Source organism: Medicago sativa, chromosome 6 (genome assembly GCF_051527215.1).
Source record: "Medicago sativa cultivar Bolivia chromosome 6, Bolivia_mono, whole genome shotgun sequence".
Taxonomy (NCBI): Eukaryota; Viridiplantae; Streptophyta; class Magnoliopsida; order Fabales; family Fabaceae; genus Medicago; species Medicago sativa.
In genome coordinates, this window is record NC_140754.1 from 70,093,939 (window position 1) to 70,166,027 (window position 72,089).

A 72,089-nucleotide genomic window follows, 5' to 3' on the forward strand; every position below is an offset into this window, starting at 1 on the left:
CATTTTCTTAACAAACCTTGGGGTCCAAAACCCCATTGATTTTCTCTTTTATTTTCTTAAATCAAAACTTCAATGAATTTTAATCATACTTAGACCCTTTTTTGCAAAATCACTAATCAAACCTCACCTTTTCTTAAAGTCTCATGCCTTTAAGGCCTCTCAATCTCATTCTTCAAACTCCAATTTTCAAACTTAAAATCAACCAACAAAAACAAAAACATTTTTGGAAGAGAACTACGGTGGATTTGATCCCTTAAACAGGTACGTAGGCAAGGAACAAAATTCCTTCAATTCAAATAAAATAAAAATTCAAACACATTCTTCTCCCTCCAATTCTTCACTTAGAATACTCTTAGGCTTAATATCATCTTTCAAAATAGCATTTAAAAATAAAGCGCGCGCGTAGAAAGTAAAGACGGTTCCTATAGGTTACTATAGTCGTTATGGGTGCCTAACACCTTCCCGTAGCGAAAACAACTCCCGGACCTCGATTCTCAAGGGTTTTGCTTACTTTTTCCCTTCCCAAGAAAAAATAAGATATCACCGGTTAAAAAGGTTCAAACGTAATCAATGTTTGACACCCGAAAACCAAGATAAAACACTTATGATCAGAGCTTTGACTTTCTATTGACATTTCTTCATATCATCTTCCAAGTCTTCAGAAGTTTTCAATGCTTTTCTTTAAGTTCCATAATGCTTTCCTCTGACAGTCACTCATCTGAACACACACCATCACATATCATTCCACAATTACCAATCAATCCTTACCAACCTTTAAATGTAGTTAACCGAGATTTTCCTCTTCCAATGACTGATGGTTCATCTCATAGTTAACCAGATGAAGTCGTTGCTGAAAAGGTTCAAGAATCATCTGCTAATTTGGAAAATCTTCACAAGCTCCATCAAGATAAGCAATCTGCTTTAGACGAGCTTGAGAAACATTTATCAGGTGAACTACCTCCTCAAACCTCCACACAACATATATTGCATTAGAAGTTAAACCTCTAAACTCTTTTGCACTTGAAACATTATTTGGCTTACCTGCTCCCATACCACAAATAATCCTTGTAAGTGTTGTCTTTGACACACTTCATAACCAAGTGTCAAATGAAGAGAAATCAACTAAAAATGATTCAACTGTGTTGGAACAAAATGTGTTTAACAATAAACCTTAAAGAGTTTTGATGATAACAAGGTATTAAAAATTGTAAATTGGACTAGCTAATATTTGTTCAAGTGTACAGGACCATAATTATAAAGTTACATCATCATTGGTTCTAAATGAGCAAATAAAGAGCTATGGAAACAACAAAAATTTGAAGCTTAAGCGCTCCTGAAGTCAAGCTGCTCCTGAAGAAAAAGCGCTCCTGAAGTCAAGCCGCTCCTGAAGTAAGCTGCTCCTGAAGAATAGTGTTTCTGAAGACAAGAGGTCCAGAAGCCACAGTATCAGAAGCCGCATCATCAGAAGCTGCAGAAGTCATCTCATCAGAAGCTGAACCATCAGAAGCTGCATCATCAGAAGCTGCCTCATCAGAAGCCATTTCACCAGAAGCTGAGTATCAACTGGATTTGCAAAGAATCAAGAATTGAAGAATTATCAATGCAAAAGCTGTCTATTGGATTCGAAAACACAAACAAAGGATTAGTGGAATTTGCAACGGTCATTTCAAAGATGTTTGAAGGCGTGTGTTTGCAATTTGGACGAAAGCGTTGACATTGTACTTTGTACGAATTGTACAACCACGTTCTCCACTACTCTGTTTTGTGTCTGCGCTTCAAGACAAGAAAACAGCTCCAGAATACGGTCTCGCCTGCATAGATGTTCCTTTGGATAAGGAATGGATTTCAAATTTGTTCTTCATAGGACAACAACCAAATCAGGCAAAAGATCATTGGTGAAAGATCAAGCTTCAACAACGACTCTTTGGTGTGCTGGCAATTTCACAACGTCTCTTTCACACCTCTATATAAAGGAGTGAAGACCTAGAGAATTGGTAATGCAAGAACGCTGAACGAAAGACTCACAAAGATTTTCACAAGTACCAAACCTCTGCTGAAATTGTTCTGCATTCACTTAGAATTTCTGTGTCTCAAAGTCATATCTTAGAAATTCTTAAGTCCATTGAGTCTGTATCTGATTTGTATTGTGAGCACCTCTGATTGTATATCAAGTGTTCAACCTTAAACAATTTTCTGTGTAATTTTGTTTAGTTAGGAAGTCTCTTGCAGTTGTGCTTGAGCAGGAAGTCTCTTGATTGTGTTCTTGAGCAAAGGAAGTCTCTTGCTTGTGTGCTTGAGCATTGGAAGTCTCTTGCTTGTGTGCTTGAGCATTTGTAATCAGATATTACTCATAGTGAAATCTCCTTGGAAGTGCAAGGGGGACTGGACTACTTCCGGATTGTGGAAGGAACCAGTATAATTGCTTTGTGTCGTTCTTCTTCTCTCTCTCTGATTTTTTCCGCTGCATTTAGATTCTGATCATCACTTCAGAAGCTGTCTCACTTAGCTTCTGATCAGTGTATTCAGTTATTTAGAGAAACGAAGAATTTTTTCAAAACACAATTCAACCCCCCCTTCTTGTGTTTTTCTCACCTTCAATTGGTATCTAGAGCCTTGGTCTGTTGTGTATCACTTAACCGTGCAACAGTCAAAGATCTGAGAAAAACATGACTACTCCTCCTCCTGATGGTGATACTAGCTATAAAAATGTCTCACATGATTATAGTGATAGTAAGAAAACCAGTGTTGGAAAAATTCCAAAGTTCAATGGAGATGCTGAAGAGTTCTCTTGGTGGAAGACCAATTTTTACAGTTACATCATGAGCCTAGATGAAGAATTGTGGGATATTCTGGAAGACGGCGTTGGTAGTTTAGTCCTTGATGAAGAAGGAGCTGCTGTGGATAGAAAGAAACATACTCCAGAACTGAGGAAACTTTACAAGAAGCATCATATTATCAGAGGAGCTCTTGTCACTGCCATACCCAAAGCAGAATACATGAAGATGAGTGACAAATCCACTGCTAAAGCTATGTTTGCTTCTCTCTGTTCAAATTATGAAGGGAGCAAGAAGGTCAAAGAAGCAAAGGCTCTCCTGCTTGTACATCAGTATGAGTTATTCAAAATGAAGGATGATGAAACTATTGAGGAGATGTACTCAAGGTTTCAAACCTTAGTTTCTGGTCTACAGATTCTAAAGAAGAGCTATGTTGCTTCTGATCATGTAAGCAAGATACTCAGAAGCTTACCTGCCAGATGGAGACCAAAAGTGACTGCCATTGAGGAAGCTAAAGATTTAAACACTTTAAGTGTCGAAGATCTTGTTAGTTCTCTCAAAGTTCATGAGTTAAGTCTTAATGAACATGAGTCTACTAAGAAGAGTAAATCAATAGCTCTTCCATCCAAAGGCAAGTCATCAAAAGCTCTCAAAGTGGTTGAATCTGAAGAGGAAGAACAGTCAAGTTCAGATTCTGAACCAGATGCTACAGAAATGGCCATGCTCTCAAACAGACTTCAATATCTGGCCAAGAAGAACAGAAAGTTTCTCTCCAGAAGGGGTAACTCCAGAAGCTCAAGGAAAGAAGATCAGAAGGGATGCTTCAACTGTAAGAAGCCAGGTCACTTCATTGCTGAATGCCCTGATCTTCAAAGAGAAAAGTCAAAGGACAAGTCAAAGAGGTCTACCTTCAAACCAAGCAAACTCAAGAAGCAGATTAAGCAGAGTTTAATGGCAACCTGGGATGATTTGGGTAGTGAATCTGGATCTGATAAAGAGGAAGCTGATGAAGATGCAAAGGTAGCTGTTGGGTTGGTAGCAACAGCAACTTCAGAAGCTGGATCAGATTCAGACTCAGAAGATGAAAATGAGGTATATTCCAAAATTCCCAGAGATGAACTTGTTGAGTCACTTAAAGAACTTCTTACACATTTTGAAGTAAGAACCAATGAGTTGAAGGATTTAAAAGAAAAATATGCTGATTTGGTACAACAGCAAAAATCAACTCTATTGGATCTGAAAGCTTCTGAACAGGGACTTAGGGGCTTTGACTTCATGTGTAAAACATATGAAGACCAGCTCAGGTTCTTATGTCAGAAGCTACAAGAAAAGTGTAATGAAAAACCTTTAAGTAATCATGAAATTGCTCTTGAAGACTTCATTATATCTGGCATTGACAGAAGCAGAGTGGCTTCTATGATTTATAGCATTTACAAGAACAATGGCAGAGGAATTGGTTTTCCAGAAGTGAAACTGGAGAAAACCAATCTAAAGTCTTGTTGTGAATGCATCAAGGAAGGTCTGAAAACATTCTTTGTACCAGAAGGGGCTGAGTTGGAAACTGTTGTTCAATCAGAACCTGAAGCTTCCAGTTTTAAGGCTAAGATTACTTCAAAGCCAAAGAACTCTAAGTCAAAGGCTATGATCAAATCTGATTCCAAAACTTCAAAGGTTAGGATCCTGAAAAGATCAGAACCTATTCCTCAGAGTCTGGTGAAACCAAAATCTGGGGTTCTGAAGTCTAAGTTTCAGAAGAAGACAGTTGCTGCTTCTGAAGTACCAAAACCTAAGGTGATGGTTAATCAGAAGCAACCCAACTCACAGCACAAGGTACAAGAAGTGAAGAGTAAAGCCTTAAGTACTAACCTTCCAGGACCCATAGAACAATGGGTACCTAAATCTAAAAATGTCAATGATGCAGGTATGTCTAAGAGCAGTGCCAAAGCAAAGATCATGGTACCTAGACAGCGGTTGCTCAAGACACATGACAGGAGACAAGTCCATGTTCCTCAGCCTAACAATGAAAGAGGGAGGAAATGTGAAATTTGGAGGCAACCAGTCAGGCAGGATCATAGGTACAGGAACTATTGGTAATTCCTCTACCTCAATTAATAATGTATGGTTGGTAGATGGTCTTGAACATAACCTTTTGAGCATTAGTCAATTTTGTGATAATGGTTATGATGTGCTTTTTGAAAAACCCAACTGTACAGTAATCAACAAGGAAGACAAATCCATTGTGTTCAAAGGAAAGAGAGTTGACAATGTCTATAAAATCAATTTTTCTGAACTGGCTGATCAGAAGGTGGTTTGCCTACTATCAGTGAATGATAAGAAATGGATGTGGCACAGAAGGTTGGGACATGCTAACTGGAGGTTAATCTCTAAGCTTAGTAAGTTACAACTTGTTAAAGGGCTACCAGACATTGACTATCATTCAGATGCACTTTGTGGTGCATGTCAGAGAGGGAAAATTGTGAAATCATCTTTTAAAACCAAAGACATTGTCTCAACCTCAAGACCTTTAGAATTACTCCATATTGATTTATTTGGACCAGTGAGTACTGCATCCTTATATGGAAGTAGATATGGATTAGTCATTGTTGATGATTACAGCAGATGGACTTGGGTGAAATTCATAAAGAGTAAAGATGTTGCGTGTGATGTATTCAGTAGCTTCTGCACTCAAATTCAATCTGAAAAAGAGTCAAAAATTTTGAAAGTCAGAAGTGATCATGGTGGAGAATTTGAAAATGAGCCATTTGAAGCTTTTTGTGAAAAACATGGAATTTTCCATGAATTCTCTTCTCCTAGAACACCACAACAAAATGGGGTTGTAGAGAGAAAGAATAGAACTTTACAAGAAATGGCCAGAACCATGATTCATGAAAACAATTTACCAAAACATTTTTGGGCAGAAGCAGTGAATACAGCATGCTATGTTCAAAACAGGATCTATATTAGACCTATTTTGGAGAAAACAGCATATGAACTCTTTAAAGGAAGAAAACCCAATATCTCTTACTTTCATCAATTTGGATGTACTTGTTACATTCTGAACAACAAGCTCTACCTAAAGAAATTTGATGCCAAGGCCCAAAGAGGAATCTTTTTAGGTTACTCTGAAAGGTCAAAGGCATACAGAGTGTATAATTCAGAAACACTATGTGTTGAAGAATCTATGCACGTTAAATTTGATGACAAGGAGCTTGAAGATAAAACTTCAAAGCAGGGTGAAAGTTTTGCAGAGATACAGGTTCCTGAAGCTACTCCAGAACCTGATCAGATAGCTGAGTCTGAAGATAGTCCAGAAGCTGAACCCACATCAGAAGCGCAAGATGAAACTGCTTCTGATAAAGCACAAGATGGCTCACATCAAGAAGATCCTCCCAGAAACACATTCAAACACAAGTCTTCACATCCTGAAGAGCTAATCATTGGAAACAAAGATAGTCCAAGAAGAACAAGATCACATTTCAGACAAGAAGAGTCAATGATTGGACTAATCTCAATGATTGAACCTACAACAGTTGATGAAGCACTTTCAGATGATGGATGGATCCTAGCTATGCAAGAAGAGTTGAATCAATTTCAAAGAAATGATGTGTGGGATCTGGTACCCAAACCTCAGCACAAGAACATTATTGGAACAAAATGGGTATTCAGAAACAAGCTGAATGAGCAAGGTGAAGTAACAAGAAACAAAGCCAGACTTGTTGCACAAGGGTATAGTCAACAAGAAGGCATTGATTACACTGAAACGTTTGCTCCAGTTGCAAGATTGGAAGCAATCAGGTTACTTCTTTCCTATGCAGTTAATCATGGCATAATATTATATCAGATGGATGTCAAGAGTGCATTTCTCAATGGTGTCATAGAAGAAGAAGTGTATGTTAAGCAACCTCCTGGATTTGAGGATATTAAATATCCTGACCATGTTTTTAAATTGAAGAAATCACTATATGGCTTGAAACAAGCTCCCAGAGCTTGGTATGATAGACTAAGTAATTTCTTAATCAAAAATGATTTTAAGAGAGGACAGGTTGACACTACACTCTTCAGAAGGACCCTTGGGAAAGATATTCTTGTTGTGCAAATATATGTTGATGATATAATATTTGGTTCTACTAATGCATCTCTTTGCAAGGAATTTTCTGAGTTAATGCAGGATGAATTTGAAATGAGCATGATGGGAGAGCTGAAGTTCTTCCTTGGCATTCAAATCAATCAATGCAAAGATGGAGTCTATGTTCATCAATCAAAGTACACAAAGGAGCTTCTGAAGAAGTTCAAACTTGAAGATTGTAAAGTGATGAACACTCCAATGCATCCTACGTGCAACCTGAGCAAAGAAGATGAAGGAGCTAAAGTAGATCAGAAGCTGTATAGAGGTATGATTGGTTCTTTGTTATACCTCACTGCATCTAGGCCAGATATTTTATTCAGTGTATGCTTGTGTGCAAGATTCCAATCAGATCCTAGAGAATCTCATATGACTGCTGTCAAGAGAATCTTCAGGTATTTGAAGGGAACAACTAATCTTGGACTCCTTTATAGGAAATCCTTAGATTATAAGCTAATTGGATTCTGTGATGCTGATTATGCTGGTGATAGGATTGAAAGAAAATCAACCAGTGGCAATTGTCAATTTCTGGGTGATAATCTTATATCCTGGGCTAGCAAAAGACAAACAACTATTGCTATGTCTACAGCAGAAGCAGAATACATTTCAGCTGCAAGTTGTTGTACACAACTACTTTGGATGAAACATCAGTTGGAAGATTATCAGATAACTGCTAACAGTATTCCCATTTATTGTGATAATACTGCTGCTATTTGTTTGTCTAAAAATCCAATTTTGCATTCAAGAGCTAAGCACATTGAAATCAAACACCATTTTATCAGAGATTATGTTCAAAAAGGAATTTTAGATATACAATTCATTGATACTGAAAATCAATGGGCTGATATATTTACTAAGCCTTTAACTGTTGAAAGATTTGATTTTATAAAGAAAAATTTGAACATGCACTTCGTGTCTGATTAAATGTTTGCTTGCTCCTGAATAGGATTTTAGGTTCTGAAGTTAGTTCAGAAGCGGTAGTACATCAGAAGCTCTTTATTGAGGTTCTGAGGAAAACTCGCTTCTGATGATGACATCAGCATCTGAAGTCCAGAAGCTGGATTTGTTGCTTCTGAATAGTTGAATTAGTGGAAACGTTGGGAGTTACTTTTTAAAGTAACTTCTGGCCCACTAACTTGGTAGTTACTCTGTGAACTTCTTACGTGGCCTGTATGTGTTGGTGTATAACTAAAAGGGCAATGATGATTTTAAAGCTTTGAAAGTACTTTTCACGCGCCCCCAATTTTGTCATTAATGTTATGTTTGTTTGTCCCTTTTGAATTGCAATCGTTTTACTTTTAACACTTTGTCAATTCACACACTACTCACTCACAACAAACACATTTGCTCTCAAACCTTTTGCGAAGTAAGCGCATTCTCTCAACCTTAGAACCCTAAAATCTTCATCTTCTTCAAATCTTCGTCAATCATCAAAATGGCATCATCAAGCTCAAAAGTTTCAGAATCTACATCAAACAAGCAAAGCGTATCAGAATCTGGGTCCATCTACAAAGAAAAGACTATGGATATTCCATGGGAATCCTTGATAGTCCAAATAGAGTCACCAGTGGATTTTACTTCACTCAAGAAGTACGAAGTAAACATGGAAGGTTTAATAGAAACACAGGAGCTGTCTGAGTATTTCAGTATGCTAAATGGGCCAACTTTTGTGAATTTGGTCAAGGACTTTTGGTTAAAAGCTGAAGTGTACAATGAAAAGCCTGCAAAAGTCGTAAGCAAACAGGCTGGGTCAAAGAAAGGGAAAATGGTTATGGATATGAATCCTACATCTTTTGACAGCTTAGAAATAAGGTCTGAAGTGATGGGCATTCCAATAACCATCACTGAAGAAGTTATAGCTAAAGCTTGTAAAAGGCATGCAGAGGGAAGATTCCAAGAAATAGTCAAGAAGGACGATGTCCTGCTACAAGGTTACTTCAACACTCTTTTGGGTGGGAAGAAAGATGCAAAGCCTTCTGAAATGGAGATTCACAACAGGATGTTGGTGAAATTCAGTAATGATTGCTTCTTTCAAAGAGCAGGAGGATCTGACCAACCCAACAATCAACAGAAGCTGGCAATCTACTTCATGGCTATTTTGGAAAAGATAAACTTCCCAAGATATGTAATGGATCATCTCTGCTGGGCCATAAACGAAAGTATTACAAGAGGAAGAAAACAAGTACCCTATGGAAGATTGCTGTCTGAAATCTTTCATCAAGGAAGGGTGCTGGAGTTCTTAAAAAGGACAAGGAGTGCTTCTGATAGTTGTTTCGAAGTCTCTACTGCTGAAAGGACTATCAGTAGCAGGAGCTTACACTCTATGAAGTTCTTCAAAGAAGCCCCTAAAGATGAAAAATGGTTAGAGATGACCACTGCTGAAACTGAGATAATCAGGGACTTTCCTCACATCTTTAAGGAAAGTGACTCTGACTTTCTAGTTCAATCAGTAGCTGAGTACGTCTTGGAGGAAGCTGCTCACGCTAAAGGGAAAGGCAAGAAGGCCAAGGCAGTTGCTGTGTCAGAAGCTGCTGCTTCTGATGCACCTAAAGGGAAGAGGACCAGAACTAGTTCTGAATCAGAAGCTGCTCCTACTAAAGGAAAGAAGGCCAGAACTAGTACTGAGTCAGAAGCTGCTAAACCTGTTTCTATTAATGAAAAAGGAAAGATGCAGAAGGTTGGTGCTGCTTCTATTCCACAGAAGAGGAGAAAAGGTAAGGCAGACTTAGTAATCACTCAAGAGCAGCTGGATGAAGCTCTTGAAGAAATAGAGAAAGAGGAGGCTGATCCCAAGCTGAAGAAGAAGAAGGCTCCCCTTCAACTTGTGAGTCCTATGGTTGAGATGAGTCAAATAAGGAAAAAGATGGCTGATGAACGTGCTGCTGATCTTATATCAGAAAGAAAGGATCAAAAAGCTCAATACATTCATCAAAGAGATGAAAAGCTCAAGGCTTTGGGATTGGAGGACTGTGATAGGTTCTACAAAGATAAACTGCCTGAAGTAAGAGCCATTGCTGGTAAACCTACTGAAGACAATGAAGAAGACGATATGATGCTTGTCTTTGAAAATGCTCCAGAAGAAGGAACTTCAGAAGCAGTTTCTCAATCTGCTGATCCACAAAAGATCACTTCTGAAGCTGGCCTTGCAGATCAGGTAATCCAGATTCCAGTCACCCCTATCCCCATCTCACCCTCTTCATCATCAGTACCTGAACCAATAGAAGACACTTCTGTCTTAGACAATCTTGCTCTCCACTACTCAGGTGAGTTACCCATAGACAAAGCCTCAGAAATAGCCTCTGAAACAACTCCAGAAGCAACTGCTTCTGAAAATGTTGTTTCAGAAAACCCCCATCAACAAACACCTGAACCACATAAACCCACAACACCCCCTCAATCACCAATAGCTATCATTGACCCCCAACTCAACAATCAAACAACAACTTCACCACATCAACCATCAACTGAAACTGAACTTCAATCTTTACCTGAACACTCTCCTGAACCAACTCCCATGGATGTTGACATCTCTCTAGTCAATGTTCAAGCCTCAACCTCCACCTCACACATTGATTCTGACCAGCCCTCATCTTCTAACACACAAACACACCTTACCACTCCAGCTCCTAACCCTATTCAAGATTTAGAAATCAGTGATTCTGATCTTGAAATCCTTGAACATCCACCCACAAACATCCTGGAATCTGGATATATCAATTCTGAGCGTCTGACAATCTTGAGTCAGATGCACAATCTGGTGGATCAAAGAAGGACAATTGATCTCACAGGTGCATATGAAGACTCCTGGGCATCTCTTCAGAACCGGGCAACTGAGCTAATTGAAAGCATAAGGGCCAAATGCATCAGAGTCAAGCAAGCTTCAGTCAGAAGGGTAATGGAGCATGTGAATCAGAGTCTGAGAGTAAGAAGCTCTACACTGCTCCTGGCAAACCAGCCTTTCTTCTTTGAAACAGATTACTTGACCAGAGAAGCAAGGTTGTGTAAGCTTCTGAAGAAACAGATGGCACAACAGCAGCAAGAAGCCAAAGAAAGGGAACAAGCTCTTCTTCAGAGGCAACAACAACTTGAAGAATTGTTGAAGAAGAAGATTGAAGAAATGGAAGAGATGAAGAAACAACAACAAACCAACCCTTAGTTGCACACCCTTGTGTTTTTCTTTGTTTGTTGTTTGTTTTTAAAATTTCTTAGTCCTTGCTTCTGAAATCATCTTGTCTTATTTCTTTTGCTTACTGATTCTGACTGTTTAGCTGCTTCTGACAATTGAATATACATGATTTTTGCTCTGATTTATTTAGTTCATTGCTTAGTATACTCTCTCACGTTTGAGTTTTTCTCATATCTTTTTGTCTTTTGTGCTTAGATTTATTTTAATTTTTTTTGATAATGACAAAAGGGGGAGTATATGTGACTAGTATTTAAAGGCTCTGAGCCCCATTAATGGCATTTGAAATTTTTGAAAAACTTCTATCTTTTTACCTTATTGGTATAAGCTATGAATGAACGAAGGAGTATCAAAATTCAAGTAAAGTTAATTGAACCATTCTTCTTATCTATAAGTAAATTCTTTCATTGATTCAGTTTTGCTTTTAAGCTCTGATAATAATTATTGCGCGCAAAATGAATTTAATTAACCTGGATAGAACTTAGGGGGAGCTTACAAACCTCACCTTAAAGACTATCAGACTCAGGGGGAGTTTGAGCTTACAAACCTCAGATTCTGAGCTTACAAACCTCAGAACCCCAAAGTCAACTTGTTAATTAGATTAACAACAATTGATCAATTTTAAATACTTTTGTTTGTCATCATCAAAAAGGGGGAGATTGTTGGAACAAAATGTGTTTAACAATAAACCTTAAAGAGTTTTGATGATAACAAGGTATTAAAAATTGTAAATTGGACTAGCTAATATTTGTTCAAGTGTACAGGACCATAATTATAAAGTTACATCATCATTGGTTCTAAATGAGCAAATAAAGAGCTATGGAAACAACAAAAATTTGAAGCTTAAGCGCTCCTGAAGTCAAGCTGCTCCTGAAGAAAAAGCGCTCCTGAAGTCAAGCCGCTCCTGAAGTAAGCTGCTCCTGAAGAATAGTGTTTCTGAAGACAAGAGGTCCAGAAGCCACAGTATCAGAAGCCGCATCATCAGAAGCTGCAGAAGTCATCTCATCAGAAGCTGAACCATCAGAAGCTGCATCATCAGAAGCTGCCTCATCAGAAGCCATTTCACCAGAAGCTGAGTATCAACTGGATTTGCAAAGAATCAAGAATTGAAGAATTATCAATGCAAAAGCTGTCTATTGGATTCGAAAACACAAACAAAGGATTAGTGGAATTTGCAACGGTCATTTCAAAGATGTTTGAAGGCGTGTGTTTGCAATTTGGACGAAAGCGTTGACATTGTACTTTGTACGAATTGTACAACCACGTTCTCCACTACTCTGTTTTGTGTCTGCGCTTCAAGACAAGAAAACAGCTCCAGAATACGGTCTCGCCTGCATAGATGTTCCTTTGGATAAGGAATGGATTTCAAATTTGTTCTTCATAGGACAACAACCAAATCAGGCAAAAGATCATTGGTGAAAGATCAAGCTTCAACAACGACTCTTTGGTGTGCTGGCAATTTCACAACGTCTCTTTCACACCTCTATATAAAGGAGTGAAGACCTAGAGAATTGGTAATGCAAGAACGCTGAACGAAAGACTCACAAAGATTTTCACAAGTACCAAACCTCTGCTGAAATTGTTCTGCATTCACTTAGAATTTCTGTGTCTCAAAGTCATATCTTAGAAATTCTTAAGTCCATTGAGTCTGTATCTGATTTGTATTGTGAGCACCTCTGATTGTATATCAAGTGTTCAACCTTAAACAATTTTCTGTGTAATTTTGTTTAGTTAGGAAGTCTCTTGCAGTTGTGCTTGAGCAGGAAGTCTCTTGATTGTGTTCTTGAGCAAAGGAAGTCTCTTGCTTGTGTGCTTGAGCATTGGAAGTCTCTTGCTTGTGTGCTTGAGCATTTGTAATCAGATATTACTCATAGTGAAATCTCCTTGGAAGTGCAAGGGGGACTGGACTACTTCCGGATTGTGGAAGGAACCAGTATAATTGCTTTGTGTCGTTCTTCTTCTCTCTCTCTGATTTTTTCCGCTGCATTTAGATTCTGATCATCACTTCAGAAGCTGTCTCACTTAGCTTCTGATCAGTGTATTCAGTTATTTAGAGAAACGAAGAATTTTTTCAAAACACAATTCAACCCCCCCTTCTTGTGTTTTTCTCACCTTCAAACTGCTGCATCAGATTCCCCTCAACCTGAACAAAAAACCACCCAAGAAACTGTCAAGAAAATATATACCTGAACCTGAAACCCTCCAAAAGATTAGTTCAGAAGCTACCCCCAACCACGCTCTGAACAGATTGTCAACATATCAGAGGTCATTCTAAGCTCTAGCTCTGATTCCATACTTAAATCTTTATCAGAGGCCATCACATAAACAACTTCTGAAACAATTACCATTCCATCAGAAGCAGAGAAAGGACTTAGTTGAGCTGACAAGGAATCCCAGCATACAGCTAGAAGATCCTAAGGCATCTCTGGTAGATGATCTGCAAGGGTTTTATGTCTTGCCTGCTTTTACTGATTTTCAAAATATGAGTCTTGGATAACTATATGTCAGAAGATATTTGTATAAGAACCCAACCTCGGAAGTTTTTAAGAGTGAAATCAAAGAGGAATTAGCTGCTCATAGCCAGAAACAAGAAGCTCTAGATGCTCAAGTGGGTAGCATTATGGTATATCAAGAAGCATGAAAAATTAGACCACCCGTGTCAATGTAAGACAAGAATTTATGGAAGCCAGGCAGAATGAGATGAGCTCAGATGTCAAAACCATTCTTCAGCTTCTTATGAACAAACCATATGATTCCCCTGTCTTATTTCTTGTTTTGTTTTGCATTCTGAATTGTTTTTGTGATTTCACCTTGTATTCTAAATCTTGTTCTAATTAATGCATGTGTTATTCAATATCTTTTCTTACTTCTATTTATTCATCTTTTTTTGTTGATGACAAAAGGGGGAGTAAGATATATAGTATTCAAGTCTGAGTCTGAACGTATAAGAACCTAGAAAATATATTTTTTTTCTTTCAAATTTGACATAGACTGGATAATTCAACCTGGATCTAAAATTCGTTCGACTAACCTGGCTCTCAAAGTTTTTAGAACTTAATATACACTTAAATGGGTTTTGAACAATGCATCTTAAGTTTTGATGATAACAAAGTAGTAAAAGAACAATTGGATACGCTAATAAACGTTCACGTATTCAAGACCATAGACTAAAAATTCAATGTATTAAATCATTTTTTGGTACTGAAAGTACATATACAAAGAGCATTTGGAATTTGGAGAGATGTTGAAGCTCTGGACCAAAATCTAAAGGTCAAAAGCATTTAAAGACTGAAGATTCTGAAAGACATCAGACTCTGAAGACTTATGAAGACTCTGAAGGACACGTACGTCAGACTTAGTCGTTTTCTTATGAAGATGTCATTATCAGAGTCATATAGTACATTTTGTCTTCTTCTGACCACACACATAAACAAACAAAGAACTTTAAGGACAATTAAAATGAATCAGATAATTCCTTTTGAAGCAAAGAAATTTCATGTCTTTTCAACAACATTAACCAAATCAAGAAACATTCCAATGTCTATGATCAAATTTCTCAAAGACTCTAAATGATGCGTTGGCATCTCTCCGACATCTCTCAGATTCTTCACTATATAAGAAGGTGAAGGCTTGAAAGAAAAAAAAAGACTCTACGGTTTTAAAAGTGTCATTACTCTGTCAACTTTAAAAATTGCATAAACACTTAAGAATTTCTTAACAATTTACTATCTTAGAAATTCTAAAGTCTTAAGAGTCTTACTCTATTTCGTAATTGATTACACCTCTAATTATATATCGAGTGTAAAACCAAAAAAAAAAAATCTTTTATTTGATTAAGTTAGATTGGCATAAGTCTCTTTCAGTTGTGATTGAGCATTAGATGTCTCTTGCTTGTGTGTTTGAATATTAGAAGTCTCTTGCTTGTGTGCTTGAGCAATTGTAATCTTTGTGATTACAGTAAAATCCCTTGAAAGTGAAAGAGGACTAGACTACTTTCGTAAAATGAACTAGTATAAATTCTCTCTCTCTTTCAATTGCTCATAAACAACCAAATTATGAGCAATTGTCATAATTTTTTTTTGAAAGGAGGTGCGCGTATAATTGAAACATAATATAATTGATCAAGGAAAAAATATTAAAGGACTAACCAATAAAGCTTAATTTCAACACACTTTACCATTAATAGTCTCACCCAGTTTCGTATCATGTACAAACAACCATCTATCCCTACTTGAAACTATAGTCATTGTTGAAAGACATCAATATCGCAAGAGTCCATATACAACAAAACTCAAATACTTTTCTTTGATACTAGAATTTGCACTTATATTTCAAATTAATTGCAAACAAGTCACCACCATATCCACTATGAATTATGACTTCACAAAAACGAGTTAGAATAAATCAATAATATATCACAAACTTGATACCAGAGTTTTTTTTTTAAAAAACCCTATTCCCAAAAAAAAATTCAAAACTGACCCCCTATGAGACTTATTTTCCAAAATGACCCACTTTCAATTTTTGTTGATTTTTTTTTTGTCGTTTTCCTCATTCCCGCCATTTGAAACGGCGGGAATGAGCCGCCATCTGACACATGTCACATCGTTACTGGTCATGCAGGTTTGACTTATTTTTTTTGAATTTTTTTTTTCGGTTTTTTTTGTCGTTTTCCTCATTCCCGCCATTTGAAACGGCGGGAATGAGCCGCCATCTGACACATGTCACATCGTTACTGGTCATGCAGGTTTGACTTATTTTTTTTGAATTTTTTTTTCGGTCCCGCCATTTCAAACGGCGGGAATGAATATTTAATTTTTTTTCGTTTTTTGTCAGCCGTTTTTTGTTTTGTCCTGTAGTGTATTAGAAAATTGAGAAAAAATTTATATTTGCTCCCAGCAATTTTTTTTCGTTTTTTGTCAGCCGTTTTTTGTTTTGTCCTGTAGTGTATCAGAAAATTGAGAAATTGACTTATTTTTTTTGAATTTTTTTTTGGTCCCGCCATTTCAAACGGCGGGAATGAATATTTAATTTTTTTTTGTTTTTTGTCAGCCGTTTTTTGTTTTGTCCTGTAGTGTATTAGAAAAGCAAACCTGTGTTGCCACTGAGCCAGTGTAGAATTGTTGTCAATTTACGCATCCAATAATATATATACCATTTCTTAAAACAGTTTTACACACCATGAACCATCCAATTTTTCATTTTTGTTTTTTTTTAATATAAGTCTTATAAAATATATATATATATATATATATATATATATATAGGAGTTTTTATAATTTTAAGGGTTAATTATGTTTCTAGTCCCTATAAAATAGCGACCTTGTAAGTTTAGTCCCTACTTAATTTTAATAGCATTTTTAGTCCCTATAAAAAAAAATTTACTTATAATTTTAGTCCCTGCTAAAACAAAGTTTGATTAATTATCCTTAAACTCTTAAATTTTTGAACGATTTTTTTTTAGACAAGATTAGAACACTATGAAAGGTTCGTTTACTAAAATTTAGAATTTTCTGACATGAATTAAATTAAATATGAATTTTTAAAAACGACAAAAGTTAAAGATAAAGAGTAATAAAATCTGGATGTAGAAATCAAATTTTGCGATAATTTTTTGCGGACGAACTTTTAGTAATGTTCTAAACATGTCTGCAAAAAATTGTTCAAAAATTTAAGAGTTTAAGCATAAATTAAACAAATTTGAATTGAGTAGGGACTAATACTCAGTGCAGAAAAACAAAATTAGGGACTAAAAATGCTATTAAAATTAAGTAGGGACTAAACTTACAAGGTCGCTATTTTATAGGGACTAGAAACATAATTAACCCTAATTTTATTTGGGATAATATATATTTCGACGAAATTATCATAGGGGGATAATATATATTTCGTCGAAATTATCATAGGGGGATAATATATATTTCGACGAAATTATCATAGGGGATAATATATATTTCGACGAAATTATCCCCTATGATAATTCGACGAAATATATATTTTTCACCGGTAAATTATCCGACGAAATGATATATATATTATTTCAAAATATATATATTCAAAATAAAATCTAGATTTTGTTCATATTCGTCTGGTAATTTTTTAAAATAAAATCTAGAGTTTGTTCATATTCGTCGGACAAATTTTTCAAAATAAAATCTAGAATCCAATTAAAATTATAAAAACTCCTATATATATATATATATATTTTAGGGTTAAATATGTTTTTGGTCCCTACATTTTGCGTGACTTTGAAGAATAGTCCTTACATTTTAATAAATGTTTTTAAAATCCCTACATTTTTACTCCGTTAGTACAATTGGTCCTTGCCGTCTATTTTTGATGACTAGGCTAACGGAAGATGCCACCTAGACGCCACTAGGATGCCACATGGTCTCATTAATGATATGTCATGGCACATATGTTAAAATCCTAATTTAAATTAAAAATTAAAATCTTAATATTTTTTATTTATCAACCACACTTAAAAAATAAAAAATAAAAACAATCCCTTTTCTTCTTGTTCCAGGATCTCTCTACCAACATCACGCCACCCAGCATCATCGTCATCTTCATCTCTCTTCCATCATTTTTTTTCTTCAGTTTTTCAGAAATTAGAGATTTGCAATTGCTTCTTCATCATGGAACAACCTCTTCTCATAGATTGACTTCATCCTCTTTTTCACTCTCGTCACTGTAAGCGTGATCGAAACTCCCATCCTCTGCGTCTTCAGCCCTTACGATGTCGTCGTTGCAGCTATCACGACTTCACCATACCGTCGCCGTCGTTGATGCTCAGATCCGACCACTCACCATACTCAGAACTGTTATCAGATCCGACATCATTTCAGATCTAGCTTTGTCTGATTTTGTTTGTTGAGGTTACGGCGGCTACGAAGGAGATTCTTACATGTTGCAGTTTATTTAGATTATATTCAATGAATCTGTTGGTACTGCCTTCAGACATAGTTCAATCAACAAATTTTATCCAGCAAAAAATTGTGAGGCTTTAGCTACGAGTCTTAGGAATCATTTGCGTTACATTGGGATTCAGTGCTTAAAACTTGTGGTTGATTTCTTTTACAGTTAAATTGGATTCTGTTTTTAGATATGGTTTGTGTTGTAGGTGTACTGCTAGTTCTCTTGTTGCTGCTATGTTTTGTTGATATTTGAGGGGAAGGTTTCAAGCTATAATGATGAAGATGGTGATGGGAATTGAGTTATTTTTGGTAGAATGAATTTCTGATATTAGGCTTGGGAGGATGCAACATGATAAAAAAGGTGTTTTTTTTTTATTTATAAAATGTTCTTTTTTGGAAGGAAAAATGGTTTTTTACTAATAATAACTTAAATTTTAATGAAGTTAATTATAATATTTATACTGATGACACCTGTGTCCACATAAGATGCCACTAAAAAATTATGGGGCCCACAATATGCCACATCAACATTCTGTTAGCCTAGTCATCGAAAATAGACGGCAAGGACCAATTGTACTAACGGAGCAAAAATGTAGGGATTTTAAAAACATTTATTGAAATATAGGGACTATTCTTTAAGGTCACGCAAAATATAGGGACCAAAAACATATTTAACCCTATATTTTATAAGACTTATATTAAAAAAAAACAAAAATGAAAAATTGGATGGTTCATGGTGTGTAAAACTGTTTTAAGAAATGGTATATATATTATTGGATGCGTAAATTGACAACAATTCTACACTGGCTCAGTGGCAACACAGGTTTGCTTTGTCCCATGCGCGCTTGGTTCGACTCCAGCAAATATAAATTTTTTCTCAATTTTCTGATACACTACGGGGGCAAGAGCTGGGAGCAAATATAAATTTTTTCTCAATTTTCTGATACACTACAGGACAAAACAAAAAAGCTGGGAGCAAAAAAAATTAAATATTCATTACCGCCGTTTGAAATGGCGGGACCGAAAGCAAATATAAATTTTTTCTCAATTTTCTGATACACTACAGGACAAAACAAAAAACGGCTGACAAAAAACGAAAAAAAAATTAAATATTCATTCCCGCCGTTTGAAATGGCGGGACCGAAAAAAAAATTCAAAAAAAATAAGTCAAACCTGCATGACCAGTAACGATGTGACATGTGTCAGATGGCGGCTCATTCCCGCCGTTTCAAATGGCGGGAATGAGGAAAACGACAAAAAAAAAATCAACAAAAATTGAAAGTGGGTCATTTTGGAAAATAAGTCTCATAGGGGGTCAGTTTTGAATTTTTTTTGGGAACAGGGTTTTTTAAAAAAAAACTCCCCAGTTTTATTTTATTACTTGATACCCAGTTTTATTTTATTTTTTTGGCCAAATACATCCCTGGATCCTTTAAGTTTCACGTTTGTTTCAGATATGTTCTTTAAGTTTATAAGGTTTCAGATAAGTCCTTTATGTTTCGAGTTTGTTTCGGATATGTCCTTTAAGTTTCTAAGGTTTCAGATAGGTCCTTTAAGTTTCGAGTTTGGCTTAACGGACAGATCAACTTTGGCTTAACGGAGGTTGATAGAAAGGACCTATCTGAAACAAACTCGAAACTTAAAGGACATATTTGTAACCTTAGAAACTTAAAGGACCTATCTGAAACAAACTCGAAACTTAAAGGACCTATCCGAAACCTTAAAAACTTAAAGGATCTATCTGAAACAAACATAAAACTTAAAGGACCTGAGGAGGTATTTGGCCTTTATTTTTTGAACGGCCTTGATACTCAAATCTTAACCATAAATTATTAATTATTGCAATATATATAGAATAAAAACATGCATATATACCTATGTTTATCTAAATTCATAGGAGCAGTTGCTTGAAAAGTTAAAGACGAAAATAATATAAAAAATACAGCAAGGCAGCAGCAGTACACAAGTACGTTGCTTGAAAATAAAGGAAAATCTAAAAATAGAAAAGAGACCGACGGAAAGTTTTAGCCAATACCAACAAAAAAACAAATATATTTTATGGAGTCATGTAGTTGAATTAAACTCAATTTAAATGTAAATTAAATTAATTTTTTAATCAACTTATGTAATCATATTTTTTTAACGAAACAATCAAAGATTTTTAGTTCGACCTAAATTTTAAAAAAAGCAATCATGTTAAATCTTTTGAAAAAGTGTTTATCGTTTATTGTAGTTTTTTTTGTATCAATACATTATACTCTACAATTACACGTAAAAGATATTTGATTCCATCCAATTTTATTTTAACAAAATTAATACAAGAGTAGAAAATTATTTTTTTTTGTTTTTTAAAAACTACATAGGGAGGAAATTTTATTTTAAGTAAATAAATCATTTTAAGAATTGTGAACAGAGCCAAAAATGTTTTGTCATAAGCAAAGCAATGTCTCATTGAAGCAGAGCCATCTATTCGTGCAGTCTCCATCTCAAATCTCAAAACCCAAAAACATATCAACACCAAACAAACACACACATCTTTCTAAAAACCTCACTCACACACTCATAGTTTCTAACATACACTGCATAACTAACATTGAATGAACTAACTTCAACCCAAAAAACAAAAAATAATAGTAGTAATAAATATTACAAGGACTAAGAAAATGAAATAAATAATGTAATTATAAAAACAATATTTATAATTTTTAGAGCCGCGTTTTTCAGAAAATAGTACAATCATGACAAGTGACAACCCCTCTCTAATCATGCACTTAGACCTCTCACTATCTACCTATTTTTAGTTTCTCTTTCCTACTAACTTGTCAATATTACAAGGATGCTCTTAATTTAACCAAATTGAAGTTGTGTTTGGATGTAACTAAATTTCACAAAATAAATTGGGGAATTAGTCACTTTAGTTCTTGAATGGAAAATGAGTATGCAAAGAAATTGCAAAACAATCCCTGAATGTAGACTTTGTTGGTCAATTTCATGGACTAAATTGACTAACAGAGTCTGCATTCAGGGACTAAATTGACTAACAGAGTCTGCATTCACGGACTAAATTGACTAACAGAGTCTACATTCAAGGACTATTTTGCAATTTATCTGCATTCAGGGACTAAAGTGACGATTCATTTCCTATTTAAGGACTAAAGTGATTAATCTCCCAAATAAATTTGTAAGGTGAATGGTATCTTCTATTGATATTTTTTTTTTTGGGACAAATTGATACACTTTTTTTAATCTAATGTAATATGAATTTTGGTCCTAAAAGACATTTCAAAAGATCACCACAATTTAGTTTGTGTTTGATTTCATGTAGTAGGAGTTAAAATTGGTTTTAAGGGTTGTTGAATTGATTTTGTTTGAAGCATTGATTTTTGTTTTTACAATTGGTTTTTGTTTTACATTTATTGATACATTCACTTTTACATTAATACATCTACTAAACTATATAGGAAAATAAATGTCCATTTTTTTTACCATTTTGCCCTTGTGGGGGTATTTTCGTCATTTGGTAAATGGGGGAGTGTTCCCCTATATATATGCTAAATTCCCATATTTCTCTCATTTCTCCACCCACTTTCTCTCACTACAAAACAGATTTTTTCCCCTTCTCTCTCTAAAAAAACAGAAACGCGATCTCTCATCCCTCTCTCTTCTCAAACACACGGCTTCACCCTCTCTTCTCTCCATTCCATCAAATTTCACCAATTTCTTCACCAAACTCCACATGCAAATATGATTTTGTAATCTTCAGCCTAATCTAATGATCTAACAAGTTCTAATTCTTCATTTCACCCACTCAATTCTGATTTATGGTGAGTTTTGTTTGATTGGGTATTTGTGTTTTTGTTATTGTTAATGAAATTGTTAATTATGTTGTTAATGTTGTTGATTTAATTGATAGATTGTGTAGGTATGAAGAGGGTTAGAGAAGATAGTTGATTTTAATTGTTGTTAATCTTTGATCAAAAATAGTTTTAGCTACAATTTTTTTAATTCTCAGTTAATTAGTTTTAGTTTTTAAGTTGTTTACTGATTTTTTTTTTTCTCCAGGACACTTCTAGATTTTAATCTATGATAATTTCATCCCATAAGGTATGTTCTATGTAAATTTATATTTAAATTGAATGTAAAAATTGTAGGCTAAAAATATTGATGTTGTAATTGTTTATATTAATAGATTGTCTTGATAAAGAAATGCTGAAATGCACAGTGAAAAAGAAAAGAGGTGTTATCCAGTGACAGATTTCTGAGTTGGAAGTAGGTATATGTTAATGTTATGACCACTTGCATTTTGGACTAACTTTTGTATGACTTTTGTATCTACCGGTTTATCTATACAGTAACATGGTTTTAGCATAAATTTTCAGGAGGAGAGAGGACACTAGAGTGGGAATTGGCAAGGGTAAAAGTTTCTTCTAGCAGAATGATAATTGAAGGTAAATTACTTTTTTCTATGTAAGCATATAAAAAAATCAAATTTTCAGCTATAAATAATTTTGTATGGTAATTTACTTTATGTTACCAATTTATGATATGAAAAGTTTTTTCTTTGTGGGCTGAACAGGTGATAAGTTTTATGTGTTTGCTGGTGAGGTTTAAAATTAGTGATTTGTTGGGTTTGTTGATGATAAGTTTTCTTTGTGTAGAAATGTTTGTTGGATACTTAAATGAGTTTTCTTTGTGTAGACTTGAAAGTTTGATTGATTTTTAATGAATTTGGTTGATGAATCTAATTTTTTTGGATGAGACGTAGATTTGTGATTCTTTATCCAAAACTTTGATTGATTTTTAATGACATTGGTTGATGGATCCTAAAACTTTAGATGACAGTGAAAATTGAAACTTATATCATTCATACAGTTATACGGAAGATATATTGATTAGAACTTGATACCTTTTGCAGAACAATTATACAATGGCCCTGGAAGTCCATTAATTTGTATGCATCCATTAATTATGATCTAAGTACTATTAATTGTTATTGTTTGTGCTATGAATTAGGTGGTAAGCTAATCAACATGAGGAATAGTTACATATTTTGCCAAAAAGATTTCTTGGTGAAAGTATGTTTTTTGATAGTATGCCAATCTACTCATACTATAGTATGCCAGTGTCTCAGAACATTCATTTCCTGTCACAACACTGTTTCAAATTTGAGTATTTTCATATTATAATAGACAAGTATATATACACAAGAGTTGTCAAACTGCTGCTATAGTGTAGTGTTGTTTGAAAAAATTGCTATAATTTTGTAATGAACTAAAAACCAGTGTTATAGCATAGCGGGATTTGAAAAAACGACTATTTTTGGTGATTGACAACACTGATATACAAACGTATAGATACATTATGCAAGGTTTACACAATATTGTTTCTATAAAGATTAATTTTATATCAAGAGTTCAAGTCTACTTATAGGTTATCCATCTTTTTGCAACGTGTATATGAATTTCTCTGTTGTTTCAATTAAATGATCTCAAAGTCAGTTAGAAGAGTTTATTTGATAACACATTTTTGGGTTATAACCAGATTGTACAATTAAATGATCTCAAAGTCAGTAGGTTAGAAGGAAGGCTTCCAAAACAAACTTATTTTCAGATCATTTATAACCCAAAGGGTTGATTTCACAATAGTTCCATTTTCTGTGTAAAAGTTTTCTTCTGCCATAATATCAATGCAGATTCTCTATACAATGATTTTCTATTTATAATTTGGAAAAATTATTTGGTCTATTCGTGGCAAGAATAGTTAACAAATATTCAACCTACAATGTTCTCAAGAATCTTAGTGAGGTATTACAGAGTGGTTTTATGATGCATTGGTGTATTTTTACAAAAATAAGTTCTGCAGAAAGTTACTTCCATATGTCAAGATTTTTTGAAGTGTAGAGTCTACTTTGAAGAGTAAGGTTAAGAACATGGTCAAGAGGAGATTACTTATAGACTAGCTCAGAACTCATGATTTTCTCATTAATATTCACAACTTTCACTTAACTATCTAAAGTTCTATCAAGGACCCAAACCCATGTGATCTACATGCCTTAGCACTTATTAGATGCATTTTAATCATCATTAAGTATGTACTGATTGTTTGCAAATTTTATTTTATGGTGAGGTCATTTGATACATAGCATATTCTTGCTCTCTTATTGTTTTGATGAGCTGTGTGAATTTGAATTTTTTTTGGGTTACCCTGCATCTAGAGCTACTTGTGAGTTGATCTCCATCTGTATCATCAGTATCTTAGTTTTGTGCACAAATTTACCAAGCTTAATTTTTCCAGGTAATTGAATGATAATCAACTGGTGGGTGAAATTCCGAATGAGTTTGGGAAGCTTGAAAATTTGTTTGAATTGTGAGTTATAAAAAAATCAGTTATACCTTCAATAAGAATTATAAGGTGTGAGTGTCTGATTCTAATTTGCTTTTTATAATCTATTCAGGAATCTTGCCACGAATTTATGATATTGAAAATTTTTCTTTGTGGGCTGAACAGATGACTATTTGTATGAGGCAAAACAGATGAGCTAAACTTTGAAGCCTTTTTGTGACATTTGCCAATGTGATCTGTATATGGTTTCCAATTGCGGATGCTGCCACGGCATTATCTGTAATCACGAATCAAGTTGCAATTGCAGTGTGATCGTAAATCACATTTGAAACCGCAGCGCCGTAACGAGGGCATTGGGTGCAGAAAACTACAGAGGTCACACAATTTATTTTTATATTTTACTTTAGCTTTATATCATAGATTTAGAGAGTATTTTAAAGAATTAGTGATATTTTAAACTGATAGATGGCTGATATGAGATAAAGATTTTAGAGAGGAAACAGGAGATACATGCATGAGCCATAAAATAAATAATAGTAAATTATAACATTTATGCTAATAAAAATTAAGTTGACGCCGCAAGGACGACAATACACACCGCAATAGCTGCAATATCGCAAAGGCAGCGACCGCAACCGCGGCTGCATTTTAAAACCATGGTTCTTTGTGCTTGGTGTCATATTCCAATTAAGTTAAATTTTGATGCTGCCATACAGTTTTTAGATTATAATTTAGGTGGTTAAATAATCTTTTTCACACTTCTCAATAAACTCTTGAAATAGTATATAGAACTAGCAAGATTAGGAAGATTGATGAGCCATACAATGTCTACATTATAGGAGAATTTAAGAGGTCAACTATATATTTTTCTACATCTGTGAATTTTAAGATATTTATGATAGCCATGTATGGAAATTTGCAGTGCTGTTGGTAGTGGTTTGTATTTTCAACTTTTAGTGGTCAAAATCAATACCTTGGTTTTACTAAGTTTTAAAGGGGCCAAATGGTTGGACTGGTTTTACAAGTAAAACAAGTGATGCAGGGGATGCAAAATATGTCACTCAATCTGTTTTCATGGTTTTATCCACTGTTGTTGGTGTAGCTTTCAATAGACGTATAGTGCTGTTTATAGTTTGTCTCCATTTATTTGTTTGATTTTGTTACTCATTGCTGACTAGGGTAATGTCTTGAGTCTTCATTGGTTATACTTAGAGATAAAGATGAATGGATGCAAATAACTGTGTTCAATTTTTAATCACAATTTTTAAGATTAATAGTGTATTAATCTAAGAACAAAATTATTAGAACAATATAATAAGTAGGTGGCTTAAGTAATAATGATCTCTAAAGAGTTCATTATCAAACTATATAGTTGTTGGCCACAAAGCTATTTTCTACAAACATGTCTATTGTATAGGCTTTGGAGGAGCCATCTGAAACTCAGATGTTAGCGATGCAAGAAGGTCTTCTGACTCCTGGTGTAAGTATCTCTCCTTCCTGCATTTCATTTAAATGAACTCTGATATGTTTTTGAGTGTAAAAGGTTGTCACAAATGGCCTTCAACTGAAGAGTTAACAACTGAATATGCGTTTTGCAGGTGAGTAGTCAGAGGTTTTCTGTTGGGATGACACCCAAAACACTTCGGGTTCCCAAGCCTGGAGAGATGCTTCTTTCTGTCCATGGATCACCCCTAGGTGTTTACAAGGACAATAACATGGAAGCCATAAATGGTATGATTAATTAAAATGCTAAGGATGAAAGTTGAACTGTTTCATTCTTTACCATGTTAAAGGAACAAGAAATAGTTCTTGTCACCATAATGCTGTGATTTTGATATACTCTCTAATCCTTCTATTTCAGTCTTTGAATCTATACCTATGTAATATAATTGATTTTGGTTTTCTATAGAAAGATTTTGTGATGTTATAAGATGTTACTCATAGAGTAGTATAGAGTTGCCTTCCGTTGCAATATCATGTGATGTGGAGAGTTGACTGAATATATTTTTTACAGATTGAGGATTCTGTGATTGTTCTGTTTCGGGCTGAATAATGTAAAAGTAAAATGCCTTAAAACAAGTTCTCAAAATTATATTAAGGTCCCTAACTCAGTTTTCATTTCCTTAAATTGCATGGACTCTCAACAGGTGGAATGATTTAGGTGTAAGTGATATAAAATATTTCTAAAATGTAAGGGAAATTTTTAACAAATACTTATAAGACCTATAATGTTGTAAGGTTAGTGTTGAAGACATGATAGCGGAACATTGGATGGTTGGTTAAATTTTATTTGGTCCTTACAGGAATATGATTATGAAGCTACAATGGCTACTAAGCTCTCAAAAGATAACTACGGTTGGTGACGAGCTCGATTAACACATGTTTTGAATTCTTGGTCGTCCTGTTCTTCACTGGAAAATAATCTCTGCAAACTTTAGTATAGAGGCTGACTATAAGCTAACCTTGGAACTCCAATTTTTGCCTCATCACATTTTCACTCCCCCAATTTATTTTTGCCTCAAATGTTTCACTCCCCCTTCATCTGCTGTATTCTTTTCTTCTAGGAACTCCAATTTTTTATTCTCTAGCATGTAAATTAATTTTGGAACAAGATATCTCCAATGGCTATTGTGCTTTCCAATATTTTAAAATCTTCTTTATATTTTTCTTTTCTTCTCACCCTTTCTATTTCTATTTGTCCCTTCACTCACTTTTGTTCTTACTCTGACCAACTCTTTTTTTTGTTTTCTTACTTATCCGCTGCAGATTTGCATGCATGAAAGTTTGACTCACTAAGAAAATTGTAAGCAGGGACCGACTAGGGAGATATATAGATTTACAAAGCCTAGACTAGAATTATTTATGTTTCTAATTTTTTATTAGTTATTGCTATTTTTGGTGTTGAATATTGACTTTGGTTTTCTTTATTGTATAGATTCTGATTTTTCAATTTTTTGGGACGCATCTTAACTGAAATCTGGTGTATCTTCCTATGTAGATATTTGGAATAAGGTATGGGTTCTATGCAAATATACTTCAGATACTATTGTTTTGTTTCTTTTGCAATACTATTTTGTAATACTTGGAGTAGTATATGATTTTTTTTTCTTTTCAATATAAATAAATAAATGCTGATAAGAACTCATCTTGAACACCATTGCTATAACCATTGTTTACATATATTTCTTTTTCAATTTTTATTCTAATACTAAAGTTGATTTTTGGTAGAGTTTGTATACATAATGTTGTTGTTATTGGTTGTTCTAAGATGAGACAACATTAGAGCTCTGCTTTGAATTGGTAGTTAGCTTTTCTTTTTATTGATTTTACATGCACTCTTTTTATAGACAATCTGTTTTTGACTGATTTATTTTTAAGCTTCATAAAGGTCTGCAGACAAAAAGGTCTACCTTTGGAAAATAAAGCAATGTGGTTGAGAGAAGTAGATTGGCTTCTTTGTGTTTATGATCACATCGTTGAGTTAATGCTTTCACATCATTTCCTTATGGAAGTAAGCTTGAGGTATGGTTCTCATCTATGACTTTAGATTCTTTTTAATAACTATGCCTGAGGTCTACCGTGTTTGACAATCATTGAAATTTGAACTGTAATGTTTCTTTTATGGTGCGATCTGTTGGTAATATGGTATGCAAGCCAAGGGCATAGAAGTGGTTACAAGGTTATAGCATATTCTTACCTCTATGTTCGTCCCTGGAACTACTTGAGTTGGTCACTAGGAGGTTTATGGTCTTTTTTATTTTTTGACTTAAGGATGCTGAAGCATTCAATTTGTTAAGAGGTTGGGCAATGGATACAGTTATTTTTTAATTTCAGTGAATTTTTTTTAGTGGTCCTAGGTCTATAAGAATGTGGATATCAGTGAAGGTTATTTTAATTTTTTATTAGCATTCTTATTGTATTAACATATACCCTTTTCTCTAATATTGTATATAAATTAGAATTGTTCAATGTGAACATGTTTATTTAATTATTTTGTATAGGATAGTTTGGAAGATGTTAATACTCCATCAATTCACGTCAAGTGGGAAATAGGCTGAGTAGAGATCCTAGATTAACGATGTTTGATTTTGATAGACACATATGTACAGTGTTTAATTTTTCTTTTAAAAATAAAAAAAAATTGGTGTACAATGTTGAATTTTGATTCTATATGATATTTTTACATGAACCATCTCTCATAAAATTTTATAAATATAACATTAATATATGTTTAGCTAATAAGTTTTGTCATAAAACTTTCATCCTTTTACGGAAAAGTTCAGATAAATTTCTCGAATTTCAACTAAAAATTAATTTTTTAGATTATGTGGTTTTGATTTCCACATATAGAAAGGATAACAGTTTTTCGTAATTTGCACATTTTTCATGAACAAAATATATGCTCTTTTCATGAATCAAGGCTTTGTAATGCTTTGATAAATATTTTAGAAAGATGCGCGTTTCTAATGTTTGTGCAATATGCTTTGCTTGAATTTCACATTTATAAACGACAAAAATCTCTTAAAAAAATGCGGCTATCTCCCTTAATTTACTCATTTTTCCTTTAGAACAATTTTTTTACAAAATACGTTACCGAACCCCATGCCTTAGACCATGCATCACAAATATTTGGATTATGCGACCTTCATTCTCAAATTTACGGAGAATGATAATATTCCGTAATTTGAACATCTTTCCTTTAAAACAAGTGTTCTAAAAGTACGCATAATTCACCTGAAAGGACTCGGTACTAAATTGCAGTTAATATCTGCCTTTGCTATAGATCATGTGAAAGGATTTTTATACGTTGACACTGAAAGGCAAAATGATACAAATCTGGTAGAGAGGCATTCAACTATCTGTCTGATGCAGAAGTTTGTTCACCTGAAAGGACTGGATACTAAATTACAGTTAATATCTACCTTTGTTGTAGATCATGTGAAAGGATTTATATACGTGGTACTAAATTGCAATTAATATCTGCCTTTGCTAGGGGTGGCAAAAATACCCATACCCACGGGTATCCACGGGTATAATAAACGGGTATTTGACTACCCATTATTATATGGACACAGACACAGATTTGATTGTATCCATAATCACGGGTACCCATACCCGATAATAAATTAAGTAAATTGCTAAAATATCTTTATATATCATATCTTATTACTTAAAGTTGTTACCTTATTGAAGAAAATTTTACCGCCCACCTAAAAATCCTCAATAATAACCTATTTTTATTTTAAATTTTTTATATCATCTTATTAAGTTCACCGTTTCCACTTCATTCACATCATAAAACATATAGATTATATAAGGATCATGAATTTTCTATAGATTATGTATGATTTATGAAATTTTGAATGGATTATGTATTGATGTTTAAAAGTTGAAGTTTTTTGGTAATTAAAAAAAGTTATTATTTGTACCAAAAAATAAATAAATGCAAAACTCTGTGGGTACTCATGGATACCTCAATACCCACGGGTACCCGTATAGTGGGCACCCACGAGGATACGGGGCGGGCACGGGTATCATATTTATCCAACGGGCGCGGGGACGGGTATCATATTATCCGTACACATGGGTATCCATTGACATCCCTAGCCTTTCCTGTAGATCATGTGAAAAGATTTACATACGTTGAAGCTAAAATACAATGATATAAATCAGGTAGAGAGGCTTTCAGCTATCTGTTTGATGCAGAAGTTTGTTCACCTGAAAGAACTGGATACTAAATTGCAGTTAATATCTGCCTTTGTTGTAGATCATGTGAAAGGATTTATATACGCTGAAGTTGAAAGTCAAAATGATATAAATCTGGTAGCTTTGGTAATATGGTTTTCATTGGTTTATAGATAGATATCAATTATTACTAGAAAAGTGTTTCTACCGCTAACTAAATATGTTTTCATTTGTTACTCGTGATCAAGCCATTTTGAAGATTTAATTTTGTAATCCGCAATGCAAGAGTATTCTAAATATTGTATTTGTCAAAAAAAAATACTCTAAATATTGTATTATGATTTATAATTATCTGTCATTTCGCAATCTATCCTTTCAATATAATATTTTATCAAATACGTTACTGAACCCCCGTGCGAAGCACGGGTTTGTAACTAGTTATACATTTAAAATAAACAATTATACATTCAACTCACTTTATTTGTGAATTTTTTTAAAAAATATCAATTTGTCCCATAAATCCTAGCTCAGCTAATGATATTGTCAAAATTGTTAGGCCGTACGTCACGACCGTAGTTCAAATCCTGACATCTTCATTTTGTGTGTAAATTTATGACGACTTTGTCATTTCGTATATTTACCTAAAAAAACATTAATTTATTAAAAACCAATTTAAGTCATTGCAAAACCAAACAAACACTTAAATTATTTATACTTTCTATAGATTATTCTTGTACGTAAACCTTCTCATTTCTAGGAAAAGATATTGAGAGTGTGTGTGATCTATTAATATGGTGGTTAAATGGATAAGTGATATACTTTGATATTATTAAGAATTGAGTTAATTATAACCATTTTTACCTAACTATGTTATAAGTCAATTAAATGTGTGTTTGATATTACGGTGAATATGATAGAATCATGACAACATACTGCGATTTTGCAAAAGCTATAGAGTACTACCTCCGTCCCGATATAATTGACCTACTTTGATTTTTCACACAGATTAAGAAAAGTGTATAAATAAAGGGGAAAGTGGAATATATTGTATTGGGAATGATAAAAGTAGTATTATTTAGTGTTATATTGTATTGGGAATGATGAAAGTTGTATTGAAAATTGAAATGGGTCGGTTATTTTGGGACACTTTTTTTAAAAAATGGGTCAATTATTCCGGGACGGAGGGAGTATTGTTTTTGAAAAATCATCGTGCATCACCTTAATTTTGATATACCAACCTTGGTATTAGGCTAATTGATCTCACTTAGCGTCTCTTTGACACAATGTTTACAAAATAGAGTTTGATGGAAATCACAACAAAAAAACCACGTTAACAAGCGTGCTTTTGTGTGTTGCAAACGTGAAACCAAACATACACTTAAACAAATACATTTTCATTTCATAGGTTATATAATCGCATTTTATTTTCTTCATTTTTTTTTATTAGATGAATACTACATGAATGTAAAACAAGAAAACCGAACCGTCTCATTCACGGTAGTTCCCACGCTTCTCTTGACTTTTTAAGTTTTTTCTCCTCTCTGTTGCTACTTTTCATATTTTCGTATGTTTGCTTTTTCTTGCTGTGATCCTCTCCACTTTTGTGACTTTCCCTTTTCAAGATACTCTAATAGAACCTACACCACCACTAGTACTGCCATCGCCATCTATCTATCACCTATCACCCCTCTTTTTAAATTATTTTCTTTTTTCATTTAAAACCCTATTTTCTAAACAAAAAAATAAACATCACTATCATCTATCACCCCCTCTTTTAACATTATTTTCATTTTAACTTTAAACCCTATTTTCTCAACAAAAAATAAATGAAAATAGCTCTTCTCCCTTTTAAAATTGTTCATTTCTCTCCGGAAGCTAATTATCGGTCGAACGGAAGTTAATTGTCGCTGACATTTTTAAGATTGGTTGAACCGATTTAAAAAATAATGGAACCGATCTTAAAAGAAACAACAATAGTTAACTATCCTTGTAAAATACAAAACGGCAGTTAATTGCCACGGAATAAGCAGGGTCCGGAAATGGATCCCATCATTATTGGTGTATTGTACGCGTCTTTACTTTGTTTCTGTTTTTTATACAAAATGTTGTTTCCAGAATTTCAACCCATGACCTTTCAATCACATGACAATAACTTTACCAGTTACGTCAACCCCTGACAAGTAAGAAGACTATTTTTCAAAATAAACATCACTATCATCTATCACCCTTTTTTCAAAATTATTTTCTTTTTAACTTAAAACCCTATTTTCTAACCAAAAAATAAACATCACAACACCAACATAAAGATAGATAGATACATAGTTACGCTTGTTCTACTTCCTTCTTTTCCTCTCTCCATTAGAACCAGTTTTTATTTCACAAACAATATGGTTGGTGACAAAGGAGACACATCCAAGAAACAACCTCAACAACAACAACAAGTTTCATCATCACCAAAACAACAACATGAAGAATCAATATCAGAAACAACAAGACCAATTCATCATCATCACCACCAACAATCATCATCATCACAACAAATTGTTGTAAGTGGAACCAACCCTTTTATTTCAACTCCATTATATGTCTCAAGTGGTGGTGCAAGTTCTTCACCCTTTGAAAACCAATTTGAAACATCCTTAACCACAAAAAGACCAAGATATAGTGGACAATGGAAGCTTCTACCTTCACCAACACAACAACAAAAACAACCTCAAACTCAAATCACCAACATTCTAAATCCAACACAAGAATCAAAATCAACAACACCTTCACCTTCAAATCTTCCTCAACAACAACCTCAAACAACACCTTTAGCTGCTTCTTCATCAGAGACAACTTCATCACAATCCCATGATCATTCACCAATGCCTTGTCAAGAAGGAAACAGGTTACAAGAGTTAGAACAACAAGTTCATCAACAACTAAGAAAAGGAAAATATGTAAGTCCTGTTTGGAAACCTAATGAAATGCTATGGTTAGCAAGAGCATGGAAAGAACAATACCAAACAAGTTCTGAAACATCTTCAAGAACTGAACAAGAGATGGGAATGAGTAGAGGGAAAACAAGAGCTGATAAAGACAAAGAAGTAGCCGAATTTCTAAACAAACATGGTGTTAATAGAGATGCAAAAACAGCAGGTACAAAATGGGATAACATGTTAGGTGAGTTTAGGAAAGTTTATGAATGGGAAAGAGGTGGTGAAAGAGAACAAGTTGGTAAAAGCTATTTTAGACTTTCACCTTATGAAAGAAAATTGCATAGGTTACCAGCTTCTTTTGATGAAGAGGTTTTTGAAGAACTTTCACAGTTTATGGGATCAAGAATGAGATCTTCTCATGGTGGTAGTGGTAGAGTTGGTTCTTCTTTTGTTTCTTGTGATGAAACTGCTAGAACAAGATCTCTTCCTCCTCCAAGACCTTTCAAAGATGATGATCTTCCTCTATCAGGTTCATTTTATGCAGTAAAACCATAAAATAAAATAAAAACAGTAGAATTTTAATTTATGATCTTTTTTCCTCACATTTAATTAAACCCTTTTTTTTTATTTTTTTCACCAAATCATAATCTTCAATATACTAGCCATAATTTGAAACAGTAAAGTTTTGTTTTTTATATAGATTTTTTTAGATATATTGTACAAGCTAGAACTATAATAATAATAATAATTCTTATTATTATGATTATTATGTGATAATTTTAATTTATGATCCGTACTCTTCAAATTTAATTAAACTCCCTTTTTATATAAAATTAAAATTCATCATCCACTATATATTTGTTAACCTACTCATATAATCTTTAATGCACTTCTGAAATTAATTGAAACAGTAAAGTTTTTTGTTTTTTTTTTTTAAATATTTATTTTAACTTCTTATAGAATAAACAGTAGTTTGAGACATTCATGAAAGTTTTGGAAGGCAAGTATATTATTTACTGTTTCTGTTATTCTCTCTGACTCTTTCAACTAAAAATACTGTTTCACATTGTTTCAGGGAAAGAATGTTTTAGAAAAGGTTTCTCAAAAAAAAAATAGTTTTGGAAAAGTTGGTAAAAAAGATTAGTCCAAAAAAATATTAAAAATAAATAAATAACTAACCATTTTTCCAATTCAAAATAAATCAATTTTTTTTAACTATAATTAACCATTCTTTGCAATCCAAAATAAATCAATTTTTTTTAACTATTATTGTATCATTATTGCAGCAAGGACAAAACAATTGGCAATGACAAGTGGTGGAGGTGAACCATTTTTTCATGGTCATAGAGGAAACATACTAGGGTTAGATTCACTAATGGAAATTTCAACACCTTCTTCTAGCTCTAAGGAACTAAGAAGAATTGGTAAGATAAGAATGGTATGGGAAGAATCAGTGAGTTTATGGGGTGAAGAAGGTGAAGTTCATAGAGGGAGAGTAAGGGTTCAAAATTCAAGCTTTTTACATGCTGATGAACTCACTTGTTTTGATGATGCAATGGTGATTTGTCCTTTAGAATCTTTTGAAGATGGTCCTTTCAAAGGTTTTTCAGTTGATAGATTTGTTTCTGGACAACAAGTTAAAGTTTTTGGTAGAAGAAAATCTTCTTCAACTTCTAGTGGTATCAAACTAAAACTATCAATAATTTTTCTATAGTTTGTTTTTACATGTTTTAGGATTTAATTAAATTAAATTTTATTCATCCTTGTATTTTTCAGGTTTTGCTGAAAGAGTTCAACCTATCAACAAACCAATTCCCATAAGATGTAAGTTCCTTAATTTATGAGTAACATATATATAAGTTTTGCAATCATATATTTTTTATCCAATATAATACCAACATATATATAAGTATTTTTTGAACAGTATTGCAAATTTTATAGCATTTCATTGTCAATAATTTGCTCAATAAAATGAGGAATTTCAACAATCAAATGGCAACTAACTATCAATATGGCTCAACAAATAAATGGAAACTATGTGCTCGAGCTAGAGCTAGAGCATGAGCAACAAATAATGCAAGTTTTATTTGTAATGTTTGGTATGGAGAAATTTAAGAATTGTTGACTCGTAGTTGACTCGTAATGATGTTTTGTTAAGGGTTTGAACTTCACTCCTACATTTTTCCTTTTAAAATTTGTTCATAAAAAAAAAAAAACTTATATGAATCGTTAAATTGTTTCAAAAATCTTGGTTTTAAATTAAGGGTTACATTAATTTGAAGGCTTTACACTTGCAATTGCATATAGCAATCACAATTTAAAACCATGTCAAACCAAAATCATGCACAATTGCTTTTTACTTATAATTGGATATAGTTGAATTTTACATAAAACAACTACAATTGCAACTAAATTATCTGCATTTGTATGCATATATTTATAGCAATCTAGAGTTATGATAAATTATGGAATAAATAAAAAAGAATTATGATAAATTAAAGACATGCCTTTGTTTTTTGTAAAAAAAAAAACAGACATGGATTTGCTTTTTACATGTAATTTATTGTAATTCAATTATTATACTCAAGCTTTTCACTGAAGCATTAAATTATCCAGCAAGTATTATAGTGCTTCTAATTAAATTTGGCAGAATCATAATTAATTTATGGTTGGTGTATTTAATTTGCAGCAATTGTTCCATTGGATTTTAGAGACCCAACTGAGTACTACATGGATTGTCTCCTCCGTATTTCATCACCACAATCACTTCCAACATTATTCGAACTAAAGCATCATTTACAAGAGCCACCACCACAAAATTTACGTTTTCCACTTAGGAAAGAAGTGTTTGATGATTTACCACAAGGTAAAGAATTCTTCTTCACAACAACTTCTGAACCATTGGATTGTAGATCCATAATCTATGACATTGTGGGCCCCATTATTAGAACCAATAACAACATTAACAACCCTAGTACTCTCCCATTTTCTAGTAGAGACTCTTTCATTGGTCTATGGGATGATTGTATCAATAGGGTCGTTTCAAGATTCTGCCACGATGAAATGGTAATTACTAGAAAGCCCTTCTCATCATTTTCATCACAATCACAAGATACATTGTTGTTGCAAGATGAATGGCCTAATGTGAGTGGTTTTGTGAACAATTTTTGTTTATGGAGAGGTGAAGAATGTGAAGAATTTAAAGAGAATATTCAAAACCCATCATCAACTATCATTCAAAAACTACTATGGAGCTATTTGGATTTACCTTATATCCTTGGTTACTATGCAATTGGAAATAAGGTAACATTTTGTGCACTTAGTAAATCACAAGAAGATGGGAAAATCATTAGAACCGATTTACATCAAGTGAATCTAACAACACCAAGTGAAAGATTCAAAACATTAGTACCATGTTTTAGAATCGGTATTTTGTTATCAATGTTAAGCAAAGCTTGTTCCAACATGCAAAGGGGTAGTTTTGTCTATAGTGATTTCGAAAGGTATAGTTTTGGTCACGGTGTTATAATTGAAATGACACCAAACACATGCAAAAGGGTATTTTTGGAAAAGAGAAAATTTTCTTCGGTGAAAGAAGTTTACGAGATATTAGATCATAGAATACCACATAGTGAGTATTTGGTTAAGGTTGTTGAAAACAACATGAGTTTGGTATTTAAACCTAGAGGAATAAGAGCAAAACCCTTAAACATTGAACAACTAGTGGAAGCCCTAAAATATGTAACAAAAGCTTTAGTTGCATTACATGACTTATCATTCATGCATAGGGACTTGGGTTGGGAAAAGGTTATGATGAGAAATGATAGAGAAGGTGGTGAATGGTTTGTGAGTGGTTTCGACGAAGCGGCCGGTGCGCCGGAGTTAGGGAAATATGTAAAAGAGAATGAAGGTGGTATGGTGGAGCGTGGAAGACACGCGCCAGAAATGGAGCGTGGATTGCATGGTGTGAAAGTAGATGTGTGGAGTGTTGGGTATTTGATAATGACATGTGGGTTGGTGAATGTGCCTAAGATGTTAAGAGAGTTACAGAATTGGTGTATGGAACAGAATCCTGAACAAAGACCTACTGCAGCGGATTGTTATCATCACTTGTTACAACTTCAGTCGTCTTTGTTGGTGTCAGGTGGTGGTGTTGCTGGTTCTTGTGGTGTTTCTGGTGGTGGTGGTTTGATGTGATTGATTTCATGTTTGTTGAATGTTGATGGATGGTATAATTCATTGTTGAATACTTGAATTGAATTTGTTATTAAACTCATTATTATTGTTTTTTTGTGACAGGGTTTTCTTTATTTTTTGGTACGTTTTATGACAGGGTTATTATTCTTGTTATTATTGCATGTTTTAAACGTTTTCTTATCAGTATTCCTTAAAAAATATTATTAAGTGGAGTTTAATGGAGTTAATCATTAATTAGAGTTCATCATACACCACCAAAAAATTAAAGGAGTTAATCATTAATTTATTGTTTGTGGAAAGTAGTTTTATACTTAAGTTTATTGATTGATTTTGAATTATAATTGTTTTACTTCATTGTTTAGTCTCATTTCCCTTTTATTTTTGAGGGATGGAACTCGAAAGGAAATAAACAAGGAAAAATAAAATAGAATAAATAAATGACGATTGGAAATGACTTGGGGGCTTCATGAAAAATGACTAGACTATTGGAAATGATTTTGTATACAAAATATTAAACAATCATAAAGAATGAGTGCACTTTTTGAAGTAAGTCCAAAATAAATAAATAAATAAATGTTTGAAGTAATTTCTTTTTTGAAGTAAGTCCAAAATAAATACATAAATGTTTGAAGTAATTCGGTACTCCTCCTTCCCTAATTAGAAACAAAAATGGGTAAAAACAATCGTACATTTGTTCCAAATTTTGGAATAAATGCACTACCTTTATTTGACTAATTCACGTTTATAATTGATATTTTTAAAGAATCATTTTATTAAGCTTTTTTTAATGTCTTAAGAAAATAAATTAATAAACTAAAATAAGTTCATCTAACACAAGGTGTATTAAAAGAAACTTAATAATCCACGTAACTTACAATACTAACGAAGCTACAACAAGTAGCCAGCAAACAAAAATTGAGAAATTGTGTAAACATGAGAGAGGGTTCAACCATCGTGAAGAGTAATCAAAATCAAAGGGTTCAACCACCATAAAAAGTAATCAAAATCCTCCTAACCCACCAAGATGAAGGGTATGATCTTTTAAAATTACCTTGAAAAGCCGTTGAAATTCCTAGGCAACAAGAAATGAGAAGCCACAAACGACCATATAAGTCACTTTGAAAAAATAAATGATTTCGATCTTCCACAAGCTTGTAGAGTTGTAGTCAGCCGAACAAAAAGCATCATTATCCGTCATAACACGCCGCTTTAAAATACGATAAATAAAATAAGGGTCTTTGTTAAAATAAAGGAAACTTTTTTTAGGGGAATAAAGGAACTTTGTTAAAATTATCATTCTCTATTTTTATTTAAAATGCAAACGACTGGATCTAAGAATCATAAAAGGTGCCCAAAAATACTTATTAGACCCTTTTATTTATCTATACATTACCATTATTTTAAACCTAATATAATATGATTATACGACACTTATAATGTCCTCGTGAGCTTAACTCAACTTGTAAGGACAATACATTATATCATACTACCTCCGTCCCGGTATAATTGACCTACTTTGGTTTTTCACACAGATTAAGAAAAATGTATAAATAAAGGGGAAAGTGGAATATATTGTATTGGGAATGATAAAAGTAGTATTATTTAGTATTACTACCTCCGTTTCAAAATATAAGCAAAATTCACTTTTTAGGTTCATTCATTTAATGATGTATGTGGTCCATATTATGAACCACATACATCATTAAATGAATGAACCTAAAAAGTGAATTTTGCTTATATTTTGAAACGGAGGGAGTATATTGTATTGGGAATGATGAAAGTTGTATTGAAAATTGAAATGGGTCAGTTATTTTGGAACACTTTTTTTTAGAAAATAGGTCAGTTATTCCGGGACGGAGGGAGTATATATAAGGTATATATAAGGTCTAGGGTTCAATGTCTAGGGTTCAAATCCTAGTCATCACAAAAAATGTCTAGGGTTCAAATCCCAGTAATCACAAAAAAAACATATGACACTTATTTTTATAATAAAATGACGTGAATAGTAATATATTTTGGAATTGGGAAAATGGGTTCAAATCCCAGACATCACAAAAAAGGTCTAGGGTTCAAATCCCAGTAATCACAAAAAAAACATATGACACTTATTTTTATAATAAAATGACGTGAATAGTAATATATTTTGGAATTGGGAAAATGGATATGCTGGTGAAGTTTCAATGAATGAAGTGATTGAGATAGTAGGGGCCTGGAGAAGAAGGTGACAATGAAGGGTAGAATTGGCGGCTGATGGTGCAGTGTACAGACAGGTGTGAGGTAAGTTTGATCAAATCAGATCAAATCGGAAAACCAATTGGAAGGCTGCTGTTGTTGCAGGCAGAAGAAGTGTGGAGTGGAGAGTGCAGTGCAGCAGTATTTTCTCTGTTTTCGATTAGTACGTGTCACTATACTGAGTTGGCCTCATACGGCACTGTTTTACTTTTGGTGCCATAGCTAATTAATTAACGTCTTCTTCTTTAATTGATAGTAATAAATGTGTGTAAGATGAAATTAGTGTAATAATAATACTCCATCCGTCCCATATTACTTGACCTATTTAGAATATTTGCATTATTCATGTAACATGCTTTGACTTTATTTTTCTACTAATATATAAAAACAAAATATAGCATATAAGATGTTAGATTCGTCTCGATTAATATTTTCAAAATATCAAATTTTCGTAATTTTTTCTACTAGATTATTAAAGAAATTTAAGTTTAAAATTGTGCATTGGCATACGTAACGGAGTCACCTAGGTCAAGTAATATGGGACGGAGGGAGTAATAATTTGGTGCAGTGATAATAATTATAATAATTTGGTGCTACAGTTATAATAATTTGGTGCTTAGGTGATAATAAAATAACCGTCTTAAACCGTCTCTATTAATTTATGATGGCTTGAATTCTGGATCTTCAACTCACTAACTCTTAGTTCAAATCAGTTGAGTTGGTGCTACAGTGATTCTATAGTAGTGAAATAATTTCTTTTTAGATAGGTGACTAAAATAAATTCTTTAAACTTGATTGTTGAAAGAGGTCAACAATCTATTGCCGAAATTTGAAAACGAAAATTAACCTTTTTGTTAAGGGCACGAGTTAAGAATCTAAAAATGGAATTAAATCATAAATTTTGTCTTGAAAAAATAAGATTTTAAATTTATAGAATATTGAATGCACAATTTCCAACAAAATGTTTATATCTATGTTTTCTTAACTTGTGTCTTAAGGGCACAAGTTAACATTTCTCTTTTGTTATAAATTAAAAAAAATGCATACATATTAATAATAAAGTTACTGTAATTATTTGAGGTAAAAAAACATTGTTAATTACAACTAATAGTGTTTTGGTTTCAAATTTTTTTATATAACAGATATTTAGTTGAGGTTATAAAATGCCGCAAAGTAACCCTCGCAAAAGTACCTACATTTTCCAAAAATTCTTGTTTTGTTTGAAGAGGTTAAAAACCCCTTAAACATTTCTTTGTAGGGTACATCTATATTTCCCCCCTTTTCAGTTGTGTTGTGGCCCACACCTTTACTATAGTACCTTCGCCTTTGTTCTTGATGGTGATCGTTGGTTGTTCTTCGCCAACGCGGGGTGTTGTTCATGCAAAGATACTCAAACGTTTAGGTCGGTAGATCGCTTGATATCTTGAATGGCTTATACTGGCTCTGAGCGCCTTATTCGTTGTTTCACAGATCTTTTCCAGCACAATTGAACTCCAAGTACATTTGGACCCCTTATTGAGCCTTATCATTTATTGAGCCTTATCATCATGAGTGGGCTTTAGGTTTGAGGATTGAACCTTGGTCCATTCCGAAACAACAACTTGGATAACATGGTCTATGTTTTGGGTTTACCCATCCGAGTGGGATATTTTCTGGATGAGGAGGTATCTATGTTGCCAAGGGGACTATATTTTTGTTTTAATGAGTCTTAGACTTTGCACATAATGATTGCATATGTCCAACATGCTTCTTGGTTTGTCATTCAATCTCATGCATGGGTTTACTCCCCAAGGGAGCATTAAATGTTGACAATACATTTGGGTAAGCCACTCGTTAGTTTTTATTTTTATTTTTAGGGGGAGGGCGAGAAAGAAGAGTTGTTAATTATGCAATCGCAGATTGTGGTCTATTTGATGGTTATAAAGGGGATGCCATTTTACTTCTTTCCTGTGTATAATTGATGTTTTTCTCTTGTATGGTTGTTTTGTTGTCTTTTCTCGTTTGGAATGCCTTTTTACCTAAAAAGTGTGATTTTACTAAGGAGTTTGTGCCTTCCTCCTTTTACTGTTACCAAGACTCTTTGATTTTCAAGGAATAACTCTTCCTTTTCCTTGTGTTTCAATGTCTCTAGATAATGAAGAGTTTTTCGATCCAATCTTTTTTGATTCTGATGAGGCCATGAGGGTCCTCCTTCGAGCCCAATGACTGGTCCTTTTGACCCATATGTCTCCACACCCCACATTTCCTCTTTGATGATTTATGGTAGTCATATTGGTGAGAGTCAAGTGCGCATACGGATTCCACCGACTTTGAGGGAACTTGTGATGGCACCATAGAGCCTGAAGTGGAAGTGGAGTGGTGGTTCGTTAAGAAAGATAAATTGTTGACTAACTCTTCTTCTCTTCATTTAGCTAAGGATCCCATGGGTAAGAAAGCGAAGAGTACTGACGATTGTGGTCAAGAACTTTCTTCAGATGCCCACTAGTACCACTAGGTATATGGCAAGGTTCTTAGTTAAACCTAATGACACTAGGACACTGGATCTTGCGGGGGTTGATTTTTTGACCGATTATGACATTCTCGATCTAATTTGGGGTGCCTAGATTTGCAGCCATGACATCTAAATTGGTTTCATAATGTAGGAAGTTCTCTATCTTGATTTGGTTTCAAGCTTCCTTTATGTGAAATTGAAATTCGGTTGATGAATCATCTTTAATTGACCACTTCTCATATCCACCCCCATTGTGGGGTTTCATCATCGAGTATCAATCATTGTGTTGCTATTTGGGCGACTATGCTTGGGAAATAGTAAGTCTACCTTACCCAACACAACTACATATTCTTCGACCAGTTAAATCCCTTTTTGAAGGTTTTTAAGGATATGTATTACAAGACCAAGGCGACCTCTCCCGAGGATGAGATTAAAGTATGTGTTCTCTAGTACCAGATGAGTGCGGCTGAAAAAAAGGTGACATGGGACGAAAGGTGCCCAATTCATAAGTTATTTTAGTAGTTCCCTCTTTGGTAATTGGATAGGTACTTTTCCAAACCCTCAGCCAAAATATTCATTTAGTAAAACTAATTGAATGCCTCGTACTTAGAGCTCATGGCAGGGATAAAAGGTGTGTGTGGAGTGGTATGAACCATACATGACCCTAAACAAGGGAGATCCAAAGGAGACTTCACATTTCATCGAATTAAAGTATCTCTTGAATAAGGGTGGTCTTGAAGTGTAGGTGTAGTTATTTGGTACTTGCATTTTCTTTATTGTTTTACCCCATTTATATTATCTTCTTGTTTACTAATTCCAGTGCCTTTTTATTAATTCATTTTCACACAAGATAAGAAGTATAGACTTCTTTCAACAATTAAATTTGGGTGTTGCAACAATGTCCACGACTCTAGGTAGACAAGTCAACCATACCACACAGATTTCCAAGTTCGAGGGAGGCACTCGTGTACTTGCTTTGGATTAGTACTTTCTCCCTCGTCCGCATCCGAGTTCTAAGGGGAAGTCAGCGGTAGCATCTATCCTTTTTCCTTCAAAACACCTTAAATCATTTGATGGTTCCCCTTATTTTACTTCTAGTCATCTTCAAGAGAAATCCTTCCTAATGTGTGGACTAGCTCTCCGCCGTCCTTCGAAGAAATGAAAGATCTAACATCTCCCTACGATATACATTATCTTTATGATATCCTTGCTTCGGGGATTGAGAGAGTCTTGATTAATAAGTTGAGGAGCTTATCTTCTTATTGAAGGTGGTGGCTTTGCTTTGTGAGAAAATTCTCGTCGATAATCCCGTGTCATCGATGGTGGACGCCCTTTGAGAATCCAATGTTAGTTTGGAGTTGTAGTTGTTTAAGAACACCTAGGAGAAAAAGATCATCGCCAAATATTTGAATGATGCTTCCGTGAAACTGAAGGTAGAAGGGTAGAAAGTGAAGGAAGAAGATAAGTTGGTTGAGCATTAAGACTAGAGAAAGTCCAGACAGACGAGGTCCTAGTTTTTTGTGCTAAGAAGGTAGACTCTCTTATCGTTACCATGAAGAATGTCAAAGCCACTCACGAGTCAGATATGGTACATTCTCGGACATGGAACAAAGTTAAAATGGATGAGCTCTCTGACATGTATAAGGTCGAGGAAGAAAAGATAAACGCCCTTTTGAGAAGTATTTCGTGGAAGCTTTTGAGAATGTGTTCATCATGTTATATTATTAGACAAGCGAATTCCTATATGCTTGGATGGTTTGGAACTTGGGAAGACCACAGAGGAACTACATTCCAAACTCACTACTTTTGTTGGTTCAAAGACCTTGGGCACTATCTAAGACAATGCCCCACTTTTGTTGGTGCGTTCGATGGTGATGAAGCTCATTCGTTGTTGATGCTATCATGACCAAAGATGGAGGCAAGAAGGATTGTTCATCTTACAAAGCTGATGTTTCTTTGTGACCTTAATGTTCATTAACAGTCTTTAGTTTTCTTTTTGGTCTTGTAAAATTTGATTTGATAGTCGGTGGTGTACTTGACTACTGACTGTTACACTTTTTGCCTTTCTACGTTTTTGAAATAAATACGCCGTTGATTTCTATGTTTTCACGTACCTTTATAATTTTCGCTACCATTTCATCTCTTTAAAACATTTTTCGAAATTATTTCCTTTTTGTGTGGTTTCTTTGATTCTGATTGGATGGATATTTTGGTAACAATATTGTTGTGAATTCGGTCAATTCCAAACTTCACATCAATGAAATTTAGATTTGTGGAGCAAGTATCAATGGCAACCAACAACCAAAATAATCCACAAGCAATAGCAACAATCTAGATCTAATTTAGAAACCAAGTGCATATCAAAACCACAATCCAACTAAGGAATAAACAAGATAAAGAGAGTAAAGAAAAGATAACAACACCAAGAAATGTTCACCCAGTTCGGTCCAACTTGACCTACTCTGGGGGAGAGATTGATCTCTCGAATCCACTATCAATGAGTTCTTACAAAGAGATACAAATGAGTTACAAGAAATTAGCTTCAACAAGCTCACAAAGAACAATCCTAATTTCTACCCATTTTCCCAACCTCACCAATGAACAAGACACTCATAAATTTTCACTCTCCCAAGGTGTTTACAATAGACTCTTCATTCATATGTTTCCCAACCCCATGAATCTTCCCCAAAAGGCACCAACCCTTTTCCCAAGAGCCCTCTCTTTTGGTTCTCCAAGATTCACATCTTGAATCTTTCAACCTCACCCAAAGACCCTCGACCTTTAGTATCTAAAACCCTAAAAGTTCCATCCTTTGGTTTCCATGAGATTCACCAAGCTTACCCAACAAATGGGTCATGGAATGCTTATATAGTGTTCAGATTCAGGCAAAATCGTGTCACGTTTTGCCAAATCGTGACACGGTTGGTGCGTACGACCCAAGGTATGACCAACCGTATCCTGAAAACGTGCCCAGCAAGTTGAAAATCGTGTCACGTTTTCCCAAAATCGTGTCACGATTAAACATCCAGAAAACATGCTCTCGACACTACCAAAATCGTGACACACTTATGAAATCGTGTCTCGATTTCTCTGTTCTTCCAAAACGCAATTTGAAGGCATATACAACAAATATCAAGGGTCATATGATGGCTGACAATGAACTCTATCGTTTGGTTAGTGATGGATCTCCGTGATTTGTCTTCAAGGATATTATGGTTCACTAGTGGAAGGGATCCATGTTTGTTTTGCATCCTCGAATTGCTGAATTTATTTCTGGCAGTAGTGGGATGCCGATAAAGTTTTTTTTTTTGGTATGAATGTGTTGTTTTCGAAAAAATTTCTCCACAACAATTGAACTAGAAAAGCAGTTTAGAATACAAGTTAAATTTTTAAAGAGGTTCTTTGGTTGACATGTTTACACACAACAATCGTAATGTTGCGAACCGAAGAAATGTGTGGATTTTTTGTTATTAAACAGAATTGAACTCCTTTGCATGGATTTTAATATTACAATGTATAGACAAATGAAACAAGCAACTAGTACAATCCATGTATGACAAACGTCTTCTAACTCCCAAAATGATCTTCTTTGGTAACTTCTCTTTTCAATTTTGAATTCTTGGCACTTTCGGATGGATAATCGCTGCTCTTGAATCTTGAGCAATCTTCAAATGGTTGTTTTTGGAAGTTGTAATATTTGAATTCTTCTAACAAGAACATCAATTACCTTCAATAGTTTTTGTGGCTTCTTTGATAATCTATACATTTCACCTGTTTCTTGCATATTTTATGCAGGGGTCGGGGTTCGAACCTCGGATACTTCACTTCTCCACAATTAAATTGTGTGATCTCTAGTCAATAGACTACTTGACAAAAAAAAAAAGATTTGAATTTGGAGCGTAAGAGGTGCCGCCAAATGTTATATATCAAAGAGGTTTGGTTTTGACATTTTGATTAGATTAGATTAGATATAAAGAGTTTGAGTGTTTTGAGCGTCTCATAAAGTTATCATTACTTCCTCTTAGATCTTTAAACGATGAGATGGATTTATAATTATCGTTACTTTCCAAAAATTATGTTAACTGCTTGTGTGAGGAGCCTAATGAATCTTTATAGCTCATCTTAATTAACACATGAACTACGTGATTGAGAGAACTATTCGTTGTTTTGGAGCCTAATGCCAAGAACTTCAAGAGGAAAAATTCAAGAAAAAGGAAGTATTCAAAGACATCAATGTTGCCAAATCGACTTCTAAGGACTTAAATTATTCCGTAAAAACATGCCACGATCAAAGTTGTCAAAATCGGGACTTTACTTTAAGTCAAAAGAGAATAGAAAAATCGGGACTCGTAAAATCACAATCAAAATCGAAGGATTTTACTCAAGGACTTTTGTAGAATCGATATAAGAAATCTTAAAACCGCAATCAAAATCGATGGATTTTACCTAAAAATAATAATACTAAATATATGTTACAAATGGTATATAGTCATAAATGACTTAGTTTTCAAGAAATCGTAAAATCGCAATCAAAATCGATGAATTTTGCCTATTTTGGGATTCTACTATGGATTTTAGTCGTTAAAGGTGAAGAAAGTCGTAAAATCCTGGATTTTTGGATTTAAGTCGGGATTTTGACAACAATGGCCACGATACTTCTACTAGGAGGGATAACCTAGAACAAGCTTGGAATAGGATATGATCCCTCTTTTATTTACAATTTTAAGTCGCACATAGACAAGTATTCTTGAATGTATTTGGAACATGCAACTATTCTCTTTTAAATGATATTTCAGATTGTTTTGACCCATTGATCAGTATTTCTCAATTTCTTGTACCTGCATCTCAAATTAAACATGCATCATTTGACAACAACTTCTTTATAACAAAACGTCCTTCCCAATTTTGAGACCCTTTCTTGAGTTGTTGAATTTTAGTATTAATTGGCAATGCTTTCTTCCATACAAGATTTCCCTCTTTGAAGCTTTTCTTTGCTATCCTTCTTGTCGTATAACATGTTTGTCTTTTTCTCTTGTCGAATAATGTTATTCAATGGTAACATTCTTTCTCTTTCAAATTATTTCAACTGGTCATATAATATATTCCAATCATATTAAATATGGAAATTATTTTGCCTTTGTTATCTTAACTAATGTAAATATTTTGGTGGTGGCCGAGGTTTGAATCCCAGACCTTGTATATTTTATGCTTTGTCCCTACCAACTGAATGCTTTGTCCCTACCAACCGAGCTAAGCTCATGAGGACAACTAATGTAAATTTATTTATACCGGTAACGACATTAGGACCATATACTAACTTAAAAGAAATTTGTTATTAAGAGACCGAATGCTTCTATTTTAGTCTAAAAGAAAATAATACTTGATGCTTAAAAAGGCTTAGATAACACGAAGCCTGACGAAGCTTAGAGAATACATGTAGCCTGGAGAGACCATCAGAATATATATTGGTTTCTATTTGATAATATTGAAAAATTTCTTTGCAGTTGTAAAAGGAAATTTTGGTGGATTAAATATTGCAATCAATTGGTTTTCTAATTAATAAAAAAAAATCCATTTGTGATCTTTTTGACCTTATGCTTTTACTTATGCATTGTACGTTTGTTTATGGTTCAAATGAAATTGAAAGTGCTTGAGAAATGTTTTTATGATAGAATAAAAATGAAGTTTTTAATGTTAGAACACAATTTAAACTCCGCATTTCTTGTGTTTTTATGAACTTTCATTCTTTTTATAGGGTTGAATCCTAGTAGTTGATGTTCTCGTTGAGAGTTGGATTGCGAAAGGGGTTACCCATAAAATATATTAAGCTACTTCGTGGAATAATGATAGGTCAATGAACACTCCAATTGAAAAGTTGCGATGAACATAGTCTTTTAATGGGATGACAATGTTAGAAGTCTCAAATTGACTAGATAAATATGCTCCATGTAATACTTAAGTCATCAGTCTCTCTCACCTTATAAACTAGTTTTTGGAATTCGGCACTCCTTGTTGGCTTAAGCCCTAAGATGTTAATTTTGATATTTATCAACCTTTCTAACATTTTGTCTATTATACTTTTTTTTCCTCGAAAACATTCTTTTTCTTCTATTGTACTCCATCCGATCACATTTATAAGCAACTTTCCAATTTTTAGATTCATTAAATAACTGATGTATCTGAACTATATAGTCTTGATACATAAGTTAATTAATGAATATGAAAAAACAAAAGTTGTTTATAAATGTGAACAGAGCGAGTATTTGGTTATTGTTTATCGTAGAATTCAAGCACAGGTTGTGCATGTGTAATATTGTCCATTTCTTGGTGGTGGATATAGTATTTATGGTTATGTTGACAAGAGCTTTATGTATTGAGGATCTCTCTTTGCAAGTTAATTTTTTTTGCAGCTGTTGGTCCCCCTCATATGGTTTATCCACTCTGACAGCATTAGTCATTTAGGTACACTCCATTTGTTTGTATTTAATTGTGTATGTGTATTGTGTTTCTCATGAGTTAATTAAGAGGATTAGTGGGGTTGAGTTTGTGCAGAAACATGCAAATATATTTGTGAAAATGATAGTTCCGGTTGTAGAGCCTGCATATTTATGTTTAATATAAGCTTTTATGATTCATTTGGGAATAATTTTAATGGAAAAAAACTGGGCATATAACAACTATATCTAAAAATTAAACAATCAAATACAATAAGATATACAATAGACACATATTTAAAAATCATTTGAAACTCTAGAACTAATTATTGTATTCACCATCTTAACGATTGAGATGATGATTCATTCAATGTGGAGTCATGAGGCGAAACCAAAAATAAATGTATGTATGGGCCACCAAAATAAACTACAATAGTATATACATAAAATTTATGTTTTCATAGGCATTAAGCACAATGTTGACCATCAACAAATTACATAACATACCTTAAAAATTCAAAATAATCATCTATGCATTTGGAATGACTTCATAGTGTGATAGTAATGCATATCGAGACAGAGAAGAGGGCGGACAACAAAGTAATTTTATTTAAAAATCAAGAATATTTAAGTAATTTCCCTTATAAAAAAAATTGGGCTAGGTGGGCCATGGCGCACCCATGCCCTAATGTGGCTCCACCCCTGGAGTCATCTTACAACAATCTCGATTTTCTTCTCTTGCTTTTTGGTTTAGGAACAGTGAACAACGATCAAGTGATCACTCTCTCAATTGCAAGGTTGACATGAACGACCCTAATTATAGGTGGCGGTGACGTCCATCGTAATCAAAGTTTTGAGCGATTTTCAAATATCGATTAAATATAGATCACATCAAACACTTCCTTGCACTACCAATAATCGCAAATAAGTTTTTATTTGCTTTCATTATCCTCACTTTAATTCCTACCGTTTTTGTACAGAAAATAAACAAAGGGGTTTATTCAAGTGTAGAAAATGGCCACATGAATCATCTACAATTTTATTTTCATTTTTAAATACAATTCAATTTTATGTTATGTTTTAAATCAACCACTTCTTATAAGTGTGTTGACTTTACAAAATAAAACATATATTTAAAAAAAACAATGTGTCACACCTTTGTTTGCATGCAGTTAAATCTGAACAATGACAATGTACAGTGTATATTATAGTCATGAATTACTCTAGCTTGTTATGAATATATACATATAGCTGGCTAATACTAATCATAAGCTCTGTGCTTTAGAGAGAGACAACACAAACTATATTGTGCATGCAATGAAAGAATTATTAGGTTAAAACAAAGCACTTTAATATCTCCTTCCGACAAGTAACATCAAATTCTGTTTCATATATAGACACGGTGTGTTATTTTTATTCAGATTTCAGAGTACTGAATCAACATGAATTTCGTGTTTTGATCCATCCCTATCCCTATATTATTACATATATTTTAGTAGCTGCATGTAGCAGTAACTAGTAACTAGGGTGCTAATAGCAATCGCAATAGCAATAGCAATAGCATCCCCGTGACTGATATATATCTTATATTCTCATCTTTCACTTTCTAAATTCTATAAAGGCTGCAAAACTTTGAAGCTGTACTCCATGATCAAATATCATAACACTTGTAACACACATACACACTTAGCATATACTCAATTTTGAATATAATTAGAAGGAAAATGTTTGGAGTACTCATCGATCTAAACCCTAGTAAAAATAAAGAAAAAAATTATATAATAAATATATTGATGATATGATAGAAAGAGAAATATATATGTAACTTAAGGCGTTGAATAGATATACGAAAATTCAAGTGTTTAAACATCATTGTTGTAATTGTATATATAATAATATAATGTCACATTGTAAAAGTAAATTGTTTTCTAAAAAGTTTTTTTTTGATAATGTTAGAAGTTTTTATCTTTAAATTTAAGCCAATAGTAGAAAATTATATATGGAAAATGTTTGAAGTACACATCGATCTAAACCCTAGTAAAAATAAAGAGAAAAAAAATTATATAATAAATGAAATATATGTAATTTAAGGTGTTGCATAACTGCACGGAAATTTGGGTGTTTAAATATCATTGTTGAAATTATAAATATAATAATGTCATATTGTAAAAGTGAATTGTTTTCTAAAAAGTTTTTTGTTTTTTGAAATGTTGGAATTTTTTATCTTTAAATTTAAGCCAATAGTATAAAATTATACATAAATTGCTTTCATTTTTAATAATATAAATTGATTTTTTTTATCATGTGGGATTTATTATAAAGAGTAAACTTTTTTATGTACAAATGTAAACTAAACAATCCCTGACCTATTCCTCCACTTTTGTTTGCTTCTGTTTTATCACTTCTTGTATTGCTAAAAACCGTTAGCTATAGAAATTAGAAACACAGAATGACAAGTTAATGGGATATGAGAGAAAACACACACACTTTTTCTCACTTTATCACTAAGACCTACTGCTGTTAGGTCGGCTGCAGCTTCTTATTTACCTATAACAGCTACTTAACTTTTTTTATAGAATTTATTTTTACTTTATTCACCTATAAGAGCTATATATGTAACAAATTTATGAAAAAAAATATAGGTCGTGCAGCATATATGAATGATATTTGTAATGTTAAATTTACTTATAATTAGAGTGGATTAGATAGTTCAATTAATTTGTGTTAAAAGATAAGAATTTGAACCTCCAAACGTGATTTTTCATTCAAATTGATTGTTAATTCATTTTTTTTTTGAAGGATCATTCAAATTGATTGTTAATTCATTTACACTTGAATGTTAGAATATAAATCATTGGACCACTAAATTTGCTTTTAACTAAAATCATTTTTACGATATAGTATATACTAATTCGATCAAAATAATTTTTTTTTTCCATTTTTGCCAATCAATTTCAAGATACTAATTAATGAAAAAATAGTGAATTAAATATGATATTTATTTATCTTCCTATAAAAAATAGAGATCAATTTTACTTTCTTTTTGTTTTTCTTTTCTATCAATAGTTTAACTCCTTTCTTCACTCAATTTTTTTTGTTTAAAAAAACTTCTTTCCCGGTTTATTTTATATGTGCATGTTTATAATTTTTTGGATTTTATTTTATACACTTATATATGTATGTATGTACTTTGTTTTTTGTAATTAATTTTTCATTTTGAGAGGGTGCAGATATGTATGCAAGGTGTGAAGATGCTTTATGTAGCCAGTGTCCCTTTTGCATAAATGAAGGGGGGCTCCTATATATATATTTAATTTCTTTCATAATGTCTAAAGTCTATTACTGATTCTATTTTCATGTAGGGTTTTTAACTGTGTTTGTAGTAGGCAACGTATATTTAGCATTGCTAGAGTTTCCATCTTGACTAGACTACACTCATGTTGGGATTTGAGAACATAAAGCTGATGCAGTTCAATTTTGGCTTCTTTCTGTTGGAATTTATATCTTGTCTTTGGATTTATTGTACTGTATGATAATTTATTATAATTCCTTATGTGAAAGGTGATATCTTTTCTTTTCTTTTTGGTGCATTGAAAGATCATTTTATTATGGTGAAAATTTAGCTGTCGGGTTTACATAGTTTTTCTTCTTCTTCTTCTTCAGAATACTGAAGAGTTTATGGTAAGTTTAGCAAAATTAGTATGTGACATTATCGTAATTTTGTCAAATTGATATAAATTCAAACATACATTAAGTGTTTCAACAAACAAATAAATTATGGGTGGAACAATTCTTTACGTAATCAAGCAATTGACTTCAAGTGGTTAATGACATTTACTAAGGACAAATTGTTCGGAAAAACTCGAGTTTGATTTTTGGATAAAACAATTCTTAACTAGAATATCTTTACTTTACGGCCGAATTCCAAATTAAAGGGTTATTTTCTCCGGAACCGAAGGGTTAGCACCAAAACAAATCTTGGTGTCATTTATATTACCTCTAACTCACCACTAAACATGTACCGCAAATGATTAAAAGTTCTTGTTTGCATAAAATATATATATATATATATATATATATATATATATATATATATATATATATATATATATACACACACACACACACACACACTTTAGACTTGCTTTGGGTACAAACATCCAAATATAAATTCAAGCACAATTGTAACACGGCCAATTCTACAGAATAAATTTTATTTAAATCAAAATTTTCAAATCTTCGCTCGACCTTATAAAACTGGAGGTAAAAACAATAAAGAAGCTGTAAAAATGCAGTAACAAACTTGTATTAAAATGATAAAGGTAAAAATTACTAGTACAATATTGATGGTAGAATGTGCCTTTGTTGATCTAAGTTAAAGCCCGTGGCCCACTCTTATATACACAACTAGTTAGGTAGCTTGAAGCACAAGCAATGAAACAAACCCTAACCTCTTATTGGCTACACTCTAACAAACTTGTAACAAATTTTAAAACAAGCTAAAACAAACTGTGATTAATCATCTAAACATGATTATCACTAAACTAAACTTGAATTAGTAACAAAACTAACAGTTATTGGTTTTATGACGATAATGAAACGAATAAGGGGGTGAATAGATTTCCTAAAAAATTATGATAAAAAATGTGATTTAAAATAATAGCTATACAAAATCGTTTGACTATTTGAAATTAAAACATAGGCAACAATGTGAACAATGTTTACACACAATAATTCAATGTTGAACAAACAATTTACTATTGAATTAATGTTTAACAATCAAGATTTATACACTTAACAATTACAAAGCCAATCCAATCTCAATCATACCTACACCTTAAACAATGAAAATTCTAACATGAAAAGACACAATGATTTGATCAATGATGAAGTTTTGAACAAGTTATATCCATGGACATTTTTGAATTTTGGAGGGCACATGAGAAGTAGGGAAGGTGTGAAAAGAAGTTTCGAACTGGTAAGTCTGCACTTTAATATCTGGCCCAGTTCTCATAACATACTCAGAAATTTGCTGAAACACACCTTTAAATGACTGTAATACCCCTTGGCAGTTAACTGTCGCCAGTTTCGTATTTCCTCGACAGTTAACTGCCGCCGGTTTTTTTAATTGCTCAGCAGTTAAGTGCCGATGGACTGTTCCATCGGATGAAATAGCCAGCTGCTCTCCCTCCATCACGTACAATTTTAATTTTTGAGAAAAATAAACAAGAAAAATTCATATCTAATCTACTATAAGAAAATTGGTGTTTTTTTTACATGATTATATTATTGAGAAATATTCATATTCCACATCAAATAAAAATAAACCATGAACACAAGTTTATAAGGAGAGGTTGTTTTCACCTTACAAGCTATATAAACGAGTTATTTATTAGACCAAACATAAAAACACAATATGATGTCAAAGTCTATTGATCCAAGCCACTTGCTATATGGGGAGTCCTCACCTTCCAGGTTAATTTTGCAACAATAAGTCATAGAGTAGTGCTAGCATCACTTTTTTTTTCAAAAGTCACTCTAACACTAAATTTTTACTGGCTTATGTCAAGATGGATCTCACACTTTAAAAATGAGTTCCATTTAAAATAGTAAAACATATATTGACTTCATCCAATAAAAGAATGAGTGTTGAAAAGAGAGTCATCTCATAATTTTTTCTAAGGTATATCTAATATACAAACCTAATATATATCTTTGATAAAATTTAAAAAGGGACAATTTGGTGTACTATAATAAATAAAAAGAGAAAAGAAATAACCGTAAATAATTTATTCTTCAACTCTCATTCTATGACCAACAAGGTCTTTTGAATGAAAAAGAGGAAAAATAAGAAAATTGAATGATTAATGAAGTTTTTTCTTTGCAGGGACTAATTTGTGCCTCTTTAATCATTTTCAAATATCAAATTGTCACTTTTTAACTATTGAAAAATTTCCTAAATGAAAAAAAAAAAATACTATTGACAAATATCTAGTTGTCCCTTATGAAAAATCATATTAAAAACCCAAGTTTTGATGATGATTTAAGTGGGAATTATTATGGCCTAGTTTTTGTTTAACTTTTTTTTTAGGACCAAAATAAATCTCAATATTTTTTTCATGAACTAAAATGAGTTTTCTTCGGTCAAACAAAGAATATAAAGGGGAAATCATTGGTAGTTAAAAAGTCACATGATTTCCATATTTGTTTTAATTTAAATTAATTATTTAATGGGTTATTACAATCTTATATTGTTTTAATTGGACAAGTATACTGTTTTATTTATATTTGTTTTGGATTTGCAAGATTTGGATAATGAGATCATACTGAATTCCCATTCGTGCAACTCAATCCCACCTCAAATTGAATATACACCCTCCGGTCACTATTATAAGTAAAAATCAACATTTTAGGTTCATTCATTAAATGATGTATGTGATCTATAATAAAGACTACATACATCATTTAATGAATGAATCTAAAATGTTGTTTTTTGTTTATAATAGTGACTGGAGGGTGTATATATAAACAACTTCTAAATTAGGATTCCTACATTATTAAGGAAAAAGGAGTGAGCATACTCATACATTCTAAAGATGCTGTCTACACTACAGTGTCTTTATAGAAAAAACAATGAAAACAAGATTGGCTTAGTTGTCATATCTTCACTTTCTTATCCAATGATACTTATTAAGTGGTTGCAAATTAGTGTTGGGTTGAAAGTACACCTTATACTCTTAATTAATTAATTTTTTTTATTCAAAACGAAGAGAAAATATTGTTTGGTTTGATAAAAGCTAAATATAATTGCTTTGCTCCTTATTATCAAACTTTTTGGTACAAAAAATGGTCCAAGGAAATATTCTCTCCTGATCATAAGAAAATAATTTCAAACTAAATTTTTAATTGAGAAGGATCTTAAAAGAAAATAATAAAACAGATTCTGTGACGAATAGTCAAATGCAATGAGAGAGTTCTTTCAAAAAAAAAAATGCAATGAGAGTTAGCACTTAGCATGGCCCAGATATTGATGGTTTAACTCATTTTATCTCACATATTATGGCACTTATATTAATTGTTTACAAACTTAAGGGAACAAAAGCTATATCCACTTACATTAAATTTAGGGTAGTTGCCCAGTTAATGTTTGTTTTTGATAGAACTCAATCAGAAACATCCACAAATAAATGTTTAGTATGAAAGTTTAACAAGTTAAAAAGTACACCATTTGGTCATTAATATAAGCAAAAATTCACTTTTTAGATACATTCAAGTAATGATGTATGTAGTCTTTATTATATGTCACATACATCATTAATTGAATGTATCTAAAAAGTGGATTTTTGCTTATATTAGTGACCGGAGGGTGTAACCTTTAATACGGTAAAGATGATATAACATTAGATTAATTGCAGTTTTAGCCCCCTAACTTTTCCAAAGTTGCGATTTTGGCCCCCTCTAAAAAAACTACAAAACCGCCCCCTAAGTTTTGTAACTGTGGCAGTTTTGGCCCCTAAGGCCAATTTTGACTCGGTCTACACTGACGTGACACCCTAAGTGAGGTGTCACGTGTCATTTTATTTATTATTTTTTTGCCTTGGGGGGCCAAAACTGCTATAGTTGCAAAACTTAGGGGCGGTTTTGTAGTTTTTTTTCTTAGGGGGCCAAAATCAAAACTTTGAGAGAGTTGGGGGCTAAAACTGCAATTAAGCCTATAATATTTGACTTTCTTATTTCATTGTATAATAAACATGTATATATACAACAAGAGTCTTGACTATCAAATCCTTATTGTCTTAACTATTAAGTTATTATTAACTTGACTATCAAGACGTTACCAAATATAAAAAATGAATTAAATAATAAATATAAAAGATTTACATATTCTAAAACACCACTGTAGTCGAAACTGAAGGTTGACAGACGTTGACACTATGTTAAAAGTCATCAAGGAGTTGTCGTGGAAGACCCTTAGCGAAGATGTCGGCCATTAGGTATTGGGGAAGGAACATGTAACATACAAACTTGACCACAAGTAAATTTCTCACACACAAAATGAATATCCATCTCAATGTGTTTTGTGTGTTGATGTTAAACGAGATTACAAGAGAGATATACAACACTTACATTGGACTAACGTTGCCTTTGAGACATGATATTGCAGTTCCAAAAGAAGATTTTTAAGCCAACATGACTCAAATGCTACATTAGCGACTCTACCATATTTAGCTTCAACACTGGATCGAGACAATGTAAGTTGTTGTTTTGCAGACCATAGAGATACACAATACCAAGACGTAGACCTTTTGATGTATAGACATCCACCATAGTCCGCATCAATATATGTGATGAGCTTCTCAGTGGAGGAAGGATATTGATGTAGACCGAAATCAAGAGTACCCTAAATATATCAAATGACGTGCTTCAACGCAGACAAATGTTGTGTTTTTGGATCATCCATAAACAAACACACTTGCTGCAAGACAAAAGAGATATCTGGTCTTGTAAAAGTAAAGTATTGCAAGGCTTGAGTACGACTACAATGTTCAGGTGGATCATGTTATGGATTGCTAGAAAATCCACTTAGTTTGGCTTGTGGCCCACTAAAGTAGAAGATGGTTTACAAAGACATACCCGTATGCTTGATAATTTTCTTGGCATATTCATTTTCTGATAGAAAATGACCTGTGTTATAACAGGTTCAACAATTCCCCTCAAAAAACAAAAACAGGTCTAACATTATTGGATGTTACTGCCATTATAAGTCTTACACAGATGGAGAAGTTATCGACCTTTCTGTTACAAAATAACAAAGCTCAAGAAGAAAAAAAAAGCACAATCATAACACAAGAATATAATGTGGAAACTTTAAAACAGGAGAAAAAACCACGACTGTTGTCTAAACGGGCAACTAGAGAATTATTACTATGCGAAATTTTTTACAACACTTAGACTTCTCTCACTCTCACCCCAATGCCCCAGTACAACCACACTCTCACAAAACAAATATTTAAACTGAGTCAAATCTAAGTTTAAAGTGCTACTGACTAGTGCATCTAAAAACAAACAAGAGATGTGAGATTTCTTCAATAGCTAATATTTATTTTAACCTCCTTTTTATTTAAGATACTTGACAATCCTCAAATCTTGTTCCTCCCACTTATCTACCTCCATGTTGGAAGTATCTCCTTTCAAGTGTAATCCTGATTGTATCGCACTGTATTGTTGGGGAGTCCGGATAATGCTGGGAGCGACAATGGGCTAAATGTCCAGGCCCACTAAGAGACTTAGACACCACATCTCCACCCAAAACCTTAATGCATCAGGTATATGGGTCTTCTATCTTATATATCCAACGTTTCCTCAATTTCATTTCTAGTCGATATGAGAAATAATCACTCACACTTGACTTCCAACACTTTTCTATCACCTAATGTACCTCTTACAAAACCTCATTTCTTTTTCCACGTTAACTACTTGTGCGTCCCCTATCTTATATATCCAACGTTTCTTCAACTTCTAGTCGATGTAGGACATAATCACTCACACTTGACTTCCAACACTTTCCCATCACCAAATGTACCTCTTACAAAACCTCACTTCCCTTTCCACGTTAACTACTTGTGCACAAACTCGTGGTAAGGTACACAATAAATTTAATATAATATTATACTCAAGAGAAAATCCTTATATATATATATATATATATATATATATATATATATATATATATATATATATATATATATATATCAAAGATTACTTACACATGAATAGAATGCAAGTGGGCAACAAGTTGCGCCGTTAGGCCTTTTTGTATGGCAAAACCAATCCTCGTAAACACAATATTTATGGACTTAAGAGACATGACATTGTTATGCATGACCCTTTGAACTCTATGTAGAAGGTTAACAACCTATGGTGCTAGAAAGCCAAAAGGGTCAAAAGCAAATAGTATAAAAGCATGTTGAATGTCAGAACACGACTTCTCATGTTTGTCCACTTTGTTTGACTTAACTTTTAGAGTTGTTTGTCCTACCATAAAAGCTCTGAACCCAAATCCCACAAGTGGTGAAACCTCATTCAAGTCCACACATGCAAAAAATAAAATAAAAAATACTCAACAATTGAAAATTAATTTAAGATTTAAGAAAATACGTGTATTCTCTACATTGAACATCAACATGAAAGTTTTGCATGACCATTGTTTCTAACTACAACAAAAAAAAGATCAACGAGCTCATGGAGTATTGCATGCATGCCACTATGAATTTGAATCTTCAAATAGCTGAACTTTAGATTAAGACTGCACACATCACATAATACATTTATCTCAAGATATTGTCGATTTCAGGTTCAAATGAACTCTCTTGCAAACCTGCAAAATGATTCAATTCAATAAAAACATGAATTTTCAGAAACAAAAAGAATTTAAAATATCTATCGTCACACAATATTGTTTAGCAGAATATGAATTACTTGAGCATGATATTGCTTCGGTGAGCTTTCTTTGCAGTTCAGAATAATCAATTCCAGTCATTATCGGTTCCTTCAAGGCAATAAATTGAATGTTAGTAATCAAATTTACAACATATGGGATACTCTTTTATTACATATGGACAAAACTGTTAATTGGTTAATTTATTAGGAGTAAAAAGTCTTTTTACCTATCAAACATCAAACTCTAAACCCTTTTACTTCTTCCTTAATTATAAGCAAAAATGAGTTAAACAATGTTAATGTATTTGATTTATTTTTTGAATCAAATATATTAGTTTTCTTTAACTTATTTTTGCTATATATAAGGATGCACGTCGTGAGCTTAGCTCAGTTAGCAGAGACATTGCATAATATATACAGGGTCTGGAGTATGAACCTCAAACACGTCACTTATTCACCGTATAAAAACGAAGCCACTAGACTATGTAATAAAAAAAAAAAAAGGACGCAGAAAGGTAGTACAAACATATGGTATTGACCATTGCAATTACAAATCTTTCTATTAAGAGTACCAACAAAAAAGATAATATATTAATAAGGAAGAAGATGAGAGTTTTAGAGATACTCCGACACAAAAAATTAAAAATACAAAAGAAGGAAGTGAATAAAATATTATGGAAACCTAAGCCACCCACACCACCAACACCCAAGCCCTTCTGAGTACAGTGTTTTTTAATGCAAGTACAAGGGTACACTAACCGGCCCACTAGACGGTCATGAGAATATTACAAGTTGTCTGGGTTATATACCACTCATTATATAAACTATGACTCTCATTTTTCCTAATAAGGAACCATTTCTAAGGAATAACTTTTATACACTCTCAATAACCTCATCTATAAAACTAAACAATTAGGTTTAAGTGATTAATGAACTTTATCAAATGATGAATTGTTTAGGAGAATCTGAGTTCGATTCTTGGTGGAACAATTTTTTGCTAGACTTTACTTACCTCTCAACAGAACTCTAATAACTCTGGATTAACAAACTCCCTTCTCTTGAAAACTAGACGATTACCACAAAAAAAACATCCTCATCTATAAGGATTTTTTTATGGCAAGTTATTTAGAGTGTTTTGAAGATCTTATTTATACCTATTTTGAGATTATTAATTTTATGACATAAATAAATGTACATGTAGACATCAAAATAATAAATAAATGTATAGACATCAATATAACTTATTACAGCATTGATTTTTGAATTTATAATTTCAATAATATGTTCAGAATAACTTATAAAATCAGCTTTGACAAATCCAGTGGAGGGTGGCGACAGATATTTAGTGGTCTTCAACCAAAACATGTTCTATATGATACAGACTTACTCACAAGTCCTTAACAAATTGGTTAATTTTCTAATAACAATTCGTTTTATATAGTCAAATGTTAATGAGTTATACTCCAAAACAGTAATCCATGTAGTACAAGACATGCCATATAGACCATTAGAAGTTTACATTATTACAAGGAAAACATATACTCCCTCCGGTCCTATTTATAAGAGAAAGTTAGGTCAACAAAAGTGAATGTATTTGGACTGAATTTTTAACTAGATACATCAACTTTTGTTGACCCAAATTTCTCTTATAAATAGGATCGGAGGGAGTAATATATAATTTGTTACATCTCCTTAATACTCATTCAATGTCCCAATAACCCATATCATCAGACTACAGCTTGTGTACTTCCAAACACATCTCTAATAACAAATGAATTGCATATTTGCATGAACGTGTGAAATGAGAAAGGCATTAAAATCATGAGAGCAAAAAAATAATTTATAAAGAATATGAGTCATAATAACGAGTGCCCCCGGAGACTCTTGAAGGATTCCATAATAAGAAATATTTCCATAAAAAATTAAATATTTCCATTTCCAATATACCGATCGCACAATTTTTCATAAATAGTTGTTACTTAAAGGCCTTAAAGAATGCTCTTGAGGCACTCGTTAGCATTTCCTTAAATATTGCAACTATTATAATTCTTACATTATATATAAGCATAATTAATACTCCATGGTGGTCCCGTGAGCATAGCTCAGTTGGTAGGACAATGCATTATTATATGCAGGGGCCGAGGTTCGAACCCCGGACACCCCACTTATTCACCTTATAAGGTGAATTCTAGCCACTAGAAAAAAAAAATAATGCATGGTGAGTGATAACTAAATTTAGAAATAATACCTCAGATCTTATAGTGTATATGAATCTTCCTTCTATCATGTTGGAAGTACAACTTATCAAATTAAGCCCTTCTTTAAGCAGCATGTCTAACACTCTTGATAAAGGAAACAAACACTTGTTGAAGCTGTAACTGCACACAATCTCAAGTCCTCCAGGAAAAGGTTGAACAATAACAAAGGGTTGTATATTTGAACTACTAGAGCCATCTTGAGTAGTGGCATTTGTACTCAAATTAGATACCTTCATTAACTCTTCCTTCTTATCTTGTAATTGCTTCACTTTATTTTGTAGGTGGTTGATATAATTCGTAGCCTCATTCACATGATCAGAAATTGAGCGTTTTCCCTAATCATGATGACATTAATCAAGATAATAAAGTTACCCCGATTAATACTAACCATATACCAGATTTCAAATTTCAAATAAAATAGAAAACAAAAACAAGAAAATAAATAATCTTGGGGGATGGGTACGTAACTCACATGGTTGAACTAAGGGATTAAAGGAGGGAAGGAATAAAGATCCAGGGTTCGAATCTTGTCAAAGAAGAAAATACTAACATATTAACTTCGAATCTGATCAATGAAGAAAATACTAACATAACAACTAACATATTAACATTTGATATTCAAATACTATAGAAAACAAAAACATGCAAATAATAATCTAATGAATCAATAATAATAGTTGAGTCTAGCACAAAGATTAATCTGTTGTAACATAATGTTTTCTTATAGGTAAATAATATGAATTGTCAGTAGCGGAGATCGAATTTTAGACCTCTTTATTCGTACTCCTTCAAAAGCTAAACTCATACCATTGGGCTGCATCTTCGACGACGCACTCATAACATGATGAATTGCGATTCTAAAAATTAGCATTGACGAAGACATCAAACTCAGCATCAAACAACAAGGTTTTATAAATCGGGATTGCAGTAATTGTTCAATCTCATTGCAATCCTTGATATTGTCGATAAGAGAAGTTTTATGAATACTCTCTTTCTAACATTGTCTCTTACGTTTATACTCTTTTATTAGGTGAAACACATGTAATGTTACACTTTAGATATGGATCACATATAAACTGGTGAGACCCATACGCATTTCTTTCAATATGAATCTCATTTAAATGTGGCAACACTTTAAATCTTGATAGGATTGTTATTTTGGCAACATAAACAACTACTACGTCATAACGCAGATCTTAAAACTCTCTTACATGCCGTTAACAACAATATTGCCTCCTTAGGAGACATGTGAATTTATCTTAAAAATGACATAAAGAAGAGATAAAGAGTATAGACATGTGTCTAAGTACTACTAACCTTAATATATTCTATAGGAAGAAGCGATCTAAGGTTGGTGCAGAGGTTGGTCATCTCTTGCCTTCTTTGTCTTTCTGTCTCTTTATGCATCCATTTCTTGTTTTCTTCCATGATAACAATATCCTATAATCTTTGTCTCCCAAATAATAAAAATTCTACTTTCCCTTCACCATTTGACTCACAAGTATCATGCAAATTGTGATGATCTTCTAATTTCCAAGGTTGTATTTCAATGGTGGAAGAAAATAATTTTTAGATCCAAAATAAAAGAAGACGAACTCAACTTTTAATTATTTGGCTATAGAGGATTCATGAGAGCGTATACTATCTTTGTGGGGTTGACAAAGATACTATACAAAGGAAATTGAAGTATATTTGGTTGTTAGGGTTTGATAGTACTTTACATTTGCCAGATATGTTTGGATTCTCAGAATCCTTCACATATAAGATAAGATCATTCTCACCTGCCACACAATGGAGTTCTTATTCATAGTCTGGTGGGACTTAAGTTCATTAAAAAAAAATTCTAGTGGGTCATGCTGCTTTCTCTTTCTTTTGAATGTGAACAATCCACCTTTTCTAATTTTTAATTGAAAAGATGTTTTTCATTGTACTGATTTTAAATGGATATTTATTATAACTTTTGACACAACTAAAATTTTACAAAGAAAATAAGATATGGACACAAAAATTCAAACCAATAGAAAGAAACTAAAAATATAATAAGAGAAATAATATTCAAACATTTATTTTATGACAACTTTTAAATAATTATCTCTCTCCTATTCACATTATGGTCTTATTCTCTTTTTCATTTTTCTTTTTCTCTCTATTAATTTGAACCAATAAGAAGAGAGAAAAAGAAGGTTGTCATTAAAATTGTCACAAATAGTTACAAATATCACTACTCAAAACATAATGTGAGTAGAGAAACTCTAGAGTCACGATTTCTACTTACGATTTGCACATGCGATTACGATTACGATTGAAAACAAAACCTCTCGATCATTAAAAACCTCTCGATCGGTTCCTTCACATGCGATTACGATTACGATTGAAAGAGAGCGATACGGTGCGGCGATAAACAAAGCAGCGATTAAAACAAAAAGCTGAGTGCGATAAGCAAATCTTCTCTCCCTGGGCACCGTTTTCCTTCATTCGTAAGTACGATAAACTTGAGTCTGTATTGGTAAGCGATTGAAACAACACAGTGATTGACCATAAGCCCTGTTATGGTTTCATTCTCCTAATATGGGCACCGTGTTCCTTTAATTTCATTGTGAGTTCTCTATATTAATCTTGCGATTGAAAAGCTGTTGCGTTTGCTTCTGGTTTCTAAATTGCTCGATTAAGGTTTTCGGTTGCTGACGGTTTTCTCTCCGTTGTGAGAGCTTTTGTGTTTCTCTTCTTGTAAGAGTTTGTGGTGTTGGTTTTCTTTCAAGCGTGGGTACGATGACTGAGATAAATTTTGAAGACTTGTCACTAAGTGATGCTGAGGGACTGAGTTTCGACATTGAAGAGGAAGATAGTTCTGAACATGATCCTCGCCTATGTTTGGTGGGACATTTTCTTGTCAATCGTCCAGTTCGACTTAAGGAGATGAAGATACGGATGTCTGAGGTGTGGTGACCGGTGAAGGAGGTGGCGGTGAAGGAAGCGCAACTAGGGCTATTCTTGTTCCAATTTTTTCACAAGTTGGATATAGAGGAGGTACTGAAGGGTGGTTCGTGGACATATGACAATCATTCTTTGGTTCTGGAAAAGCTGCGAATAGGAGTGCCGTTAAAGGATATACATTTGAACTATATGAATCTCTGGGTTAGGGTTTAAAATTTGCCGACCGGTATAATGAAGGAGAAAGTAGGAATGGGGTTAGGGAACTATATTGGAGAGTTTTTGGAGTATGATGGAAATAACAATTCTAGCTTCTGGCGTGAGTATATGAGGTTGAAGGTGAGGTTTGATATCAGACAGCCATTGAAGATAGGGAAGAAGATCAAGGCGAATGGGGGTGAATGGTGTGTGGTGAATTTCAAATATCAGAGGTTAGGAACCTTTTGTTTTGTGTGTGGGGTGCTAGGACATAGCGAGAACAAGTGCGATGTTAGGTTCTCTCAGCCAGACGTTACGATTCCCAAACGGTTGTCAAACGCTATTAGGGCAGATCCATGGAAGCTGGGGGGGAGGGCGTCATCACAGTGGTTGCGGGAAGATGGGGGTTCTTAAGCTAATGTGGAAAAGGAGAGATGGAGGAGAGTCGAAACAGATGGGCAGTTTGAGTCCAGTAGGCAACAGGCGTCTCCGACTTCTGTGGAAAGGGTGACCACGTCTCAGGTACTGGTGGGTAAGCATACTAGTTCTACGTTTGTGCCATGTGGGGCCAGCAATGGCGTGAAGGAGTTAAGGCATGTAAATGCTCCTTTATTGACTTTGACTAAAGATATACGGTCGAGTACATCATGTTCAGTCATTTCCTCAACTATTGATAACCAAAACCAGGTGCATAGTATTAGTGAGAATGAAAATAATGCAGACATGGAATATCAGTTTCAGAGAAAGCGTATGCGAGAGGACAAACAACATGTCGAGGATTCCACAAATCAGACACTTCAGCATTTTTTATCGGCACGTCCTGGCAGCCAGGAATGCCGGGACCAATGATTATTTTGAGTTGGAACTGTCGGGGATTGGGCAGCCTGAGTGCAGTTCCAAATCTTCGAAACCTGGCCCGAGGACACAAACCAGACATTCTTTTCCTATCTGAAACATTGGCTAATACGCGAAGCATGGAAAATATTTGTGTCATGTTGGGATATGATTCATGCTTAGCAGTTGATGTGGAAGGCAGGAGCGGTGGGCTGGCAGTGTTTTGGAAAGATGTTTCTAATTGTCGTGTTTTAAATTACTCTCGAAATTTCATTAATCTGATTGTAGAGGATAGAGAAGCTGGTGATTGGAGATTAACTTGTTATTATGGCTTTCCTAAACGTGCACGTCGTCGTGATGCTTGGGATTTACTTCGGGAGCTGCGGGATATGTCATCTCTTCCGTGGTGTATCATTGGGGACTTTAATGATTTGTTGTCTCAACAAGACATAGCTGGTATTCATCCTCATCCTAATTGGTTGTGTACGGGTTTCTGTGAAGCGGTTGAAGATTGTGCCTTATCCGATATTAAATTGCATGGTCACCCATTTAAGTGGATCAAGAGTCCGGGTACCAATCGAGTGCTGGAAGAAAGATTGGATATGGCTATGGGAAACTCTGAATGGCTGCAACGTTTTCCAGAAGTCAAACTTACAAACTTGCTTACTTCTCACTCAAATCACACTCAAATACTGCTTGATACTATACCTACGGTTCGTCAGAGGTATAATTATTCTTTTAAATTTGAAAATGGTTGGCTTCTAGAGGACGATATTGAGGAGGTGGTGGTGGATGGCTGGGGTGGTACTAGGGGGTTGGAGCTCGGTGATAGAGTTGTGAATTGTTCTACGAAGTTGCAAAGTTGGGGTAGGAGGAAGAGAGTTCGGTTTAAGGAAGAAATTAACCAATGTGTTCGTATATTAGAGGAGCTTCGTGCCCGGCCGAATGGTATGATGCGTACACAATATGTCAAAACTCGGGCGAAGCATGCTCGACTACTTGTACAGGAAGAGGCCTTTTGGAAGCAAAGAGCGAAAATGCACTGGTTGAAGGAAGGGGACATGAATACTAAGTTCTTTCATACATCTGCGGTAGCCCGTGGCAAAGTAAAGAAGGTTAGTAAGCTTCAAACGGATGATGGGAGGATTGCTACGTCTCAAGAGGATATGTGTATCATGGCACAAGGTTATTTTGAGCAACTATTTACTGCGAATGCAGGTGTGCATGAACCAGTGCTGGATTTGATGAGTCAGTGTGTGTCGATGGATGACAATATAATGCTTACAGCTCTTATCACAAAAGAAGAATGGCGTCAAGCCCTTTTTCAGATGCAACCGGAAAAGTCCCCAGGTCCAGATGGTTTTAATCCGGCATTTTATCAGAGATTTTGGCATGTGTGTGGTGATGATATTTTTCAGGCAGTGGTTTCTTGGTTGGATCGCGGTTACTTCCCTTCAAACCTTTCAGAAACAAATATTTGTTTGATTCCGAAGTGTGAAGACCCGGATAGTATGAAAGATCTTAGGCCTATATCTCTTTGTAATGTGTTGTATAAGATGGTGTCGAAGTTGCTCGCTAATCGACTGAAACGATGTTTAGATAAATGTGTGTCAGAGGAGCAATCAGCGTTCGTTGAAGGCCGATCTATATTGGACAATGCGTTAATTGCTACCGAGATAATCCACTCAATGAAGAGGAAGACGAAGGGATGGAGAGGGGAATTGGCTCTCAAGATTGATATTAGCAAGGCTTATGATAGAGTGGATTGGGGGTTCCTTCGTGGTGTGCTTTTGTGAATGGGGTTCAGTGAGAAATGGATCCAATGGATGATGATGTGTGTTAGTTCTGTTACTTATTCGGTGCTTATGAACTTTGACAGGGTGGGGCCTATTGTACCCGGCCGAGGGTTGCGCCAAGGTGACCCGTTATCACCATATTTATTCATACTGGTGGCTGAGGGCCTCTCAACTCTAATACATAAGGCTATTAAAAGAGGTGATATTCATGGGGTACAAGTATGTCGCGGCGCACCAATGGTGTCCCATCTGTTGTTTGCAGACGATGGTTTCTTATTTTGCAGGGCCAATGTGGTGGAAGCACAACATTTACTCACTATTCTTAAAACTTATGAGGTAGCATCTGAACAAGAAATCAACTTATCAAAGTCTGAGGTGTTTTTCAGTCGCAACTTGAGTGAGGCGGCGCAGAAGGATTTGTCACACATTATTGGTGTCCAACATGTGATGGGTACCGGAAAGTATTTGGGGTTACCTTCGATGATTGGTAGAGATAAGAGGTCTGTTTTTTCTTTTATCAAGGATCGTATTTGGAAACGAATAAATGCTTGGAGGGAACGAGCATTATCGAAGGCGGGAAAGAAAGTTATGATCAAATCTGTGTTACAATCTATTCCAGCATACATAATGAGTATTTATCTTTTGCCGAATTCAATTATAGATGATATTGGAAAGATGATCAATGCGTTTTGGTGGGGAGGAAGGAGTAACAACCGAGGGATTAAATGGATGGCATGGGAACGTGTGGCATGCCCCAAAGAATTTAGTGGAATGGGGTTTCGAAATTTCAAAGCTTTTAATCTCGCTATGGTAGCTAAGCAAGGATGGAGCTTTCTGTCTAAACCTGAATCGCTGGTTGCTAGAGTCTTTAAATCGAGGTACTTTCCACGTTCCTCGTTTTTGGGTGCTACACTCGGACATAACCCAAGCTTTGCTTGGCGGAGTATTTGGAATTCGCGTCAGTTACTTTTATATGGATGTAGGTGGACAATTGGAAATGGGTAGCAGGTCAGCGTGATGAATGATCCATGGGTTCGAGGTGGTCATGGTAGCTGGATTCAATCCCTACAAAGTCAGGGTGTGCATAGTTTGTGCGTGTCTGATTTGATAGTTGTCGAGGAACGAGTTTGGGATATTGATAAGCTTGAATCTCTGTTTCCAGATGATATGGTGCAAGCTATTCTCGACACACCACTCTTTGCAGAAGTTCAGAATGATAAAATAGTGTGGATGATGGAACGTAACGGGAGGTATACTGTTAAGACTGGTTATAAACTTGCTATGATGGAGTTGTTACATACTGATCGGTTCCATGTTGAAGGAGAGTGGCATAGAATTTGGAATGTGAATTCCCCTCACAAAGCTCATAATTTGTTATGGAGAATTTGCAGAGGGTGTGTTCCGACGCATCTCCGACTACAATCACGACATGTACAATGTGAGGTGATATGTCCCTAGTGTGATACGGATGTTGAGGATGATTGGCATGCTTTTGTGGGCTGTACGGTGGCGCGTGAGAGTTGGTATTGGGCAGGCCTTTCGACTGTTCAGATTTTGTTTTTGATATATGTCGTTCCGAAAGCCGAGACATTGCTGGTTGGGTGGCTTCACTTCTTTGGCAAATTTGGGCTACACGTAATGATGTCATTTGGAATGTCGCTCATCATACTTCAACAAGCATTGGGAGGATGGCACTAGATGCATGGCAGCAATGGCAGGAGGTTCATAAACATCCCCCACAACCGGTTGTGCAACACGGGCAGAATAGAGTGCAAGGTAACAGCTCAGTTTGGGAGAAAACACGCGAGACATGGTTGAAGTGCAATGTGGATGCCGCGTTCCATGACTGTAACCATATTACATCTTTTGCGTGTTGTGTTAGAGACTCCTGCGGGCAATTTATTCGGGCTCAAACAAAATGGCAGCGGGCTAATATGACAGTTTTGGAGGGGGAGGCAGTAGCCTTACTCAAGGCTCTTCACTTTGCTAATACGAACAGATGGGACCGGGTTGTCTTCGAGTCCGACTCATCTACTCTAGTGCAAGCTCTATCGTCTCCGTGCCAGGGTGATTCGGAATTCTATGCTATTGTTTCTAGTATTATTTATCAGTTATCTTTACATTCCAACTTCGAGGTGAAGTTTGTTAGGAGACAAGCGAACATGGTTGCTCATAGTTTAGCTAGGGCGGCCTGTTCTTGAGCTAGTCACCGTATTTTTGATTATTATCCTTCTTGTATTGAACATTGGATGATTAATGATAATAGTTAACTTTGTTTTGGTCAAAAAAAAAAAATTGAGTATGAAAGAAAAAGTTGTCACAAATATTGTTAAAACAATTGTTCAAATATCATATCTCTTTTTTTTTTTTTTTTTTTTGAAGAAAATTCAAATATCATATCTCTTAAATAATACTTATATATTTTGAAGGTATCGTATACTATCTTTCTCTTTGTCTATTTAAAACTTAACATAAAATTTATACAAAAATAATTAAAAACAGATTTGTTTTAGTTTTCACTTCGGTCCTTGAAATTTTTTTTTGTTCTTTTTTGTCCCCATAGGTTACCAATAGTTAGACATTTTCATCCTTTAAGCATTTTTTTTGTCTATCAAGTTACAAACATTAGATACTTTGATCCATACGTTATAGTATATATTAGATACTTTGACTCCTAAACTACAAATTCTAGCCAATATGTTCCTTTCCAAGTTTGTAGCTTAAGGGTTCAAAATAACTAATGTTAGTAATTTGAAGGACTCAAAAACGTATAACATTTGTAAGCTAGTGGATCAAAATGAAACAAAAAAGAATCAATAGTATATATATAAAGTAAGGTTTTTTATGCCACATGTCACTTCTACATTCATTCTCAATATTTTTATTATTTTTTCTATTGTTAAAAAACAATATTTTATTTAACATAATTATCTCAACAAACTTTTGATCTTATGCACTCAGTATTTTCTTTAAATTTTTATTGAATTTCTAATATTTTATGTAGGAGAAATATATCAACAAACTACACATCAATCAATCAATCAATCAATAGTATATATATAAAGTAAGGTTTTTTATACCACGTGCCACTTCCACATTCATTCTCAATATTTTTATTATTTTTTCTATTTTTAAAAACTAATATTGTATTTAACATAAATATCTCATCAAACTTTTGGTCTTATGCACTCAATATTTTTTTTAAAAATATTTATTGAATTTCTAATATTTTATGTAGCAGAAATATCTCAACAAACTACACATCAATCAAACAATAGTATCAATCCATAGTATATATATAAAGTAAGGTTTTTTTACGCCACGTGTCACTTCTACATTCATTCTCAATATTTCTATTTTTTTTCTATTTTTAAAAACCAATATTTTATTTAACATAAATATCTCAACAACATTTTGATCTTATCCACTCAATATTTTCATTAAATTTTTTTTGAATTTCTAATATTTTATGTAGCAGAAATATCTCAACTACACATCAATCAAACAATAGTATCAATCCATAGTATATATATAAAGTAAGGTTTTTTTACGCCACGTGTCACTTCTACATTCATTCTCAATATTTCTATTTTTTTTCTATTTTTAAAAACCAATATTTTATTTAACATAAATATCTCAACAACATTTTGATCTTATCCACTCAATATTTTCATTAAATTTTTTTTGAATTTCTAATATTTTATGTAGCAGAAATATCTCAACAAACTACACATAATACTTTCAACAAAGTTTACATGTATGATCTTATTTTATGATTAAAAGACTTCAATTTGTTTATTTGTTTTTAGGAAAAGAAACTTCAATTAGTTATTACTAATCTTTTAGCACTGTATCATTCAATTAGTTTTTATGTTTGAGGAAAAAAAAGGGTTCGATTAGTTTTTATTTTTGATAAAAAAAAAGGTTCGATTAGTTATTATGTTATCTTTTAGCAGCATATTCTATTTCAAATGTTAATTATAAATAAATAAATTTTTGTTAATCACATATTTACATATTTTGAGCACAAGCAGAAACCCTAAACCTTCTTTTCATCTAACATTTTTTCTTTTTCAGGTTTGCCAAACATCAATTTTATTCCCTTTCAATCGATTTTTTTCTCTCATACGCATGGGCCACGAAACAAACCCATGACCACATGTTTAAAGGGACCCAAAACTCTTACCACTTGGACTAATTCATTATTGATTTTGTTACACTTTTTATTCTTGCATTGAACATTCATCTCATCATTTATATATATTTTTTTAAGATATTATTATAATTGTAAATTTAAATAAATTCAATCTAATATACTTACATGTGTATTCATGCACACAAACTTATAAAACTTACTATTTAATATCTAACCCGGGCAACGCCGGGTCTCTAAACTAGTAATATAAAGGATTAACGTAAAATCTAAAAATAACTTTAGGGAACAAGAGTGTCATTTTTTTTAGGTGTAACAATAATGTCATTTATCATAAGCAAAAATATATAAAATAAAAAAATTATATCATGACATAAGATTAACTGTATTTGTATATTTGATTTAATAGACAAATCTTAAATTTATAAATTTATAATTTTGAGGAAAAAATTATATGAAGAAGAAGACCACAACGATATTTGTTCAACTAGGTTGACCTAAATTTGACCTACGTCTGGAGCAGAAAGAACTCTCTAATTCACTATCAAAGAGTTTTTTACAAATAGATACAAAGGTTACAAGAAATTAGTCTTTAACAAGTTCTCTAAGAACAAACCCTAATTTCTAACATTTTTCCATATCTCTTTATGTGGCTAAGAGACTCAATGATTTATCCCTGAGGTGTTTACCAACGTTAATTTCTATACCAAAAGGAATCAACCCTAAGCCTTTGACTAATAAGGTTCCCTCTTTTGGTAAATCCTAGTCTGCCTCACTTTCACCTCTTGTTTAAAAATAAAAAAAGCACTATACACACACCCCCACACACACACACTTGACCTCCTTATTTCTATTCAATTATAAGAGATGTGAGACTTCTTAAATATGGATATTTTCAATCAACACAAACTATCTCCACCTTGATTGAAAGTGATACATCTACTTCCATTGTCTTAATCCACCTTACCTTTGAATCAACAATGATATCACTTTAACCATCAATTGTTGATTGTCCTTGCATCCAACTACACTTTGTAGTCCCATTAGAGTTCACCTTTACCTCTCCAAACCTCATAACATCTTCCTCCCTCTTGAAGATCCTTACATCTAACTACACTAGGCCTTTTAGGCATTTCTACATGTTTTCATCATAAGCCCCTATTGTGCTCATGTCTGCCCT

At 33.6% G+C, this 72,089-nt stretch overlaps 2 protein-coding genes and 2 long non-coding RNA genes across 7 annotated transcripts; 3 read left to right on the plus strand and 1 right to left on the minus strand.

The window, feature by feature from the left end:
- Positions 1 to 21,577: 21,577 nt before the first annotated feature.
- LOC146916564 (uncharacterized) lies at positions 21,578 to 26,756 on the plus strand. 4 transcript variants are annotated; one of them, XR_015015133.1, is made up of 9 exons: positions 21,578 to 21,821; positions 22,060 to 22,101; positions 22,187 to 22,270; positions 22,377 to 22,445; positions 24,292 to 24,408; positions 24,505 to 24,714; positions 25,757 to 25,819; positions 25,938 to 26,070; positions 26,643 to 26,749. It is a non-coding gene; the product is annotated as an uncharacterized LOC146916564 (long non-coding RNA). The 4 variants fall into 4 exon arrangements; XR_015015134.1 differs by having other exon boundaries at positions 21,636 to 21,821; positions 22,187 to 22,266; positions 22,364 to 22,445; positions 26,643 to 26,756; XR_015015132.1 differs by having other exon boundaries at positions 21,636 to 21,821; positions 22,187 to 22,266; positions 26,643 to 26,748.
- A 188-nt stretch (positions 26,757 to 26,944) lies between these two features.
- LOC146916565 (uncharacterized) lies at positions 26,945 to 28,327 on the plus strand. Its single transcript, XR_015015136.1, has 4 exons — positions 26,945 to 27,142; positions 27,275 to 27,351; positions 27,728 to 27,861; positions 27,994 to 28,327. It is a non-coding gene; the product is annotated as an uncharacterized LOC146916565 (long non-coding RNA).
- Positions 28,328 to 32,336: 4,009 nt separating this feature from the next.
- On the plus strand, positions 32,337 to 37,255 carry LOC146916566 (Protein kinase superfamily protein). The gene is made up of 4 exons (XM_085718605.1): positions 32,337 to 33,474; positions 34,232 to 34,624; positions 34,722 to 34,769; positions 35,635 to 37,255. The coding sequence occupies exons 1-4, from the start codon at positions 32,412 to 32,414 to the stop codon at positions 37,140 to 37,142; spliced, it is 3,012 nt and encodes a 1,003-aa protein (XP_085574731.1). The 5' UTR covers positions 32,337 to 32,411; the 3' UTR covers positions 37,143 to 37,255.
- A 21,171-nt stretch (positions 37,256 to 58,426) lies between these two features.
- On the minus strand, positions 58,427 to 62,924 carry LOC146916567 (transcription factor bHLH36-like). Its single transcript, XM_085718606.1, has 4 exons — positions 62,315 to 62,924; positions 60,988 to 61,332; positions 58,779 to 58,848; positions 58,427 to 58,677 (listed from the first exon to the last, which is right to left on the minus strand). The coding sequence occupies exons 1-4, from the start codon at positions 62,423 to 62,425 to the stop codon at positions 58,628 to 58,630; spliced, it is 576 nt and encodes a 191-aa protein (XP_085574732.1). The 5' UTR covers positions 62,426 to 62,924; the 3' UTR covers positions 58,427 to 58,627.
- Between the last annotated feature and the right edge of the window lie 9,165 nt (positions 62,925 to 72,089).

Excerpts from the sequence above, each read along its gene's own strand:
- LOC146916566 (XM_085718605.1), top strand. The coding sequence starts at position 32,412 with ATGGTTGGTGACAAAGGAGACACATCCAAGAAACAACCTCAACAACAA. Across the intron at positions 34,625-34,721 it reads ATCTTCTTCAACTTCTAGTG|GTTTTGCTGAAAGAGTTCAA; the intron begins GTATCAAACTAA and ends TGTATTTTTCAG. Across the intron at positions 34,770-35,634 it reads CAAACCAATTCCCATAAGAT|CAATTGTTCCATTGGATTTT; the intron begins GTAAGTTCCTTA and ends TTTAATTTGCAG.
- LOC146916567 (XM_085718606.1), bottom strand. The coding sequence starts at position 62,425 with ATGGAAGAAAACAAGAAATGGATGCATAAAGAGACAGAAAGACAAAGA. Across the intron at positions 61,333-62,314 it reads TTCCTATAGAATATATTAAG|GGAAAACGCTCAATTTCTGA; the intron begins GTTAGTAGTACT and ends CATCATGATTAG. Across the intron at positions 58,849-60,987 it reads TATACACTATAAGATCTGAG|GAACCGATAATGACTGGAAT; the intron begins GTATTATTTCTA and ends ATTGCCTTGAAG.